At 36.1% G+C, this 72,089-nt stretch overlaps 1 protein-coding gene across 2 annotated transcripts; it reads right to left on the bottom strand.

Annotated features, from left to right (window-relative positions):
• Positions 1-30,581: 30,581 nt before the first annotated feature.
• Positions 30,582-61,780, bottom strand: fign (fidgetin). 2 transcript variants are annotated; one of them, XM_055032333.1, is made up of 3 exons: positions 61,614-61,780; positions 60,711-60,745; positions 30,582-34,186 (listed from the first exon to the last, which is right to left on the bottom strand). In XM_055032333.1, exons 2-3 carry the CDS (start codon positions 60,733-60,735, stop codon positions 31,956-31,958), a joined length of 2,256 nt encoding a protein of 751 aa, XP_054888308.1. In that variant the 5' UTR covers positions 60,736-60,745; positions 61,614-61,780; the 3' UTR covers positions 30,582-31,955. The 2 variants fall into 2 exon arrangements, with proteins under 2 accessions (XP_054888308.1, XP_054888309.1); XM_055032334.1 differs by lacking the exon at positions 61,614-61,780 and having other exon boundaries at positions 60,711-60,866.
• Positions 61,781-72,089: the final 10,309 nt, after the last annotated feature.

The raw sequence follows: 72,089 nt of genomic DNA, 5'->3' as shown, positions 1-72,089 counted from the left end.
ACCCCTCTAATATGGAAAATGTGGTTTACAAATTTAACAGTCCTTTCAGTATCATAAGAATTACTTTTGCAAGACACTGCAAGATTTAACTAGAAGATTCATGTTGCATCTGACTGCAGATAGGTGTTGTTAAAGAAAGGCAAAGACACTTTTTTTCTGTTGGTGATCTAGAACCATTTACATCTAACATGGTAAGCCATTTTCCTTTAGTGTAATTAAACTTTTTCAAGGGACTAATGTCCTCACTGCTTTATACAAATTTGATTTCTTTTTTGTGCAGTTATAAACTGTTTCTATGCACACATAGGTTTCTGAGAAATTATAGGAAAGTGTCACGGAAGTTGTTCTGTTTCCTTTAAAAAAAAGAAAGTAATTTTCCCAAAAAAAAAAAGAAAAAAAAAAGAGACAAACACCTGAGATTAAACTTTTCAAGCAGTTTAATCAAAGGACTCGCTGATCTCTCATGGAGCACATCTTTTAGGATTTTCTCCCTTTCCATGTGTGAATCTCATTCCTGAACACAAACTCACACACTAAGTTCGCCCAAGTTCAAATTTAAATGGTTTCCTAATTAACAAGTAAGCTCAAGCTTTAAAATGTCACATTTATTGTATTTTGCTATCTCTAAAATTCAGTGCAGAAACAGAATGATGTGTGTTTTATAGCAGTTATGATAAGAGGCTTACACAGTCAAAATCTCAATATAGATCATTTGACAAACGACTTTGGTGGCCACTCGTTAAATTGGTTTCACCCGCATATTTGGGCCTTATTTAAAAGATATCTTTGAATAATGGTAAGCAGTTTAGCGCCTCTGAAAAGAGGAGGGTGAAGTAAATGAACTCCATTTCACACTGTTTTGTTTAATCTAAAACATTGTACTTTTTTTTTTTTCTTTTTTTCTCCTCGCTCAGTTTATGGCTTATATATTCTAGGACAGATTAATACAGCTTAGGCACACCTATCTCAAATTTAAGGCAGTCTAATTCTCCGTGTCGCATATCAAGGACACAAGAACATATTATCTGATCATTCTGTGCATTCATTACATTAATGAATCAAATATGAATAAGTGTTCCTGCTCTGGAAACTTCATTACCATATGCATTAATATTAATGTCATTATGTGGCGAGGTTGAACTGAAATATCCAATGACATGTTTCAATATGCCAGATTTTGCAAAAATAACGAGGAAACAAAGCTGTATTGCTAAAGGTTTCAAATCTGGAAATGACACACGCAACAATAACTGTGAAAACATGACATGTGTCACTAATTATGATTAATTGCCCGCGATTTGCTGTCTTCCGGTGAGCCGTATGCATGTATGTTCTAATCTCATGCAATATTGTGCAAACTATGTACCACGTTTCGTTGCAAATCAACAAATCAGAAATTCTTTCTCTGTAGTGAAGATTTTTGTTTTCTTTCTTGGAATATTTTTCCAGACTTAACTCTTACTGCTCTATTACGCCATTGTACTCATTTAAATAAAACCGTCCCTTTTATTGCCTTTCTACCCTTTTGATACTGTAACCACATTGTAATGGAAACTCAAATCAATTAGACATAGAGAAGATCATTTCTTGAAGTTCAAACTGATTTGGTTGTTCGGGGCCGATCTGAGTATATCAGATAGTGCTGATTTACTGGTATGTTCCCTCAGAATGATCTGAAAAACAGAAAAAAAAATCCCAGTGAACAGTGTCTGATTGATGTCAGGAATTCGAGGAGAATTTGTAAGAAGGTTTAAGATGATGAAAAGGCAACAGTTGCTCAAATAACATTTTGTTAAACCCACGGTTTGCAGAATACTACGTTTGAATGCACCACACATCAAATTTCAGGTACCAGGGGCTCACAGTATCACTGTAATAATCAAACCAGACTCAAATTTAGTGTGAATATTAAGAAACACACATGCAACACACTTACTTACACACATGACATGACCTGATGGTCATTACTTAGCACGATAAGAAACATTAGCAGTTTAGTGAGTAGCCCAAGCAGTGAAAGCACAGCCAAGGCCTATTGTTTTTTGGGTCGTTGGGGCCTGCCATAGCAAAGCATTGGAGAGCTATTTTCTATTACTCTAAATATCTACCACTTCCTTTCATGGTCAATGCGGCTCGTACTACTGCGTCCAACCCCACAATCAACACATGCAGCTGGATCTCGGCATGCGGGCTGTTACTTCCGTTGGCATTTCGAGTTACCATGGTGATGTAATTAGCGAAAAACAAGCCAAATTCAGATCAGAACAATTTCTAACTGACACTGTTTGGTGTCAGATAGGCTGAAAACAGAAAAAAATAATAATTTTGTCTCCCCCTCTGTGACTCACTCACATATGACAGTTTTCAGAGAGGATTAATCACCATAGCAACAGAACACTGAGGAGGGCAGAGATGTAGAGAAGAACTACAAACATGGCGGATCGCTCGGTTCCTCCAGAGGAGGGCAGAGCTTCCAGTTACAGAGACTACAGAGACATTACCTTGACGGAACACTTACTACAGAAAAATATATATGTTTTACAATATATTTATCACCAATGAGAAAAGAAAAAAAAAAAAAAAAAAACTATATATATATATATATATATATATATATATATATATATATATATATATTAATATATATATATAATTTTTCGGCAAAAATCACCAAATGTACGATTGTTTTATAAACATATTACCACTAATGACAAGAAATATATAAAAATATTTAAGAGATTAGCTGTTTTTTTTGGCGGGGGGGTTTTCTGGTAATGAACTGCTACAAAGTATATATCAGATTTGTACTTTTGCATTGAATGTGTGTTTAAGATAATCTCCATCAATAAAAAAAAAGAAAAATGTTTTAAATTTTCTGAAAAATTCACCAATTGCACAGTTCTTGTTAAGTAGTATAAGATAAATAGTATTTCAAAAGAGCAGAAGAAATCTTATGTATTTTGAACAATAACAATAATATTTGTTGTTGATCTGTTGCTAAGGAATGAGCACTTTTCCTGGTAACCAAGTACCACAAAGTAAAAATAAGATTTTTATTTTTGCAAAATTTACCAACTGTACATTTATTGTACCTAAGAATATCAACAGTATTTCAAAATAGGTTTTATAAACAAGAATTAATTTGGTGTTCGGGGATCAGCATTTTTTTCTCGCAATGAAGTAGTATTCAGATTTTTACAGGTGCATGTATTTCATAGTATGTTTACCAACAATGACAATAAAAAAAAATTGTATTTCAAAAAAGCAGAATAAAATCTTATGTTTTTTCAACAATATTTGTTGCTAAAAATAAGCATGTTTTCTAGTAACCAAGTGCCATAAAATAAACATCTAATTTTTACTTTTGCAAAATTTGCCAACTGTAAATTTCTTGTCTAGGCAGATGAGCATTATTTCGAAGTAGCTTTTATTTTGTAAACAAAATTATTGCTTATTAGATTGGTGTCAAAAGATTAGCGTTTTTTTCTAGTAACGAACTGCCACAAAGTATTAAACAGATTTGTACTTTAAGTGTTGAATGTCTGTTTTATAATCTATTCACTACCAATGACAAAAGTACAAAACATTTTCACTTTTCTGTAAAATTCACTAACTGCACAATTCCCGTTAAGTAGTGAGGTTTGTAAGGTAAATACCGTACCATTTCAAAAGAACAGAAGACATCTTATACACTGCCATTAGCAGTAGCCTTTACCCTAAAATAATTTGTTTATTTTTCGGTCATGTTTAGCACAGCCAATGAAGGAAGTCTGCTCCAGTCTGCTCCTCATCTCGTCCAATCATAATAAGGCCAGATATCATATCTATTCCTGCTCCTCAGCTGAGCTTCAACCCACCTCTGCCACTTCTCTATCATTGGCTCTTCACTTTCTCAATATACCTTCAGTTCTTCATTATCCTTCCACCACCAATGTCCAGGCCCTTGGAGGAAGAGGTTTACTCAGCTGCTTTCTGCTAGGGCCAGACCGCCAGAGATAAATAAATAAATAATTCATATAAGTCCTGCAAAGAAAGTCAGTGCCACAAAACATGTAGTTAATAGTCCTCATAAACTCCCTAAGAAAACATAACGGTCAAATGGTGATATCACTAAAGACCCAACCCCTGAGAAAAGGAAGTGTCATGTTTTACTTTGAAAGGTCCATATTTGACCCTGTTGACATAATCAATATGAAACTGTGTCCTGTGACAAAAAATAGGTTCATGTAACTGTACTGAAATGTCTTCCAATAGGGTGTGGCCATTGTCACATGGTGAATCTGTTCTCACGCTGTAGTTTTTAATTTTTCATATTTTTCTTCTGATCTGCACAAAAATCAATGTAATCAATCTTAGTCCATACCCCCGAAAATATTGGGAAAAATATGTGGCCTAAATCTGCCCCCTGGAATCATCACAACAGTCATCTCTATGCTTGATGGTTTCTCTCCTTAAAGCATAGAACTAAACAGGCTTTATTGTAAACTGCCTTCTTAGATATTTTATTGCCATCAGCCAGACACAAAATCAGTTTTCTTCTTATTTATGGAAATGTAAAAAATATTGCCACCTTCTAAACAAAGATAAGCCATTCTTCAGTTTACTACAACTTTCTTCTTTCAGTGGGTGATGAATTTCAATAAATACAAAACAAAAACTAATAATAATAAAAAAATAAAGCATTCAATGTAGAAAGAAAACTATTAAGATATTAAAGAAACACAAAGAAGTTCATTAAAATGATGCTTAAATGAAAAGCTTGGTTGGCCTAATTTATTGAACATCTTTATATGACATTTTCTTATGAAAAACAAAATCACTAGGATGCTGTAGGATGCTATAATATTCTCACACTATATATTTTTAGCTTTTTCTTTAACAAAACAAAAAGCAGACAGCAATAGATCAGATGGAAAATGAAACATTTTGGCACACATTGGAAGAAAATTGTGCCTTCAGTGTTCTGAAAGCTGTTGCATGGTCACTTTTTTTGGTTCCAAATGCACGAACAAGCTGGTTGTATTTTACCCCCGCTGAAATGTTGGCTGTCAGCAGAGCTCCCATCAAGAGCAGCGGTACCATCTAGTGCCTAGAGCGTCTGGCTCTGTCCGCTCTCTTTTTTCCAGGCAGACCGCGTCTCTGGCAGCTGCGTGCATGCACACTGGCCGAGGTCAAAGCTGTCACTTCAGAGGGCACTGTCAAATCTCAGCCAACGCTGGATGATGTGGGAGTGCTCCCTACAATCACCCAGATGTTTCCAATCAGCTGGACTTCTCCTATCCTCAACACCCACTTTCTGCCGCTGAGAGTGGACTGTCACTCTCTTCCACCAGCTATGTTAGTGAAGAAAAAAAAAAAAAAGATTAATTGAACAGAAATTTTTAGCTTGAACAACCAAACATGAAGTGCAGAATTTATTAAATCAATTAAATCTGTAGGGCAACCAAGCTCTAATGAACTATTGCTATATATAAATATAATGGTCAACTCCATATCATTTCCTCCTACGTACCATAAAATGTAAAGAAGCAATGGTTTTCCTGGATATTATTCAGGTTAAAATGAATACAACATCAAACAAAAATGATTATACTACAATTCAGGATTTTAAGAAGAAGACTGCAAACTAAGATTTAATTTAATCAGTGATTTACCGCATTTTGTTTAGTTACTAATGATGCAATAAAATACACAAACATAAAAGATAAAAGAAAAAAAAATAACAGACACCAATGCTAAATCTACTTCACAAACTATTTTTACAGCAATCGCAGAAAAAAAGAGCAAGCAAAATATTGTCTAAGCTAATTAAAAATTGATCTTTTATTTCACTAGCATTTAAGAAAGGGCCAGCTCACCATCAGATTCTGACTCTAATCACAAACATTCATTTGAGAGCCAAATAATTGGGCGAGAAGAATAATATTCTGAGCTATAAGGAAGTCTGATTTTGTGCTCCAAATTGGCTTTCCCTCAAATGATTATGAAGTCACAAGTCTCACTTGTGATTTCAATGCAATATAACAAATTTTTCAGGTGTTGGCCTTTTTTGGGATGTCTGGATTCTGATGTGCTGTAAATCCAAGCAAAAGAAAGTCACTAGACATGTCCAAGTTTGGAGGAAAAATAAACAAAATAATATTTATAACACAATTTCGGCAACCTGTCACAAATTGGCTCATTGGCTATGACAAAAACATAAACAAACAAACAAACAAACAGAACCCATTAAGAAATAACTTTAAATAAAATTGATCAACATATGAATGAACACGTTGCAGCTTAATGAAAAAAAAGATACCTCAGCAACTGCTTGATTTAAAATTTTATCAGTGTTGAGCAAAATGTCAATAAGACATTCTCAGGAATAAGACCTGGGAGAAACAGTCCACCGAATACATCCATCTATCTATCTATCTATCTATCTATCTATCTATCTATCTATCTATCTATCTATCTATCTATCTATCTATCTATCTATCTATCTATCTATCTATCTATCTATCTATCTATCTATCTATCTATCTATCTATCTATCTATCTATCTATCTATCTATCTATCTATCTATCTATCTATCTATCTATCTATCTATCTATCTATCTATCTATCTATCTATCTATCTATCTATCTATCTATCTATCTATCTATCTATCTATCTATCTATCTATCTATCTATCTATCTATCTATCTATCTATCTATCTATCTATCTATCTATCTATCTATCTATCTATCTATCTATCTATCTATCTATCTATCTATCTATCTATCTATCTATCTATCTATCTATCTATATCTATCTATCTATCTATCTATCTATCTATCTATCTATCTATCTATCTATCTATCTACTATCTATCTATCTATCTATCTATCTATCTATCTATCTATCTATCTCACTGTATATGGTGAATACTTTTATTTCAGCAGGGTAAATTATAAAGCAGCTGCATGGATAGTACATTAAAGCACCTTGTAGAAGACAATGTGAGTAAGCAGGTTTATTTTACTCTGCAAATATGTACAACACAAAAATCAACATTTTGTTCAGTGCATCTGGGCATTAATCTTAAATTATAACAAATACACCTCGAGAACGCCTTATTGAATTTGACAAGTGCATGGGTGCCGCAGTGCAAAAATCTAATGTGTTAAATGTGATGGATAAATTTACTAACTGTAGATTGTAGTACCTGAAGGATGAAGAATAAATCACCCTTGGCTTCACACCACCACAGCAGTGAAGTGAGGCATGTCTCAACCATTCAATGCAAATTATCCCAATTCGAGTGATATATTCAGCGGAACACTGTTTCTAAATGGTCAGCCAAGCTAGATACAGATATTGAAATAAATTATGTCTAATTTGAATTTTAGTCACGCTATATTAACTAATAGAAGTTAACATTTCAAAAGACAAAAAAAAAAAAGCATTTGCATGTAAAATTAACAGTGGATGGGCTGACCTGTAAGCCATGCAATCTGATCACTATAATGATAGAGTAATAGCATATTTACATTAAAATCTTGCCTGCTAAGAACAGATTTGAAATGAGAGGCTTCGTCAAGGATTATTTAGTCTGGCCTGCTGGCCTCTTGCTGAATGTTTCTTTCTCAACTTCAATGTGAGCCAAAAAGTTGCAATTTCATGACTATTTATGCGACTTGTCTCTGTGCTTCCCGACGCTCCAGCCTGATGTTCTCTTTACTTCCAACCTTTTATCCTTCATCTCCTCCCTCTTTTTCCTCCTTCATCTTTAAAGGCAATTATCATTTCACTTCAAAAGTGTCAAAATCTTGCACTTCAGCTATATCTTGAGGAGTTTCGTGGGGATGAAGGAAATTCTTTACCGACAGAGATGAGCAGTGCTCTCCCACCATTCCCAAACCTTCTGATATTGCTGTCTTTGAAACAAGAGAATTTCTTTGCATTTTAAATATTCCCAATTCATTTCAACCCACTTTGATATTCTTCAAGACACTGCAGTGGTATTTCAAGATAAAGGACGTAAGCACAGAAGTGATAGGATCATCATGGTGAAGAGGTTTTAGGTTTAATTGGCGTTAAGGCAGTGATGGAAAAAAAGGTCTTGTAATACTAAATACTTTTTAGCTTAAATTTGACTCTTTGACTGGTTTAACACAAACTACACTGATTGTAATTTCACTATTACAGTTAATTAAGCTGATATAAATGTGAAATAAATTTGTTTGTTTGTGCTAGAGTGTGCCAGCTCAGAGAGAGCGTCTTTACTGACTATAAAACTATGTACAATAATGAACTTAGTTGGTTTACAGGAGACCTAAGACCTCTGCAGTAAATGTGGGGTCATCTTTTAGAATCAGTGGTACTGATACATTGAACAAACAGGATTAGATAAAGACAATTGGCGACGACCTTTAAATTTTTCAACTTTACCTGAAATTTAAAATTTCAAGGTAAATTAAATATGGCAAGGCATAACGATTAAACAACTGTACTTATATCTCTTCTATTTAATGCTAGCCAAAATTATGCTGCCACTGTCTTTTTAGAAAGCTTTTCCCTGGTAATAATCCTAAGGAAGCTGTATGATACTTTCCGTTTAACTTTTCAATCCAAGGAAGACACAACAACAAAAAAGTTAAAACATTTATTTAGTAACATATATTATTACCTGACAAAGCTTATCCTCACAAACCTGTATGGTCTATGAGATGATCTGAATGCTCACTTTGCTGGAGTTATTTGTTGTAGCCGTCAGATGAACTTTGTTGGATTCCCATCCACCAGCATTGGGTGTTCCTTTTCTTGAAGTCAAAGTTGCAATCGTCTCAGTATCCTAGTTTGGTGAGTGAAGAGAAATCATCTTCTTTCACCTATTTCAGTTCACATATCAGATCCCAGGGAAAGAGACGGTGCTCACTTCATTCTTGCATTTACATATTGGTTTTGAAAAGGAGCAACTGCCATGTGTGTGATGATATGTCTAGTAAATTATTACCCACATTTAGTAGTGCACTTAGTGCTTTAGAGAAGCTTAGCTCCTAAGGATCTTTTTGTGCCATAGATGTGTATAGTAAAGTACTGGAGAACAAAAGACAGTCATATTGTGATTTTGTTATGTCTTAGCACTTTTTAGAATTAGGCTGTTAGCTTTTCTGGTGCTAAAACATGGTATTTCCCTTTTCATTTAGATTTGAGCAAAGTTGTTCTAGCTTGAGTGTAAATTTTGTTTATTACACTTTTGAAAGAAAACAAAAATGCTTTTCAAGAAACTGATCTTACTCTGACATACAGTATATAGTTCTTTCTCCACTATCTTTACTGTACACGATTCAATAATCTTCAAATTTTGCCTTTTATTGAAGATCCACTGAAATAGGCATTGAACAAAATGTGGTCAGTATAACTGGCCCCCTTTTAAAAATCCTCACCACATGGGTTCCACATCATTGTTTGTGAATTTTGCATCCAGACATCCTGCAGGTTAAGAGAGGTGACATGTATTTAAAAATGCAAAATGACATCTAATGTTTAGTCTGGCTCCTTGTTTTCCAAACCCAGGGGTGGATCTGACCATCTGCTCCCCTGGTCAGATGGAACCACGCTTTTGGCAGTGCTTAGAGCTATTTCATTGGCCTGCATCTCAAAGGACTCCCAGTATTATCAGATTTCTCTTCCCTTGAAAAACTGAGATAGTGGCACAGTAAGAATAACAATATGCTTAGCAAAGGAAGGAGGTGGAGAATAAAATGAGTAGAATGGAGGCGGTGGGACAACAATAACAACAAGTTGTCTTGCTAGCAGCCAGAGACTGTCACATTATAGATGGAATCACTTCACAAACATGGAGAATTAATACCCTAATGAAGCTTCGAGTGGCCATTAGGTCTGTGTAATGTGACTCCAGGGGGCTTGGATAGATGTCCAGCAGCTTTAGGCCCTTATTTGCGCACAGTCACCTCAGCGGTAGCTTTTATTAGGGTAGCATTAGAGGAAAAGGGAGAATGCCACAGAAAGATAGCGTTTTATTACTCTAGTTCCCAGGGAGCCATGCTCTACCTGTCACAGGCACACAATGCATGCTGTTTTAGTTCATTTTACAGCTAAATATCTCTGCTACAAATGTTTCTGTCTGTAGAACAACATTTGGGCTATTATCACCAAAGTGTTCCAGCGCTGCCTGGGGATGAGTTATTTGGTGTAATGCTTCAAACAGTGTGAAAGGATTTCTGTGGAGACAGCTGTGAATATAAATTTCATTCATATTTTTCATTCACATTAATATACTCAATTCTTCCTTTCTCTCTCCCCCACACCTCTATTTCACTCCCCTGTTCTTTTGACAGCCCAATTGCATGCCCCTGCGGTTTTTTTCTTTCTTTCTTTATCTCCTTACATTTTCAAGGAATGAATTGCTCTCCACTGTCACTAGGCTCTAGCCAAGAATTCATTTTTAGTGGGTCAAATGTTTCAGAATGTCATTTTTGACAGGAACCAACTACAGTCACTATGAACACAAGAACAGACACAGTGTGTTATAGTTTAATCGCTCCTTGCTTGTATCTACACCCTTGTAATGTTTTACACATTGTGCCACAATACAAACAAGAATGTTGATAGATTTTATAAGGAGTGATAAACATAAAGCAACATAACAGTAAAGTTTAGGAAACTAGATGAAGCAGTTTACAAAAACATCCTAAATGTGTGGCTTACACATGTATTCATATCCCTTTCGTCAGTGTTTTGTGAAATCTTGTTTAGTCACAATTACAAGAGTCGAGAAAATGCCTCAAGTTGGTTTGAGTGACACTGCACATCATGTTGCTCAAACAACCCATTAGTGCTGTGAGGGTGGTGCTCATTAGCAGATATCATAAAACTGGTCAGTTATATAAGAAATATAGGAAATCCCAGGAAGAAAACCTATTGGAGCTTACAAAACCTTGAGATGGGTGCAATGTCCTGAAGCCAGGAATAAAAATCACTCAAAATTCAAATCAGAATCTCTGTCACGACTTTTATTTTTACTGATCTGATTGATCCTACCTAATAGATCCCGAGCTAAAATGCAAAGAGTTAGGAGAACATTTATGGTTTAAATATGTAATGTAAGCCAGACCAGAAGACTTGCAGATTTACTGGCAGCAAAAAAAACCTTTTTCTTCCCAAATTGTGCTGCATTGAGCTGTATCCATTTCCCACCAGTTCATACAAACTTACTTGTTCCTGTTGAAGAAAAGCATTTACACAGCATGATACTGCCACCACCACGTTTCACCATTTGGATGGGAGTTCTGTTCTGCAAACATACCTGCAACACTGTGATGGACATACCTCAAAAGTCTAGCAGATGTACAGTACTTGCACTAAAAGGTGTTTCTATAAAGATGAGTACATATACAATATCATAAAGCATGTTCAAGTTTATGGTTGTAGTGTCATAAAACATGAAAAAACTAACTGGGTATGAATACTTTTGTGCAACATTGTTGACATAATGCAAAGCAACCAAGCTATACGGCATATATATGGCACAAATTGTCAGCTTAGGAATCAATATTGAATTAAAATACTCCCCACTCATGAATACAAAAAATAAAGCACTAAAATGAGTAATGGTAAGGGGCTATTGGAGCTGCAGGACTCTACAGTCAGCTAATGAAGGTTATGTTGCATGGCAGAATTCAGTAATTGCAACGCACAAGTGAGGTATTAGACAGGATGTAGCTAATGGAAAACAATCACATTTAACATGGCTCCTTGGTTCTAGCTGTTCAATAAGTGAGCAGCAGGCTGGCTCTCAGAAAACAGGAGGCGGCGGCGGGGTGAGGCAGGTTCACACAGCACAGGGTTTTAATGTGATCGGACTATAACAGACAATCTATTTACAGTGTGCTCTGGGGAGCTAATAAACAAATGTTGAGTAATTTCAGCCAGCAGTAATTACCCTTGCAGCTGACAAGGAGAGTGTGATACTCTCTCCTTCACCTCCGGCTCAGTCCAGGAGGCTCTTTGGAGCTTGGTCCTCTTCTGCTCATAGATGTGGCTCCAGGCCAGCAGTCAAAATTACAGGATCATTTACAGTACGCTGCTTCTCTCTGGGCACCGGGGGTGTCAGATTCTACAAACGTTTATGCTATTTTCTTCTTTGTTAAAGCAAGGCTGATGAGAATATGATTAAAACCTGATAATAAATGTAAAGCTTCACAGTTTCTACATGGATGTGTTGCAGTTGTTTCCATATAATCCAATTATATTTAAACCCCTGTTACCGGTTTGAGAGCTAATTAACATTTTCACATTTGGTTTCAGCAGCGATCCTCACTTCCTATAACCACACGCCTATGCACACTATTACCCCATTTAGAAAGCGTCAGACGAGGAGAACAAATATTAAGTTTAAGAAGGAAATGAATTAGTTTGCAGGTTAGATGGGTGCCAAGGCCAAAGTCATCTTCTTCCAGGAAGCTCAGACTTAATCCCTCAGTTACTGTGAAATAGATTTTTATGCAAATGTGTGTATTGATTGCTGCATCCTTCTTTGATGGGGAAAAGTGTGTGTAATTAGATAGAGATAATCATTATGGAATAATCTATAATGGATCTTGTTTACATCAGCATAGAAAAGATTATCTGCTGGAGACAACTTTAAGAGATAGATCACTGCAGGCCATTTTACCCTTTTTGGCACATTTAATATATTTTTTTTCTGATGTTGTATTGCACAGTTTTGTTTTCTCTCTATGAAGAATATGCAACAAAAATAGCATATATCCCTTTGCATATCTCTGTGCATTAGCTCAACTGTCTGGTCTTCCTAAACAGTATGGCACAAACAATGCCACATATCAGATCCCTGCATTCTGTCCAGAATAACAAAAAGGAGTGGAGCGGTGACGTGCACGGTCCAGTTTGAGGGGCTGACAGACGGATAGTGAGCCAGCCGGTCCCTTATCCTCAGACAGGCAGATGTCCCCTCTCCCTGCGTGGCCGGCTGCTGACCAGGGGAGAGCCAGGCGGCTGCTGAAATGAAGAAACTTGAGAGCTCCTCAGGGGGTGAGCTGGTCATTTGATGTCCAGCACAAGGGCAGGGTGTGATGCTGAATGAGCTGAGGGAGAGAGGCAGCCTCTGCAGTCTGTTACAAAGGCCTGCTCAGATGGGTGGGGAAGGAGGGAAAATACTGAGCACACACAGAGTGTTACTATATTTCGAGGATTTTGAACCTGATCACCAAGTAGGATATCTTGGGGATCAAATTCATAAATGTCAACTTCCAAAAAATGCTGATTTTAGGAGGAATTGCAACACATAAGCACTTTTTAGTATTTTTATGAAAAGTAGGATTTTCTCAAAAATGTTGTATGACACTGATTCACCTACAGGACAAGCCTGCTACACATTTACTAAAGTGTAGTATTCTTGTGGACATGTTGAAAGCTTTGGTTATAGTTGGCCATTATATGTTGGAAACATCAACAATATTAATAAAAACTCAGTTACTGGTTAAAATATGTGTCCTACACAGTAAATTTGTCCTAACAATATTTATTTACATTTATGGGTTCCCTAGGAATTAATTCTTAGACATTTTCTTTATTTTACATGAATTATTTAAGAAATGTCTGACATATGTTTTACGTCAGTGATTTTTGCAGGCAACGGTCTTAGTTTGTGTTATTTAAACTTTATTTTGCTAATCAAGAATGTTAAATTAAAACAATGTTCAGAGTGGGCGAAAGATACAAGCCCACTCCAGGAGTACTGGATCTCTTACACAGAATGCAGATTACAAAGTTTTATAATTTTTATTATGTTTAAAATATTGTATAAGCAAATGCAAAATTTTAAAAAATTGAAAGTGCATTTAGAAAAAATGTCCAATTAGTTTTCAAAACTATTAACTGTCATAATTCAAAATTACCAGTTTAATAATTTCTATTTGCTGTATCTATGCTGGAGTCATACTTATTGGACATTATAATTGCAAACTAATGAAAAACAAAACACAACTGGTCGAGGCTTTCCTAATTTAATGTGTGTATTGAACACTCAGGATGTCTGAGAAACAACCATACCTCTTCATTATAAGCACTGTTTTGTACTTATTACATATAGCGAACTAATATAGGGGTCCTAAATCAAATTGCACCTTGTGCAATTATGGGCTTGCTCTGAGTTAGTCACATGATTTAGAGTTGAAAAATGTAACTTTATTACATTTTAATTAAAATGCAAAATTATCAATGAAGAAAAGTATGTCCTCAAGATTTATCTAAAGAGAAATTTCAGTCTTAATTTTAATGTCTTCTACAAGATTTTGAGAACTGCTGTTGGCCTAAACAACTGCAAATTGCTTGGGACTCTGAGGTAATTATTTTGTCACTAAATATTGTTTCCTGCCTTTGTCTTTTTTGTTAGTTACTGATCACTGTATTGTCAAACAAAATCATTTTTGCTCGGGTTTGCACCCACAACATAGGCTGTAATTAAAATATTTACTCAGACAGCTGCTATTTACAAAAATTTCTTTAGTTTGTAATTTTTAAATAAAAAAAGACACAGTGGTTTTTATAACAAAAAAGTCTAAAATTTTCCTAAAAATTGTAGGGCATTATTTGTAAAATATATGTACTTATTGGTGGAATTTATTCTTCAGGTCTTGCACTATCAAAACTAAATTTAATAACATATAAATTATTTATTGAAGTGATTTCTGACCAGGATAGCAACACTGTCTTTATCAAATCTGTTGTTTGTTGGTAGTTTTTTTTTTTATTAAGTTATAAAAAGTTATTAAGTTATTATTGAGATGTAGAGACCTTCATATATTTAAATTCCCATTTAATTTGATCCTTTTTCTGCTGCTCCAGGTGATAATGTTGAGAGTGAGATTTTTTTAAGTTTTGTATTTTTTGACTTCTAGACTCCACATCTTTCTACTTTACTGTTTTGTATATTTTAAGAACTAAACTAAACTAAACTAAACTAAACTAAACTAAACTAAACTAAACTGAACTAAACTAGATTGTTCATTTCACATAAAAGAGAGTGATACTGACACAATCTACAACTGAAGTCCCATTGAAATACATGAAGTACAGTCACAGTGGCACTGTGGTGCCTTTCTTACCTGGCCTAGGTTCATTTTTTCAGCCCCTTTGAAGGCTACAGAGACAAGATGAGAGGAATCCCTACCTGCAGAGGGATCAACTATGCTGAAGTGCCAGCACCACAGTCCTGTAATTAATCGCCAGCTATGGCAGCCTCAGTCTTACAGCTCTGCTCAACTTTTCCCTCACGACAAAACCTGCGGTCAAGAGATGTTAGGCAACATTAACTGCCTATACCATGTCCATTTTTCCTGGGGGAGGGATGCATGCGTGTACGTGGGTGTGGTGGTGGGTCTGTGGGTAGCACTGCTGTGGGAGCTCAGCGAGGAGAGCGACGGTGCATAAGTCATGGCTATGTACCTTTCATCTTGGAGGAGATTTGGAGAGGTTTCAGACCACAGAGACTTCTTAATTCTCACTAATTCATTTACGTTCCAGATTCACTGGGCTAGGGATAACCTGAGAATGATAATGAACTCACAAGGGGAGTGCATGGTCCCTTGTCTTTGAATGTGCCCAGAATAGATTCAGATAATCTTTCCTTGTGAATCTTTCTGGAGGAGAAGAATCCTATTAGGAGTGATTGCTTGCCACAAGTTGTTCTCAGAGTTGGAATATTTAGCTTGCAGACAAATAAACATGAAAAACCTATCTATATTGTTAGATTCAAATTATACTTTGAAATAAATATTTATTTGCGAGATGCATGATCTGCAATCAATAATTTCTACCCACTTGCTTACATAAAATCAGATTTTTCTCCAGCAGAATTCAAGTTTTGTCTCAGCAAAAACTTAGGCTATTTACATTTATGGACTAAAGTGTTTCATATTCATTGCAATAAACATGTGTTTAAGTCTTTACTATTCTAAAGTTTTCGTACTGACAAATAACATGTTAAAAGTTAACATCTGGTATGATAGTTTGCATTAATTTTATTTGCCTATACTAATATTCTTGACTGGAAATTCTGCTGTCCAGATAAAGACATATAAAATGTCTTGAAAAGTACTTACCAAACATTTTTTCGATGAACAATTTAGCATCTGTGACTGGCCATAGCAAAACAATTCTCCCTGGTGACATTTTGAGCTTTTTGATTATGCCAAATATGGAGGCCCTAAGCTGCAAGCCACTTCAACATCAACATAGCACAATTACAAATTACAAAAACACAACAATATTAACGAAGCACTACAACATTAACACAACAGAAAGGGTATTTCGCAGCTGGAGACCTGAGAGATCACTGACTGGATGGACGACAGTGCTTTTGAACCTGAAGTTAATGCTTGAGTGGGTAGGCCTGTTGTTTCGTTATAGCGTCTGCCACAGTGAAAGTGACTTATCTACCAGCAAGCTAATACAAATAAATAGACCAAACCTTGTAAATTGCCGTTCTGGAAAGTATTTTAAGTTAGTGAATGTCACTGACACAATCTCTCACACAATATTATATATAGGAATGGAAAAAAAACAACAACAAAAAACCCAACAAAAACATAAACTAAGAAAGTTTCAAACTTTTTGATGTGATTATTTAATTGTTTTACGGCACAATAATTACATTTGATACAGCTGATTCTGATGAATTGATTTTATTGATGAACACACACACGCACACCTTTAGAATAATGTATTTATAAAAATAAGATAATTCAATGTGCATTTGCTATTTCAAGGCACAAATAAAGAAATGTAAATTCATTTAAATTTATAGGCATTATACTGTAAAGACACACTTTGATAACAGTTGTCAAACTTTAGTTACATATTTTTAATTTAAAAAAATATTTATTACAGTGTAATATATCAACTGTGCTCTAGACAACAGACCAAATTATAGTCTGAAAAATAAAGTAAGTAATTTTAATGTTGGCACTCTGCTAACAAGATTTGTGAGAAAACAGGCCTTAAAGTTTCATACAAATTACACCCAAACCTGATAATCTACCTGGAGTTGTTAACCTGGGTTGTTCGTTTACATTACTTTGCAATAACAAAACTTTCTTTTTGACTGCCAACAGAAGTGTTTCTGAAGGTGTGCAAACAAAAGTGAGCTTTTGTCTGGCTCATCTAATTAGACATGTTAAAAGTCGTCATCCTTTTACATCATCTGTGAAGGATGACACAGACTGACGGAATTAAACCATGCTTATATGCGACCTGTTTTCTTTCAGCCCCAAAAAAGCCTGGCATTAGTAGTTATTTTGTTTTAAGTGTGAGTGCTACTTTATGGATATAGTCAGTACTGTACACACCACTGCTCAAGCAAGACCCGTCTGGTCACTTTCATATTGCATTCAGCGGTAACATCACGATGCAGGCCTAGGTTTCTAGGAGAAGTCATACAGGACATAGCTGAACAGACTAAAAACAGTGTGATGGTCATCAAGGCCTATCGAGTCCATCATATTACGCTGGAAGTCTTGAATGCATTTCTCAAAAAAGTATGTAGCCTTGGGTACTGTCTGTATTCTAGAAACAAGCAGCATTCATTAAAATATATTTACACTTCGTTCCTTCTAAAATCCATGAAAATATATTTTTGAGATACTTGACATTCACAGGCAAACTGTTTGTCCTTTGCAGTCAGACTGACACCTTAAGTAAAGGAATTTTCCATATGCTTCTTTATAGTAGGCTAACAATGAATAGAGAGATTTTCAAGAGATTTATAGGTCTGTGGAGTTCTGAGGGATAGATTGAAAACTCTTGTGGAAAAAAAAAAGGAGGGAAAGCTGCCTTACTTCAGGGCCGGTCTCATCTTTGGTCAAACAGAAGTGAGCTTAATTTGTGGGCCTGCCTGGGGAATATCAAAGGAAAAAAGCTTTGAGTGACGCCGAGCTTGAGCTCCCTGATGTTAGTGAGATGAATGAAAGCAGGATCTGCAGTCTACAAGGCCTTCTCACTCTCTCACATTAACAAAGGTTCTTTAAGTTTTCATCAGTCATTTTCTCTAATTGGGTAGAATGCAGTTAAATGCAAAACAGTGATGTAAAGAGCTGTGCAGGAGACGTTTCTAATAAAAACAGTTTGGCTCTGCAGCCAAAACTTGATCCAACTGCTTGTTAGCATTCCCATAAACATCAGTTATTTTTCTCTACAGACTTGCTGCACAAGTGCTTGTCATAGAAGGTGTGGTTGTTCTATGTGCAATTATAGATTGACACAAATGATCAAAGCTACATTAATCACTTTCTAAAATGCGTCTGTCCCACACGTCAAAAAGTAAAAACATGACTTAAAAGTTGATTTATATCAGTATTTCCATTATATGCATTAAAATTTTATAATAAATAGATTCATTGATTTGCACAGAATGTTACTTGGAAGTGTTTATTAGTGTTAATAGATTAATAGCTGATAAATTGTCAGAATGTAATAGATACTGCAGTTACTGTTGTTGATAATCATGGTTTAAGCTCCAAATTTAGTTTTTCAGAAAATTACAATATGAAACACCTACAAAAACAGATTTTGATGAAAGCTTGTACTTTTGGATGTTATGTCCTGCGAGTACAACACAGTAAAACTTGTTTGCACTAAAACATGCTATTATTCTGTGTGAAGTTTGGAGTTGATAAAACACAACAAATGTTCTAAGTTCTAGGATTTTTAATTCCAAACAAAATACAGAATCTTCTTTCATGAGAAACAATAACTTTAAAGCACTGAGCAACAGTTTAGTCCTTTACACTGGATAGCGTTCATGGATAGTAAATTTATCTTCAATGACCTTTGCATCCTGTTGCTTGTATAGCTCTTTTTTTTTAGCTTTTTTAATTTCACTGTATTTTAAAATTTTTTCAACCTTATTAATAATACTCTTAGATATAACACAGATATAACACATCATGGACTGTAAGCTAGAAATATGGGAGAAATCTGTCTCCCAATTATGTAACATTTTGGGGAAAGAAACTCTCGCTAACATACAACATAACAGACATAGCATTTCTGTATTAAAAATATAATTGTATTTTCATCTCATGTTAACATTTTCTGAGACACAACATTTTTGGTTTTTATTTACTGCAAGCACCAGAAATAAATGTTTGACATAAATCACTTTGTATGTAATGAATCTTTTGTCTTTTCTGTTTCAATTTCTGAATTGAATTACTGAAATAAACAAGCCTTCCAATGATATTGTTTTTCTGAAGGTGGACCCACAGATATCTGGGAATGTTTTTCTAGATGTCAAGCAGTTCTTTATTCTCTCATTAATTCTTTTGAATGTGATAATCATTGATGTAAAACTCAAGTAAAAGAAGAGAAATAATACAGTTCTAATCTGACTATTGTGGTAAATACAACAATTCAGCCTCTTTCCCTTTGAATGTTTTCAGACAGAGGACTTTCTGTGCTCTGTATGAGACTGGCTAACCCTGATAGGATGACCTAACATTTTGACAGGACAAAATATAAAGCTGCTCTTTATTCTGTGTATAACTCACTAGATGCGGGCATGGGAACTGCTTTAATCAATAGCAATGTGGGTGTACAGTATGATTTATTCCAAGCTTTGCTTTGTACACAAAAAGACCTCGAATATTGCCACAAGAGCTGGCTGTAACGAGACCCACTCAATTTTCCCTGAAAGCTTGTGTTGCAATGGTTGTTGCAGTGGAGTATTTACAAGTGGTATCTTATGAGCCTCTGAGGCTCACCAACGAGACAGATGATTCGGTGTGGCAAACAAGCCTCATCACCAGCTAGAACTGATGACTCAATGCTAGATGACTGACAGCTCTCTTTGTAAGATAATGCACTGACAGCGTTACACCAATCAAAACAGAGCTATCACTGTGTGTAAAGAAAGGCATTTGTAATGTCATTAAATCCAGATATGCCTCTCTTCACATCTGGCAGGCAGCCATGCGTGTGAAGGAGGGGGGTTAAGGGACAGGAAGAGCGAAGCAAAGCAAAAAAAAAAGTACACCACTCAGGGCAATCATTTCTGGCAGTATGCTGGTATCTGCAGTGCTTTTATTATTTTTGTGTAATTTCAATATGTTTCTCTGCACCTCAAGCTTGGGTTCAGTAACAGCTTACAGATTGCTTATGTCATAAAATTTTTGACAAACTTCTCAATTACTTTTGACCCTCATCTTTAGCCATCTGCTTGATTCTCTTTCTTCCATATAGGCTCATCAGTATTTTAACCAATAGTAAATGTACATAGTCAACGGGATATGTTTGGACATTAAACTTAAAGTCATCTTTGACTTGTCTCTTCTCAGTTGTAAAGAAAAAAAAAAATCCTTGGTTATTAACCTACATACAGTAGCTCATTTATGTGTTCTGAAAATATGGATAGTCTTGTATCATGGGTTTAAAGCAGATACTCAGTCTCTTTAATGTTTGGATTTAATTTTCACAAATAAGTCTGTAAAACAATACCTGCTCCATAACATTTATCCATTGTTTTGAAAAATTAAGTCGGTGAGAAAACAGGGCAACATAGATCCATGAGCATTTTTAAAGTCAAACCTTATTATTTATTTGGCTGACAGGCAAAACTTTAAAATATAAAAAATGAAAACGGTTTTCGCCATCCACGTTATTTTGTTTCTAAAGTGAATCTGTATTTTCAATATAGCTTAACATTTATGAATCAAAGTTACATTTTCTTGTAATTGTTCATCAGTTTGTTCAGCAATCTGCAATACGGTAGCTGACTTAGCTTTTTGATGCTTGTGGTTGAACAAGCTATATTCTCTTGCTAACAGCTACCAAGTTGTGAGAATAGAGGTCAAAAACAATGAACTGACGAACCACAAAAACAAATTAGAAATCAATTGTTAAGGTACGGCATTTGTTGTTTATGATCGTAAACAATTTTTTTTTACAAATCTATAAGTGTTTTGGGATGAACAGATCACTTTCATCACATTCATTCGTTTTAGCTAGGTTTTTGTTATTGTGGTGTGAGAAACCTGCTTACGCCCATTCAAGTCAAAAACATAATAGAGACCTCTTGAATTGTAAACTGACAATGTGGCATTAAGGAGTATCTTGTTTCATGATCTGGTGATCATAGTAAACAACACGTTTCATATAACACAGCCAATCCACAGTTTGACATTTCCCTCTGATTTTCATATCTTTTCCTCAAATGACAGTCTGTGTAACATGTGGAGGCTTTAAAAATGCCATGGCTGATATTAAATCAATTTGCATTTCCCCAGTGCCTGGATAACATGGCCCTGTCAGAGGGCCCAGCAGATCTGTGGGAGATAATGACGTTTTAGAGGGCGACTTGCACAGTGGAAAAGGATGAAATTGAAAGAGTGACGCTCTGTGTTTCCCATGATTGCCTTGACAGGGGAACGAGTGGCTATTGGACATCTACTCTTCTGTCTTTGCTCCCCATTAGGTCCTCTTGTAACCGGCCAGGGGTTAAAACAGACTAAAGAGATTCACCAATCTGGCCAGCCAAAGCCTTCTTTGGTAAGGCTTTGGCTGTGGCAGTGTTTCAGTAATATCAGCTTTTATATGCTGGTGAAAAATATACACACCACATGTTGCATTTCATTGGGACATTTGCAGTTTATATGACAATATGGACATGCTTATTTTCATCTCAGTACATGATTAGGAGGACAAAGAGATAATAAATGATAATAAAAAAACATTTGTAAAGAATTTTACAGAAAAGCTGGGTTGAAGATCTTCTTGCCATCAGCTTCATTTTTCAGTTTCTCTGTCAGGTTCAAATTGGGACTGAAGCTAGTTCTGTTCAGAATGTTTACATTAAAATTTTATATTAAAAGGTTACTTTAAACTTAAATTTGCCAGTGTTATGAATATGTGTTGTACTTAACTTTTTCTACTCATTTGTAACAGTGAATTTCTGAAAGCTGAAAATGGATGGGTATCTATCACCACATGTAGTCAGCAGCCCCTCTTGCATACAAATTTACACAAAAGTCTTCTGCCAGACTTTGAAATGAAATTTCCTAGAATGACTCTGATGCTTTTTGCATTTTCTTAGTATATATATATATATATATATATATATATATATATATATATATACATACATCTCATTTTTTCAAATCAGTATTGAATTGCTTTGAATACCTGGGGACATAACAAGGTCACATCATAATAATCTAAGAGTATATGATGCTGGGATCTCAGAAGAGCAAAATGTGATGTTTTTCTTCTTAGTACAACAAATAAAAACAACCCACTTTCTAATAACAAGTGGTTTAGTAGGTCCAATGTCTACCTTGGGAAGGTGTTGTGTATATTCTTGTTGCACTGATTTATACTGGAATGTCGCAGGTTTATAATGAGAGGTAGACTTGCAATCTTTGATAATGAGACACCGTGGCTCTAATCAACCTTATAAATGTCTACTGGGGAGGAAAAAAGGGACTCTCACCCCAATAATAATTTTCAATTAATAAAAGCATCATTTTGCAAAGTCTCTCAGGATTGCAATAACTTAAGGGCCTACCTTTCCTTTTGGCACGAAAACCATGCGAGACAAATACGTAGCTGATCGCAATTTTCCTCTCACACACACACGCACACGCATGCACACGCGCAGACACACAAGACAAGAATTTATACTTGTCTGTATGGTTTGTTAGCACTCAGGAGATAAAACTTTACATGTTGCTCCCAATTAGCACAGCAGTGACCGTGCACTGTCTCCTGTGCTCAGATTCCCTTCTGAAGAGGCTCTATTTATGTAAAGACTCACAAGGATGTGAGAATTGAGGCGAGAGAGAGGAGATATGGACTGTGTGAGATAGAGGGTGTATGCGTGTTTGCGTAAAAGGGTGAGAAAGAGAGTAGTGAAAGAAAGCGATAGAGAGAGAAAAAGGGAGAATTCAAATGGCTTAAGCGTTCATTTTGAGTGGAGAGACAGGTCCTATTAACGTTTAACAGCGTTTGTGCAACTTGGTGCTGAGGTTATGATGCAAATGAGGAGGAATTAAAACTGGCCAGAGGTTTGTCATTGATGGATTGCAGTCTGGCAGTGCTCACACTTCCTAGTGTCCATCAGAAGCGATTACTGTGTAATTAAACCTTATTTCTGGACTCTCTAGTGCATAATTACTTTGTGAATGTAACCATCATCTAAAAGCTACAAAAAATGCTTCACCATTAGTCTGGCAGTCAGTTTTGTGGGGCTTGTGTCAGATATAGCCATCAGTCGGCGCAAAAGAACTGTCACTTTTAATAAGAGGCAAAAAATTAAATGAAACAGTATGCTTATTGCAGAAAAATTAGGCTTTCAAGAGTCCTTTCAGTTATTTGCATAATTTATCCCCCTACCCAACTACCACCCCTGCCTAACCACACATCCACACACTGCAAGCTTTAAGCAATTTCCTTCACATTTAAATAGATTGCACATTTAAGGCTACTTAAGGAAAATTATCACTTTGCATATTTTAATTGTTATGAAGGAAGTGATTTGAGAGAGGTCTGTGGCTCATCCTCTTGAGCCAAGCGTTTGTGGAGCTGTCTGATTCGGCTGCTCAGCGCTGCGGCTCCACAGATAACCTCCGAGTTCACACACATCCACTCCAGTTTCATCAGAATGCAAATGAAGCCCAGAACACTGGGACAAGTGGATCTTTGATATTTACAAAATAGGCCACTAATAACTCAAGTGTAATTTGTTTGACTCAACTTTATTTTTTTCTTATCAGTCCTGATTTTGTACTCAGGTTGCTTTTCCCCTCTATGCGTAGTTGAATGTCTGTTTCTCTGGTTGGTTGGAAAAAGCAAAAGCGTTTTCTCTGCAATATTTTTTTTAGTCCTGAAAGGAGGAAGAATGCGCTGCTGTGGCTCATACTCACAATGAAATGTTGTTTTATCTGTTTTGTTTTAATGTGTGTTAATGTTTATATCAGTCATTGGTACCCATCAGCTACGGATAAGTTTGCTGAATGAACAGATTAACTTTTAGTTGTATCTCGTTGTCCCTTTTTGTATCTGAGCTTTTATTTAATTTCAAAATGATTAAATGAGATCAAAGATTAGTTTTATAGGAGACTCCTGGCCAAGACAGGCAACAGAAAAAAAACTCAAAACACACAATTTCACTTGTTAAATATTTTACATCGAAACTCTGCAGACATACCGAAAACATGGAAGATAATGAATAAAGACAATAACTTGAAATGTGTAATGAAATACATAATGTAGCAAAAGTGCCCAAAATTAGCTTTAGATGCCAAAGTTTTTAAGCAAACAATATATCGTTTCCTTAATTGGTTTGCATTTATTTTACTTGTTTATTTTTTAAATGAAGTGAAAAAATGGTCACAATGCGATATACAATTTTACTTTTTTACTTTGGGTTGTTTTCTACTTGGCACATTAACTTATGGCAATTTTCTTGAGAAACACCATCGCAAATGACTCTAGATAGTTGCTTGTGAATAGAAAATTGAGTGGAAGGAAAAAGTGTTGTAGTGTGGCCATGAGAGGATTGTGAACCAAAGCCATTTCAAATGTTTAGATCAGATTCACAAGGTGTTAATCTTGATTCTTCCTCTGAAGTCACTTATGCTTTACATATGAGTGGTTTTTTTACTTCCATTCTACATATCAACATACTAGAAATGTGCTGTCTTCCATCCATCCAGCCGTCTACCCTTTTTATCCATAGTGGGAGTGCTGGTGCCTATCTCCAGTAGTCAATGGGTGAGAAGCGGAGTCCACCCTGGACAGGTTGCCAGTCCGGGTGTCTTTATTCCTTTAATTTAATTTTCCAGAAAATAGATTTGTTAAAAATAAATTGATTTGCATTCAACAATCCACTACTGGTTATTTAATGACTTTTTTGAAGTGATGCTGCACTTAAAATGGAAAATGATCAGTCAATTTCAGGAATGGAAGTCAAATATCTTTTAAAGTACCTAGTTTTTTAACTTACTGATTTGCACAACATTTTACATGGACACATACAGTAAGTTTTATTTTTCCATATTTGAAAAAAAATAATTTACCAGCTTTTATGATAAACTCTGTCCTTATATAAATAAGGTTGCTCAGAAATAAAATAGTGACGTTACAAAACAAGAGATCAGGCACAGAAAAAGAGAGAAAACAACTTTATTCAGTTTTTTATTAACTTTTATGTACCGTGAAATTAAAATACAATTAAGTTGACTGTACTGTAAATATGGCAATACATACACACATAAACAGTTACGTGGTGCTTTTTTGTATGTATGCTGTATATCAGTAGCAAATGTACAATATATATACAGCTATGTGCAAGATCATTTTCTGTACACATGTATGAAAAGTAAAAATTCAGAATGTTCACGTTAACCTTGACTCTGCTCACTTGCATGTAGAATTGCCAGTGCACATACATACACATTAACATGGCACTACATGGTCCACATGGAATTGAAGCAACTCAATTTTATTTTTTTTAGGAACAGAGTTTGTGTTGAAAAAACTTGCAAAAAAATACTGACAACACCTCAATGAGAAAGTGTCATCATAAACTGTATATGTCAGAATGTACAGGTAAGGTTCATCTTTGTCTTAAAGGTGCAGTTTTTTCTTCTTTTTTTTTCCTTTGTGACTTGTACTTGACAGAGTAAAGACAGTCTTTTTGAGGTAGACTGCTCAGATTCAAGGGCAATCTTTTCTTTTTTTTTTTTCTTTTTTACAGTTTTTAATTCACAAATGCATGACATTCAAAATGAAACAACATAAGTACTACAAGTACAATATGCAGCAATGAGGTAGAAATGGTTTTAAAGGATGCACAACTATAAAACTAGGATGGGAAATACATTAAAAGCAATTCTCAACATTAAACTAATTACAGGAATACTGAAAGAAAGTGATTTAAGTCACCCAGTCTGTATCGCTTGGAAACTTGATGTGCTTATCAAAGGTCCTGCTCACGTGCCCTATGTGATAACAGGTCCTCTCATTTTACCTCACTCCATAATGTAACATATCTACTTTTTTAAAATTTTAAAGATAAAAAATATGTGAAATATATACTACACATTTTAAAATGTTTTTTGCAAAAACACAGTCCTATTGTCAGGTTGCTATTACATTTAATTCCATGCAAATGCAACATCAGGTATAAGAAAAACACAAAGAACATTAATGGAAATTAAACCAGATGCCATAGAGGGAGACACACAACCCTTTTTAACCACTGTCTGGCATTTAATCAAACTAAACTTGTCCTCCTTTGGATAATTTAGGATCACTGAACATTTCTATTGGTTAGATGCCAAAATAATAATAATAATAAAACAAAAACTTATTTTTCAAATAAAGTGGTTTATAAGGTAATTATAAACCACAACTTTACAATATTAGTAAAATATCTTTCTAGACTGAAAGACCATTCAAAGAGGAAAGAAACTGTTCGTCACATAATGTTTGCATCATACTGTGTTGATATTTTGTAGCAGGTGGGAGTGGCACCCTACAAAAAACTGGTGACATCATAGGTACAGGACATAATGTATGAATATTATAAATGAATGACATCACTAACTTTATCTCTAAGCACAAGGCCAGATTCCTTACAAAGCGGTTCGAGGACGACAGAATCAAAGTTTTAAAAATGTCCATCACAGAGATACCTCCTCAGTCCCAGAGAAAATTTGTGGACACAGCTCATTACCTACAAATCTGACTCAGTTACACCAATCCTGTCAGAAAGGAGTAGGCCAAAATTTCATCAAACTACTGTGAGAAACATGTGACTGAAAACCCAAGATGTTAGAACAAATCTATACATGCAAAATAAACAAATCAAAGCAAAATAAATCAATGGTGGTGTGAAAAATTAGTTTCCCCCTTACTGATTTCCTTTTTTTTCATGCTTGTCACACTTACGTGTTTCAGAACATCAGACCAATTTAGATATTAGCCAAAGACAACACAAGTAAACACAAAATGCAGTTTTTAAATGATGAATGATGTTTATTCTAAAGATACATGGCCATGTGTGAAATATTTTCTTCCCATAATAATAAAGAACTTCATTTAAAGACTGTCTTTTGTGTTTACATGTGTTGTTATTTACTTTGGTTTGATGTTCTGAAGCACATCAAACATGCAAAAAAAAAAGGAATACCAGGAAGGAGACAAACTTTTTAACACTACTGTATGTAAACTTAGGAATTAAAATAAAAAATGTTAAGAAGAAAATATCTTTGAAAAATTTATTTCTCACTCCCATAATTTTGACAGGGAATTAGTAATTATTTTGATAACCCCAGACACCAAAGAAAAGTTAAGTGTGATTTAAAGTCAGACAGTGAGAAACAGGTTGTGTCTTTTTATGTAAACTTCTGTTTTTTACTGGATGGGACAAATCTTTTAATATCTATGATACTGATGTATTTCACCACACATCTCTGATTCACCGCTGAGTTGTTGAACCTGTAAGATGTGTGCTTGATCACCCAACTCATGGTTTTCATGCCAAATTTTAAATGAAATAATAACCTAACCCACTGTAGTTAGAAGTTTGTATTTTCAGACATTTTCTGACTTTTGTGCCATTCATGCTTTTCAGTTGTGCTCAAATACAAAGCTGTAAACTGTTGATTGACTCAGAGAGTTACGTTTTTAATAACCCGTCACAAGTTTGCGCTATTTATAGACATGGCTACAAATTTTGCATTGTTTGTAAATACACAAAAGTAACACTGAGAATTCAAGAACACTGATTCATAAATTATTTTAAAAATGTGATATAGGTTCCGGTCAATTTTCTTCTTTACATTTTCAAGGGTTGGCAAATTTTGAGATGAATTGACCTTTCACTACTGGACTGTTCGTAAAGACCACGGGCCAATTTGTGACTACTACAATTCTGTTTTAAAGCTACAAGTGGTAAGCCATTTTAAACAAAACATCTGGGTTTCTACTACAGTTGTTAGAGTTGTTATATGGATAGAATCTGTGTGGCCTCCTGCCAGAAAAAGTGAACAAATAAATTCAATAATGTTTACCAACAGGTGGTTTCAAAGTGTTGTTGTAGTTTAATCTAGAGTTGCATTCCATCAGGTTTAATAAGAGTGAGCCTGCTCAAACGGTGATGATTGTGAATAGAACATAAAACATCTTCAGATAAAACATAATTGAATTTTAATTCTATGCGAGACTCAGGTGTATTCAGTGTTATGATGATTTATCTTCATAGTTCATGAAAACAAAGACACAATCACAAATAAATCATCACCATGATTTCAGTGCATGGGTACAGAATATAGTAGTATTTTTGGTGGCACAAAATGGGATGAAATGGCAACGAGAGTACAAGCTTATGAGGAGGCAAACAAGAAAATAAAGGATGTTACTTTCATTCCAGGTTAAAAATAAAATAAGTGATAAACTAATGTTCATCATCGAACTAGAACCATTGCCATCTGAATGTTTCAGGATGACTATGTGTCTACATGGTTTCTGAAACAATTTTAACATGTGACTCTTCATAACACTTAACATAATTTGGGAGATTTATTTCTAAGCAGAAAAAAAAAATCAAGAAAGTATTTAGTTGTGAAAATTATGCAACGTAATTCTAAGCTAAAAAATAAGACTCAGCAGTAATCAGGACTCAAATAAATGACCCACACTCTGAAAGAAGCATAGAGGCACTCTATTCACACACATTTGTCTCTTCATATACAGACTTATAGTAATCATTTTACAAATGACTAAAACTTGTGCAGTTTGAAAGATAATGCAGCAACGATATTGTAACTCGGAATACATATAAAGCATTCAACACAATGTAAAAGTAGAATTAAGTATCACTCTGGACGAAGGAATCACTTTCTCAAACTGTGCTATTGTCGTGGAAATTCTTTAAAAGTCCGGACCTTGAGAAGTTATTGGTTCCAGCCATGTTTCAATGAGAAAATGCTTAATATTTGATAGAAAATTTAAATACGGTAAGACATCAACAAATATTGTATTTAAACACCTTCTTACAAGAAAAAAAGTCTGTCAGTGCCTCTGAAGTTTCTGTACAAATACCCAGACAGTTCTCTCTTCTTTTCCTCTGGCATGTTTCAGTGTGAGTGTTTTACTCACATCATTATACATTCAGTGCTTTTACGTGCCAATTAAGCTTTCAGACCGACTCATATATTGTTGGAAATGTACTATGGAAATTGAGCAATTATTGGCAGCAAACAGTTTAATAATACAGCAACAGTTTAAAATATGGGAGAAAAAATAAGCTATATTTTGTATGCAAACTATGTGAAATTAGAATATAAGGAATGCAACTAAATTAATGAATTTGAGATAAAGTGTAAAAATCACTTGTGTAAACTTCTTACTGAAAGACTTTAGGACAGAAAGTATGAACACAGAATCACTAGGGTTCCTATATCTCCTTCTGACTATGCAGGTTCAGGGTTCAAACAATGTACAGCAACAACGCCAGGCACTGAAAAGAAGATGATGAAGCCAAATTGTCCTAAGGCAAAGGCAAAATGTGTCATTAAACAAAACAAACCCCCCAAAAAAACAACAACCTATCAAAATGTAAAGCATATAGATTTAACGCAAAAATACTTTTCGTTTTTCGCTGGGTATCATCATGAAACAAGATGGGCAAGTTGTGACATTTTGATGTCACTGTGAATTTGTCTTTCAGAGATAAACATAAGGTACAAAGCAACGTACACTGTACATAATCCTTGCATTTTCATGAACGATAAAACGGCAACAGGAAGGGGAAACATAGCTTGGATCAGCTGTCTCGCTCAACCTCGAGATGTTTATCTGCACTTTTAAATTTCTCTCGGCACAGGCTGAACACTTTAATCTCAAAGCTGGGATTTAAATAACGGGATCATTGTATCTGTTGTAAATGAAGGTTTCTGACTTTGTAGTCAGCAGGAAATAAGAAAAAAATAATTAAAAAATGTAAAATGTATTAGCTCAAGGCTGCAATTTCACCCACACAATGGAGCTGTTATTTCCAAAGGCAAACCCGTAATTGCAATACCAAATTCTATTAAAAAAAATAAATAAAAGCTGAGAATCCTAAACAAATTGATTTTTAAGGTTTGAAAATAAAGCATAATTATTCCCTCGTACATTCACTGCAGGAACCTCCTCATCTTGAGATCTTTGAGCTATCAAAAACCCTTTTGTATTTTAATGATGCAATTTTAAATTTGAGGCAAATGTTTATCTCATGTAGTGTTTTAATACAAGCTTGAGTAGTACATATTACTAACACATTCCTGAGTTTTCAAATAAAACACAGAAAATATGGTATCATTTTTCTGTGTGAATTACTCTTAGTAAATAGCTGTAGAAATATTTTTAGGAATGTCACAGCTAACAACATCCAAACTTAAAGATGTGCAAAAAGCCTTAAAGTAAATACATCTTGTTACATAATTGCATAATCAGACATTTCAAAATGTAGAAAAATCCAACTGTTAATTTGAGTAAATTTATTCAGTCACATTTAAGAAATTGTGGGATCCCTAATCATTGTTTAAATATAAGCAACTATTGTAATAAAAGTGTTTAGTTTATTTATTTATTTATTTATTTATTTATTTTTCTGGGATATTAATAGGTTATGATAAAGGGGCCCATTCTTCTAAGCCAATCCTCAAAATGTGAAAGACAAGTTACAGATTCATAAATTAAAAGATGGATACAATGAAAAGTTATAGATCTAATTGTGGCCACATATACCACACAACCACTGACGAAACAAATCCAGATCTTTGACAAACAAAGCTAGGTGAAGACACAAGGGAACCCATGTGCAACCGGGACTTTAAACTGAGTGCAAGCTGAGACCCGGGGAAACTAAAACTGAGCAACAAACTCCTACATAGAGCTGGCGTAAAGAAAAGGATGAATATGCATGGAAGCGCCACAAGCCAAGGTATGGTGGAGAGCCTGCGATGCTTTGGACTCATTTCTTTTCCAAAGGTCTTTTAATCCATGTTAAGGGTAACTTAGTTAAGTACTAAACACGACTGACTCTGCCATGTTTTTCACAGAGCTGCAGAGAACAGCGGCCCAGGACAATGTAAGAAAGGGCATCAATAGCAGTGGTGTTTTGACACTGTAATTTCTGACCATTAAATAAATGTACTCAAAATATAGTATGGGTTATGCAAAAAATATTTCATTGACATTTTAACCTTCTACAATAAAAAATATATTAATTTTAAAGCTTTTCACACATCTTTGTCACAAATGCTAAAAGTTCTAGAGAGCATTCATTTAAACTGAAATCACATTTAGCAATTTATTCTCAAACCCACCGAGGAAAGGCTACTGCAACCAAATTTAAGTCTTTAATGCAAATACAATTTTAAAGATATGTGCATGTCCATTTTGCTATGATTAAATAAATTACATGCGCACATAAAACCTGTGCAAGGTAATGATGCTCAGGGAAAATTCTGCCAATCAATTTAACTCAGCTGAAATTAACCACAACAGTTCACGGAGAGCACAAAACAGACCAAGCTGAACAACACTTTTGCAGTAAAAAAACAAAGGTTTGTTTCACATTGTAAAGCTTTTATATAAGCACACCACCAATGAAGATTGTGAGGCAAAAGGAAACTTAACAGCACCATCTCAGGCACTTGATAGCAACAAAATCTCAAAATCAGGATTATATCTATATATATTTGGATTTATATATACAAAAAAGTGGGGCATCCTTTTAAATTTACTTTAATAAGCACATAACACTGTGTGATGTCCAGATTGCTTCCATAACTCCAGATAAAATGCTGATATCACCACTGTTTTCTTATGGTTTAAAAATAACCAAACACTGTTTTTACTTAGCATATTTTAAGGAAACTGTGTTTGATTGGTTTCACTCACTGACTACAGCCAAACATTTTGTTCCACTCAGTGTACACATCAAGCTCTTTTTGTGATATGCTAGGCTGGAATTTGCTAAATACATTTTCAAAGTCTTGGTACGTGACTGGTCTCATCTGACTGGGATGGATGCTGGGGAGGTCAGCCCCAGGAATGCCATGAAGAGAGCCAACAACAGCTTCTTGACACAGCTGGACTACATCCAGTCCAGAAAAACCCTCTGTCCTCTGGACCAATAATGAAATTTCTTTGTCACTGAGACAATAGTTGTGCTGCGAGAGAAGTTGGCTGATTATCTGATGGCGTGCGGTTCCATCAGGCAATGGGATGAGCAAACGCTTAGTAAAGTACCTCCGTAAGGTCTCGGGTATCTCTTCTGGCTTACTGGTGGAGCAGACCACAAGAACATGGTCCTCTGCAGAGGTCAGAATACCATCGAGCTGGATGAGGAGCTCAGCCTTAAGGTGATTTACAGGGCTCTCAGTAAGTTGGCCAGACAGCAGCAGATCCACATCGCTGATTAGGACAACTGCTGGTTGGCGACAGCGTGCTACAAGAAAAGAAGCTTGGATAATCTTGCCTCCTTCTCCAAGCCACTTGGTCACCAGCGCTGAACCACTCAGCCGCAAAAAAGCGGCCCCCAGCTGGCTGGCCATGCAGCGTGCCAGTAGCGATTTACCAGTTCCCTGAGGTCCAAACAATAGCAGACTCCGAGGCAATGTGGAAAGTCCGCTAAACATGTCAGGTCTCAAAATAGGCCACAGTATCTCCTCTTTAATAGTTGATTTGGCCATATCCAGACCTGCAATGTCAGTCCAGTCTACCGGAGAGCCCTGTTGAAGGATTTCCGAGTTGACCATTTCCACCAAGTTGGAATCACTGTTCTTTAATTGTTCCTCTGCAGCATGGATGGACGAGGTAGCCGTTCCTAAATCAGGCCCTGAAAGGGAGTGGGAGAGGTGCTGTCTGTGCTCATCAGTTTGCTCGCTCATGATCGGAGACCCAAACTTGCTGTAGGGCTCGCCAGTTCTTAGATCTCCTGCAGAGTTTTTGGTTGATCCGTAAGATGGAGGAGTTAGCGCTCTGTTAGAGTGCACATTAAATTTTCTTTGTTGATCAGAGGCCAGTTGCTGTTTGGTTGGCTTAAAAGCTAAAGATGATGGCTCTGTGTTTCTTTCAAATCCAGTGCCCCTGTTTGAGTCTGAGACACTGCTGTCTGCTACTCTGTACATAGGGCTCTGTGAGGAGCGCTGTTGGTTGTAGTTGAAATTACCATAGCTAGAGTCCACATCTCCATGTCCGCTCATGTAGAAAGCTTTTCGTTTTAAAGAGTTGGACGAGCTGCCATTCAAAGGTGTAGGTGTGATTGGTGTGTGATTATGAGACTGGTAGGTGTATCCAGGCAAAGTGGAGGGAGGTATTGGAGTGGGAGCTGCAATGCCAGATGGTAGATAAGCAGAAGGTGGTGGTGGTGCTCCTCCAGGACTATAACCAGGACCCACAGCAGTCTGTGAAGCATACCCTGTTGGAGGATAACTGTAGTTGGGAAGGTTGGGAGACCCAGCATTGTAGCTTGGCACCAAACCAGGTGGAGGTGGTGGGGGTTGTAGAAGCCCGGCACTCTGGAGAGGAGAGGGATGAGGGGAAGGGAGGGCAGTGGTGCTCTGGCTGCTGTAGCTGGAATGCAGGTAAGAGCCATTGTAACTAGCAGTATATTCCTGAGAGGGGAGGCCCGAGTGAAGAGTGGTGGCTGGATGACTCCCACAGTTACTACTTGAGTAGCTAGGCTCAGACAAGCTGCTTGCCACCCCTGGGGAGCTTCCTATGCTCGCAGACACATCTGTAGGGGGGAGGGCAGCTGTCATTCCAGCTTTGCTCACAGATATAACATCTGGAGCACAGTTCATTGGGTAAATCCCCTCCTGCCAGGACTCATTCTCAGACTTTCGTCCATTCACGAGTCCACTGGAACTATCGGAGTAGGCACACAGCAGGGCTCTTTCATTTGGGCCTTCTAGGATCCCAGAGTACTTCTCTGCATATTTCTTGAGCAGATTGGAGGCAGTCAGTGCAGAGATGTCATCGTTTGCCCACGCATACTGGTATGTTCGCTGTAAGTGCCCCCGATAGGCCTCCACTTTGTGTGCTGGGGAGCGGGTAGTGGATGAGATGTCAAAGTGTTGTTCTGCCCATTGTGTGTGCTCCGGGGTCCACTGCATCTTTAGACCTAGACAGTATGCATAAGGAAGAAATAAGTCAAAGTAAGCATTCATTTTTTTCACAATGGGCATGAGTGGGTATGGGATTCTCACAGTATGATAACCTTGAGCAGAAATACCACAATTTATGATAGTTTGGTATTAAAGCAAAACTATGAAATGGAAATCTATAGATCATCTACTTAACGTGAAACAGAAAAAAACAACACTTATACCAACTGATGCATGTTTCCATATTTAATAATTATTACCCTGATTTTGATAATTTACCTAATACAGCTCTGGAAAAAAAATTACAGGCTGCTGTTAATTTTGTTTTTCTCAATTCAGGATCTCTAACTGTATGATGGCCTTTCCATTTCGGTGTCTATTGAACTATGCCAAATGCTGGTGTTTGAGTCTTTCCAAATATTGTGTTGTCCAAACATGAAATTGAAATTGCTTTTTTTGTGTGTAAATGGTAGTCAGTAAAACATGAAAAACATTGTGGTGGTCTCTGATTAATAAATACATAAGTAAAGTAAAATTAGAAACAGTTAATTTAAACTGATTGTTGAGTATTTTAGAGTTAAGGCAGAGTATTAAGGCAGGAGTAATCTTGAATTTGGTAACTAAATAAATAAATTACTGATTTGTAAAATTATTAATTGGAATGCAAGTACAGGTTTTCTAATTCATTATGAAGAATATGAATAATTCTCAATGTGCCATTTTCAAAATAAATGGCTAAATAAAAATATAGAAAACAATACTCATTGTTTTATTCTCTTTTGAGAAGTGTGTTTTTTTCCTCAATGTGTAATACTGCAAAGAAATAAAATGTGTGCACTACAAGTGCACTCAAGGCCCATTTTGTCAATAGCAAAATTGCACACAGCTCACACCTAACCAAAACACTCTGCTTGGATGTAGGAGTATAATTAAAAATTGAAATGTGTATCAATAATGTTGGACACATTTGTTTTATATCGTATTTCATAAAGTTTTATTAAACTGTTTTAATATTTAAAAGAAAAAAAAACAGCAGGTTGATAATTAGTAGGCTACATGCAGTAGAACTGTTCTTATAGTTTGTAGGTGCTTTTAGCTTGCCAGCCATAGTTTTTGCTTTTTGAGATGAACAATTATTGCAAACAGGCAAACTAGTTGTTTAAGGTAAGCAAGGGAAAATTGCAACCTAATTTTCACAACTTGAGCCCCAATACGCAGCAACATGTTTAGGAGGGTAGAGCGTGGTTCTACTCCCTCGCCTATTTAACAATAGGAAAAAAAAAAAAAAAAAAAAAAAAAAATTTTTTTTCCCAAGGTGTAGAGATTAAAACATTAATTTTAAATCTACAGACAAACATACAAAACTAACTGGATGGTCAGCATTAGGATATTGAAACCAACACCTGGTTACCATGGAATAATCTATCCAATGCAGAGCAGAATGACACAGACATTGCAGGTCAGTCTATAATCCAACTCTCATCTGAGGCATTCTGAGACAGTTTCAAATCTGCTTGGAGGAGAGCAGCAAAGCAATCTTCCTTGGCAGCGCTCTGTTGCTTTCATCACACAAAGCCCTCAGCCCAGCATGAATTACATCCACATCGAGTCTGCCTACTGCTTCCCACCCGACAGAGTGAAGAGGGAAAAAAAAAACAAGCTTCACTTGTCTTTTTCTCCGCAGCTTCGCTCAGCTTCTATATGAGGCCTAAAAGGGATTGAATGACAGAAATAATGAAGTTAAATCTGAAAGTCGATCTGCAAATAATAATAAAAAAATCCTTCTAGCTGTGCTTCTTTATTCTGGGATGATGGGGAAATATTCTCTCAAAACATAGTTTGTGGGAGATTAATTCTCAAAACAATTTGCAATAGTGAACGGAGTCTTGTGCGTCTTTCATCAGCATTAAGCTGAGTGAGATACGCAGACACATGAGAGAGAACGATCCAAACATGTCCCTCTCTTTGTTCTGTTGACACAATGACGCTATACTTTATACTTCAGCGGGTTAAGCAGATATCAGAGGACTCAAACTGAAAAACAGCCAGTGTCCAGAGGCAGATTACAAACGCATGGTTTGTCTGTGAATTCCCTTCTGATTCCCTCCCAGCCATTTGCCAACCAGCCACACTAGACACCAGCAGCTAATTAGCAGGATGATGCTGCACTAATTGTGTTAATTTACAAGGTTTTAGTCAAAGAGATCTGTGCTGTGGCTCACATGGTTGTCAAGCATCCAAGCTAATGACTGAAGGGAAATAAGCCCAAGGCAATAAGCTTGTGAGGAAAAATAAGGTGATCAAAATACAAAAAAAAAAAAAAAAAGTCCTAGAGCATTGCAACTGAATGGAATTATTAAGAAAATATCTTCATCTGTAAAACAAAAAGATTAATATTGTAAATGCATTTGTAACAAATTTATGATTTTTTTTAATTAAACATAAACTAACAGAGATGCACCAATTAGGAATTCCTGGCAGATATTGATTTATGGTTTGCTTTGAACACACAAAAAGATAGAAAAAAATAATAATTCACAAAATAATGCTTGTTGCTATGTATATATTAAAGTATATACCAATTACCTTAGAAAGATTTTTCTTGGGAAAAAGAGAGGTTTTCAGTTTTGTCTGATCTAAACAACCAAAGAACAAAAAAGTATTTTATTGTTAGAGCTAAATCCCAAATAAACCAAGCAGCCACATGCCTGGATGATTGATTAGTGAAACTCTACTTCTCTTTTTATTCAGTATGCTTTAGAAATATATATTTCAAACGGAAATATTTCTAAGGTAAATCTGATCATTTTTTTTCTTCTGAAATAAAAAAAAAAGAAAGAAAAAATTCTTCCAATTGATGCAGAATTGAGGAAAAAGCAATGAGTGCTGTATTGTCTGTCAAGAGTCTAAAGCGGTGGTGACACTGCAGCGAGAGTAGCGGGATAATGGATTTTGTAAAAATCATTCAGTTGAGTTCCTTAACACTCAAGGCCCATTTTGTCAATAGCAAAATTGCACACAGCTCACACCGAGAGAGATTCTTCTATTACTGCAAATCCTCTCTGAACAATTTGCCACTTTGGACAAATCAAAGAGGAGCTACTCACAAAGTGTACTTGAGTTCACTGAGCATCAGGTGTTTTATATAAAACAGAGGAAATCCAAGACAGTCAAAATAGAGCTTGCAGCTGAAAACAGATTTGCACTTTTTGTTAGCTTGAAAAATATGCTAATCAAAGTAACCCACTTAATGCAAAATATTACGTACATTTTGTAAATACCGCACGCACTTGTAGTGCACACATTTTATTTCTTTGCAGTATTACACATTGAGGAAAAAATATTTTTCATATAAGATATGCTGCATGGAAAGCACAAACTGTCTATTACCTTATACATATTTTCCATCAAAGCAGATGACATTAACTCTAAAAGAATTCCCCCACAATAATTACACATAAACACTCTGTATGCTGAAAAGTATACCGACACACACAACAATCTGGTTCTTTGGGTACTAGAGAAAAATGTTGCCCTTTATTTTACCTGCACCTCAAAAGGACGGAAAAGAATCTACAGTTTCCTTTGTTGTTCTCAAATAGTATAATTAGAGACCGTTCAACAAGAGGAATGTTCTCACTGCCTCAGGACATGAGCTCAAGTTCCACTGATCCGCCAAAAAAAAAAAAAAGGGGTCTTTGTTTTCCTGTTTTGAATTTGTCAATTCTTGGGTGTATTTAAATTCTGAGAAGCCTATTTTGCAAAAGTTTTTTCTTTTTTGTTTTCCAATTTTGGTCATGTTTTGTAGGTGCCAAAGTCAGATAAACTGTCTTCTACTTTATGTGAAATCTAATTACATAAAGTAGAACCACACATTTCTAAAAGGCCTACAAACTTCTCATTATTGGTATGAGCTGGTATGAGATTCTTACTATATGATAACACTGAGTGAGAATGAACACAGCTTAAGGGAATCTCAGTATATGTACAAAACCTTTTCACCGAAATGTGTTAGGACTTGATTTTAAATATATGAAAAACACAATTATTCCTGCTCCTTCTAAACTATTGACATGTTGATTACTGCAGTTCTGATACTTATTTATACGAGTTATTCACTATTTTTATTTTATACATATGCTTAAAGAAGTGTAAAGAATTTTAAAAAAGTAAACCTGGCTATTGCATGGAATATTTTGCCCCTTTTCCATTCTTCTTTTTTATAATAGAACACTGTAAGTCTACCAAACTGATATAAACTAGTTAATTAGTAGGACTATCTGCTCTGGTAGTAGACCATCCAGTCAGCTGCTTAACTCACAGACTGTTTGTAGAAGGCTTGCATAATCTATTACAAATTTAGTCATGGGACATAGCAAATACCCACTTAGAAAAACTCTAGCTAATTATAAATTTTAAGCAATATTCTTTATAAGTGTAGTTGTAGTTGGTGATGCTCTAAGGAAGCATCACCACGTTGGCTGTGTTTTGTAGGTGCCAAAGTAGTTAGTGATGCTTGCTGTATAGCGCTGCAGAAAATGTCTAGAGGGTAGAAATACTGATAAATTCAATATGAGGATGTGCTGACACACACAAAAAAAGTTGTTTTACTGACAAAACAGCAATTGCAGCCTGATGCAGATGGAACTTTCCTGATAAATTATGTTTGGTTTGGAAGAAATGAATGTATTAATTTATTCCAGTGTGTAAATAACCAACTAACTGAGACCCACATTTACAAATAACCCAAAGCAATATGATATTTAAAATATATCTTAAATTATTTACTTATTTATTGGAAGGGATATTGTCATGGAAACATTTGCCATCATTATCACATATTGAATGTTTCCTAATATGTTGAACTTCTCCCTCCATATTTTTCAAACTATAATTAAAAAATATTTCCCAATGGGATACTTTGCAACTGTAAATATTTATAAAGTGATGAATGTGCTTTTTGTAAGAAATTCAGAACTCTCCACCACTCTTACTGGCATCTCAATAAAAAGACTAAACTGTAGGAGGAGAATGACAGAACATTTTAGGAGATTTGAAAATAATGATTGTACACTTTTAATATCTTATCGTGATACTCATCTCTATGGCCAAAGTGTTATAAATTACTGCACATAACTGTCCCACTCTTCAACAAAAAGAAAATAAAGCATTGATGGAAGGCATCTGGCAAGTGGTAATGCAATGGTGTCATTTGGTGCCATGCTGTTTAATTTCTGGTTGAGTGATCGCTGTCGATGAAACAGGGACGCTGACCTTTTTGGTATCTATTAATTTGGTAAGCCCTTTAGGCCATTTTTAAGCAAACAAGGCTGGGGCCTCCACTCTGTCCATCCAATTTCCTAGTGCGTAAATTGGACCACCGCTTGCACAATTCTCTATTCATTACAGTGCTGCTGAAAGGAAGCACAGAGGTGGCAGAGTGGTTTTCTTTTCCCCTTTCTGTGCATGTGTGCACAGTTTGTGTGTACGAGCAATCGGCTGAGGAAGGGAGAAGCAGAATGGAAACGAAATGCCTTCCAGGAGGTTCCCAAGCATAAAGAGCTGGACCTTCCTTTCGTTCTGTTGCTCCGGAGGGGGGAGAGTAGAGTGGGTGGGTTGAGGATCGTGGTGGGGGAAGTAAAAGCTGTCGTAATTGAAACGCAGCCTAATCAGACTCATTACCATTTTTACCAATTTGCACCACCAAAGATGCTTATTAGGTAACTGTGTTTAATAAGCTGCTCTTTAGAAAACTCACTGTAATGAGCTCTTTAAAGTCAGACTTGAGCGTGATTACACACTGAAAGTGTTTTTGCAAAGCTGAAGCCGACTGGTGCATTAAACCATGTAGGATGTCATAATTAAGCAACACAATCTCAATGCTTCACGCCAACAATAGTCCAGGCTAAAAAGTATTCATCGTTACTGATCATTACAATTCCAGGATTTTTATCACTGGATATAAACTTAATTATGGAGATGTTTGCTTTTATTTTGCATAGACAGAGCTTTTTACTTGACGAGCACGCAAATATAGCTGACAGCCAGCAATTAGGTTTATAAATAAAAACAGTCTCGTGCTTACATTCACATTCACTAGAGATAGTCAGAGTAGGGATGGGACGAAACACTAATGCAATGTGAAATGGTAATCGGCACAGCTACGGACAGTCATTCATCTTACATATCAAGTTAAGACAATTTAAACTCAATTTAGATCTCCGTGTGGCAGTAATTCTTATCTTTGGATAGCAGGGTGCCATTTAACCCCTCATTTAGAAAAGACACGTCTTCCTCTGTTACTGTCTTTTCCAGGGCTACTGTCCACACATTTCACAGCTTGGCCACCCATGGCAGCAAATTACTGCTCTTCTCTAAATTTTTTAGAGTCCACTGATCCAAGCAGATGATATTCTCATCAAAGGTGGAAAATGACTGTACAAAAATGATTTTTGGGATTCTCGGTACCAAGTTGAGCAAACATCTTTCAGTGACGAGAGCTTTTGTTTGCAATCACAATGACAAACGCAGAAGGTGGATTTGAAATCTATAGCAACAGGGTCACTCTAAATATAGCAGCTATTCTAAAGGACTTACAAAAATCTTCTTGAGTGATTTTCAGTGAAAATCAAAAATGTGTTTTAAAATAATGACCAATGGATTGAAAATTTCTGTTAATTAATAGTTAATGATTATTCAAATTCAATAAAGCATTATCAATTCATTGGACAATCTAAAGTCAAATACCATAATAGTAATACTTATAATCATAATATATGATCATTACTTAAAATGATTCCTATAGTTTTATCAAAACTTTAGGAGGGGGGTTAAAATAGATTTGAGTAACTTCTCACCAGAAATGAGAGCAATTATTTTGTTTTTGTTATACCTCTGTGATAAATTGGCCATATGTGTATGAATAATCTCCAAAGACAGTATTTTCTCAAAAATCATCTTATTTAATTATTTTTAGTGGTTTGACACATGATTTCTTTTATCTGTTATGTCTTTGCTGCTATCCTGTGAATAATAGCTTTACTGTTGTTAATGTCTTGTCAGACACACTTTACACATGGTAAAAAAGTCCTGGGCTGCACAAGGTGAATAACACAGAAACCTACCAAACTCTCATTTTAACACTTATTGTAACATTGGTACCAAGTTTTCTCTGTTTCAGTTTAAAGCTCTTTGCTATTTCAGTCTATAACAGGTAGTTATTTTTAGAAAATTATAATATTGTAAGAAAAAAACATTTTTTAACCAACTACAATTTTGTTTTTGAATGCATACTGTTGCTCTGTGATGCACTGTTCAGATTGTTCCTCGCAAGAGACAGGCACAAGTTCCCCTGTGACTTTGCAACAGTGAACAGCCAAAAACATGTATTGATGGATTATATTTTAGATTAAATGTTATCATTTGTTTAAATGAAGTTGTTGAGTCAGAATACTCATCCAGATTATATAAACTTGCAAAGCCTTTTTCTCCACTCGTCGACCAGAAACTAACACTTTCTGAAGCCAATTCTTAGCAATACCCATTTTCCTTGCCTATTTTTTTGTGCTTGGCTTACAAAATGGTATTAAACTGCATGCCTTTACCTAGAAATAAGACTTGGTTAAAGCTTTTTGTTAGCACAAAATGCTTGGAGCAAAATAAAAAACTTTTTCTGTATAACAGGATCATTTTATTTTTTTTGTACAGAGTTATCTACAACAGCCCTAAATTAAGGTGAACACTGCGCTATGAGTCAATCATATCAAAACAGGGGGAATGGTGCAAATGTTGGCTTCATACAAAAGCAAACTGTGTAACAAGAAAACATTGTTAGCAGAAGCAAGCTGTGAGTTGATTTAAGATTGTAGGTCTCAAGTCAGTAGAAATGATACAGCAAAACACATTTTAGGTGAAGTGTTGTCAAAACATTATAATAACTCTAAACCAAGTTATCTGTTGGAGCAGAATACTAAAGGGGCACTATTATGTAATAACTTTTTTGAGCATCGTGTTATAATGTTATTCTGTCATCAAAAAACATACATGGAGGGTTCCCTCAATTTTTTCATGCATGTTTGAGAAATACTTTAATTGTCTGTATAAAACGCCTTGGTGCACCTAGCCCCGCTTTCAAGATGCAGATCCTCCTCTGAGCTGCAGTTTCCAAACTTCCGTTCTTCCGTCTCACAAACCACCCCTTCCCTGCGACTCCCCCACTCACAGCTCCTACAGATTAGCCAGTTACAATTAGCAAGCAACCAGTGAAAAAAATTGTTAAATGAGGACCGCTGTTGTGACAACTTCCTGAAGGCGAAGTTTCAGAAAGAGCAGGAGTTTTTAAAGAGATGAGAAATGCCCAATTTCAATGTGTCAAATTACAAAGTCAAATTACTTTTAAGTCATTTGATAAATATAGCATTTTTACAACAGCGGAAGTTAACAGTTACTTGATTGTGCAATAAAATGGCACTGTGTAATATTGTCACTTCCTTATTTTAAAGAGGCTCTGGGTTTTTTAATGAAACGTCCTATAGCAACTGCTTAAATCTTCAAAATTAGCATCATTTATTTTCTTATAATTCCAGAAACAGAATTTTGCATTTGACAATTCTAAATCATTCCTACAAATGTATCATTGATATCAAATCTTCTCTGTTTTAATTGAGAGGTGACTAATAGAATTTGTTTTTTCTTACAATGTCTATGTGGTTTTGAGTGTAAGGACATAAGACCTCTAAAGTCTTTGCAGCGCCTTTTCTCAAGGTTGCCTGTCACATAATTTCCCCTTTGAAAATACCCTGTCAAATATTATTGGACATGTTTCATTTATAGTAATAAGACATTTAATAAAACAAGCTGATATTTTACTGCTATTTATTTACATTAATGAACATAAAAACATTGAAAAGGATAATGCATTTTTTTTTATATAATCTGTACATAAAACTGGTTCATTGATTTGGAAAACAAGTTTTGTAACTACAAAGCAACTTGAATCTTCAAGTTTAGAAACCATTTAAAAAGACAAATTTGCAATAAACTCCACTAGCTTTCCATGAGCTGGATTTCTCATTTTCTCCACTAATTCAGTAAATTGTAAGGTTGAGCTGTCATTTCTTTTTCTCAGCTTAGCTCATTAAACTATGACTCTTCAGGCCAAAAGGCCCCAAAGGCAACATCTTCCATTACCGCCCTAAGTACAGCAAAATCTACACACAGACTGAAAGAACGGACCCAGCACAGTCCAGTGGAACGTAAACACTGGTTTAATCCCAGTTAACTCCTGGAGACAGTCTTCAAAGTGTTAATGCAGTGCATAATACTTAGGAATACTGAAATGGCTTGTTAGCTAAAAGAGCACAGCGATTTAATGCAAGCACTGGGTAAAACATGTTTAACCTTTCGGCACAAACATAGTAAAAGCTGTAATCTTATAAGCCTCCGTGTCCATAGTTATTTCACTTTTTGAGGGATCACCCATTTCAAGAGAGAAGAGAGGAAAATTGTCACCCGACTATGAGGGTTCATTGACCAAAAGCTACTCACTAACATCTTTGTAAACCAAAAGTTCAGCTGCCCCAAACAAGAGAAAAACAAGCCCAACTCCCTGAGTTTCATTTTAAAGCTGCACAGAGAGTCATGTGATTTTCACACCAGCCCGCTGGACATTCACAAATTATCCTGTTCACTGGACCAGGTTACAAGTGTGATTAATTCCAACCATTAGACTTTATAACTGTAATAACCTGATTAAGAGAACACAGTGACATTATAAAAAATGTCATAATTCACAGTATTGGGGAACTCAGTTTTTTACAAGAAAAAGAGCCACTCAAAATGAACCATAATCCTTCTCTATCTAATGACACTTGCTATTCTGATTTAAATATAAACAACTTGATTGCTACTAATTTTTGAGAATTTTTCTAATTCTATGATACCGTGAGAATCACAAGCTTGCCCACGTATTAAGGAAAAGGGCAACTTGTAGTTATATTGCAGTTATATTTTGAAGTTACTGCTTACGCTTCTGAATTTTAGTGAGTCTATAATGGATGCATTGTTGGAAATGAGAGAAAAATGTCTAGCTTCCACCTCAAGTCAATACTTCCAGACAGTGTCATGTATTCACATCTATCAATGACCAACAAGGAGCAAATTTATAATAGTAAAAGAAAATTTAAGCTTCTTATCCTTATGTCAGAAACTCATCATGCAGAAGGACCTTTAAGGTGATTTTCTAAATTGATTCCACATCTGACCTTCAATAGCTAATTTTATTTGAACGGCATCAAGGTTATTTATTGCTTCAGTTACAGGGTTCCATAAAATAAAATTCAAGCAAAATTTGAACTAAACCTTAATTGAAAATACCCGAGTGAGCAAAAATAGGTTGCTTGTCTGCAATCGCTGTCAGAGACATTGTGAAGCTTTCTGTGGTTTCAACTGCAAAGTCTCAAAGAAGGTCACTTTTCCAACACAGGCCAGACAAAAGGTGAAATGAGACAACTGAAGCAATCTTAGGTCAATATGAAATAGAAATCTCTCAGCTATACTGTAATAAAGTTACTGAAGTGAAGTAGTGAAGCCATAAAGGGGAACTTTTACAAGGAAAGAGCTGTCGAGAAGATTGGTTCGCCTACTGGCAAACAATGCCTTCAAAGAGCTAAGCTGGCACGGCGAACGCAGGACCAAGGAACTGAAGAAAGCATTTTCATTTTTAACAAAAGATTTGGGTTTAAAACAAATGCAAATGTAGTTTTTTATTAAGAAAAGCCTGTGGAAATATATTCTTTATACAGTATTAATGCAGTGTTTAAGAGGTTAAAAATAAATAATTAAAATAAACAATCTTCACCTGTTTAACATTGTGGAGCTTAGTGTGACTTTTTCTGACTCAGCTTTGGATGTCTTAAGAACAGAGAATTTTGGTCATTTAGAATGTTTATACTTTTATTTCAAAGTTCATCTTCCTGGTTGTGTTTTGGGCAAAGAGTCTCACAATATTTGTAAGAAAAGGCACTTAAGATTTCAGGCTTTATTTAATACATGTAGGCTTGACAGATTTGATTTGAATTCCAAAGATACAAAGAGAAAAAAAGTGAATACCAGTAGTAAAAACATCTATCCAAATTAATAGATGGTTGTGGTGTTTGTGCAATTCTCATACCAGATATCTTTTTACTCATCAGCCACTTCTACTGTATGTCTCTTTGGCACCATGCTGCCAGGCACCAACACATAAGTTAAACAGGAAGGGACTGAGCTTACAAATATCCAGTTTGACAGAGACAAAAAATTGTACACTCTAATTCTGTTGCCTAACAGACTCAGTCAAGTGCTTTGATGCACTTTATGATCCATATGCCCGCTTAGAAAGAGTCAGGAATTCATAAATTTCCAAAAACCTTTAGCCATTAAATTATATATATATATATATATATATATATATATATATATATATATATATAATATATTATATATATATATATATATATTGTTTGTTTTACGTACAGATGTTACATTGGGTTACAAAACAACATCTATACAATGAGGACACTCTTTGTTTCGGGAAAGTTTTACTGAATATAGAAATTTTAAAGTTAGGTTTTTTCAGTATTAATCAAGTGTACAAAAGTGAAGTTAGAGGAACAAGAAATGCTGTAGAGAGTTATTTAAAGGAGACAAGATCTTCATTTGAAATTTGATGGCTGTTTTCATTCAGTTAATGAACCCTTGTCATTTTGCCCACTTTGTTTGCGGTTTGGCTTGTTTTGTACCAATTGAGAATGTCTTATTAAACCTGAAAAAGGGCAACATGTTCCTGAGCAGACATCAGTAGATACCTGGAAGCAAAGCTTCTTTGCTTTATGCTTTGTCCCACTAATTTCTAAATTAATATGCAAAAGGTAGTATGAAATGTCAGCAGTGTATTGAAACCCTGATTTACAGACAGCTATCTCAAACATATGGTGTGAGATTACCTCAACTTCTATTCCCAAAAAGAAAGAATAAACCATCCTAGAAAAAGGTTTTTTTTTTTTTTTGTCTTTTTTTCCCCCCTCAAAATCAGATATTTTGAGTACATTTAAGAATAATTGTTATGTATTACACCATGACCATAGTTATTTTCAATTTGTTGCAAACACAAGACCAATAAAAAAAAATAGCTGGAAAACTGAATTACCTATTCCTTTACATAGTGTTGTAAGCACCATGTTACAGCAATATGTCACAAAACAAAACTATTCATTCATAAAATTGGCCATTAAACAAAATAATAATACAAAAATAAAACTACAAAATATATGTATTGCCAGAGCTCTCAAATCTCATATGATGGATACAGAGGGTTTCAAAGTTGTGATCCAGAGAAAACCATTGAACCCAAGTTGCATAAGTCATTGTGGTGACTGATGCAAGGACTAGTCACTTCACTCATTTCATTAGCCATCAGCCATCTGAGCAGATCATTTTTGTGTAATTCATCTCAAAAAATTATCTCATATGGAAAAATGAATTGGAAGGTGATCCAGAAAGATAACTGCCATGATAACAGGCGTAATGCACACATGACATGTAATAATAACTAGGGATGACCTAATTCAGTCCCAAGAACCCGCTCATGCTCTTGAGCAATTTTTAAATAATTGATATTGGAGTAGCTGGCTGCAGTCATCTTTCTATTGTTTCTTGTTAGCTGCACCACATACTCTTGAGGCTTCGACACATTGCCTACATGTGACTCTTCACGGGCCAATCAGATTTTTCTTCATTTTTTCTGACATCGGCTCCAACTCAATTGGTTCTCCGACCACTGGACTTGTGACATCAGGTATTCACGCGGGAGTATACAACAGAAATTCCTCAAGAATAAACACAAGTAGGTCAGAGAGTGAACTCAAAGCCACAGCTGCCGCTCATGAAACACATATAAGATCATCATTTTATCTTTTCATTCTTTTTCCGCCTTGCTGATGGATGAATGTTATCTTAATGCTCCATGGTTGACACAGCTGGAATACGAAATGGTTGTCATCATCTACCAGATCTATTAGTGAGTTTTAATGATTTTAGTACATACACTTTGAGTTTGCTTGTATGCTAGATGTCACTGCTCAACTAACAGCACACCAGAAAAATTATGACGAAAAAAACTCTCCAAAGCAACTTGTGGTAAGTAGGAAAAGTCAGACTGAACCAATGTAAGGTGGAAGAGAATGGGGATAGATAATATGAATTATTTATTTCTTATAAATGTTAATTTATCAAAAAAAAAAAAAGTAAAATGACCATAAACACTATTGTTTTGTTCCATTTAATAAGGCTTTTTTGGACAAAGACTATGGGAGCAGTTTAACGTATCTTTCACAACAACTGATTAAGCAACCATAAATCTATCTTAAATGTATCTATCTTTGGCAGGAAATTGCATGTATTATTACGTAACTTCCATTAAATCAGTGTATAAAGGTCTTCAAACAGTATTATTGTTTTTCACAATAATTTTTTGAGACAATTAATCGCCCAGCAAAATCTGTTATCGTGACAGGCCTATGCACAGTTTAAAAGTGCAGGCTTCTCTATGTTCACATTATGTAACCATTTCATTAAGATTATCATTACACAAAAACAAATATGTACTTTCATCTTTAATTTTTGGTTTTAGTGATTTCTTGAACTTTTCCTCACAGTGCAGACCTGGTTAGTTGCTGCATATTTAGTTATTAGCAAAAGGTATATTACTATAGCTCATTGGCATAACTGTAGTCTACCTACAGCATTATTTATCAACATCTTGGAATCTGCAGTACAAAACTAAATCAATAAAATAATAATAATCTATTTAATTTAACCTAACAATTCTGGGAATTCCAGGAAATATAAAAACATTTTTCTTTAAAAACAAAAATATATATACAGCACTGATTATTTAAACTTTGTTGCAAAATGTATTTATATATACTGTACAGCTTAAGAAAACTGTGCAAAGAGGACAATAAAAACTGTAAATTACTTTGAGGCAGCCATAAAAGAGACCAGCGTCTTCAGAGAGTTCAGAGCCTTCACACAAATGAGAGATGTGCAAAGAAAATTATTCCGCAGCATTCCTTAATAGATTATGAAATGAAGGAAAGAAAAAGGGTCAATTTGTGTCACAAAGCAATTGTGAAAAATAAATGAGATAATTAACAGAAATCAAGAGGAGCACATTTCAAATATGTCTGTTTTCTTTGTTCAATACAGCTTTTTTGTAACATCCATCCATTGCTCAGGTAAGACTCAAAGTCTTGCACGCTAAATTACAAGTAAAAGAACAGATTTCCTCCTTTTCATTATGTGCAGTTCTTTATGTGATTTTAAATACATGGCAGTTCCACAATGTGCTACATTTGCATGTTCAGAATTCAACCAATTAAAAGCTAATTAATTAGACACAATTCTATTAAGAAACAAATCCCAGTCATCAATATACACAACCAAGGGTCACCCATTGCTTAAATGCGAATTGGTTCCTTGGACCACATGGACTAAAGAATAGCACAATAGCACTATTGGAAGTCACAATAAACAGGGTGGCACGCATATATTTGTTGGAGCATGAACTCATCAGTGCTGATTGATTTTACTTTCATGGATAGAAAGCTGAGCCGTTGCTTCGACATACAGATCTCTATCAAGTGGCCGCTTCTAGGAAAGATCTTAATTCCCCCTGATGATTGTCATGTTATGGTAAACACCCTTGCGAATTCTTCCTGAACATCATCCTATTGTGTAAGAAAGAGAAGGCACACACACACACTCTCAAATCCTGACAAAATTAGTCGGATATATTAGTTTTCAGCCAAACACATGCACTTAACTGTGCATTGTGTATTTTGCATTTGATCTTTATATATTAGCAGAGATGAATCCATGACATGTCAGTGCTCAATCTCACAAAAAAAAATGCAATTTTGAGAACCTCTGATCTTATTGAATGTCGAATACATTGTTGAAAAATGTATTTTCATATAAAATATTTATGAATATTTTTCTGAATAAACATTGACAATAAAAATATAAATGTATATTTATGTAGATATGAATATATATTTGTTGTATATTAGGTCATTAAGTTAGAAATGTAAAGTCTGTTTTAGGGTGGGAAATAGGAGGAAAACAAGAAAGAAAAGTAATGTCTAAATGAGCACATTTGGTCCTGCCACAACCACACAGTTAGTAATAAGAATAAGTGTAAACCATTGTAATGATCCCCAGATAAGTTGAGAGCTGTAAGCTGGGCTGAGGCTTCAACCACTTATAAAATTTTTGACACAGAAAAACAAAAAAAGGAGCAGGGAAAATATGAACAGTTTATAACTGCATAAATACGATAGTGCTTTCAGTAACTGCAGATCTCAGAGTTACCATCTGCTTTGATGCTTCTCATTGGTGCCAATGTAAATTTTCCAGTCTTTTGTGCATTTGATCAATAGCCGTTAATTTAAAAAAAAAAATTCTTATATTGATTAAAACTGAACTTGTTAATTCTATATCAGAGTTTATGGAGAACAAAGTGAACTTTTTGAGATACTTTCCATTTGTGAAAAAAATCTAAAAATCTTAGAATTACACAGAAATAAAAAAGACAGGTCAAAATATTCAAACAAGACTAAACTCTTTCTTTAAATACATTTAAAGAAAGAAATAAAAACAGATCAACTATTTTGATACTGAATTCTAATAAGAAACAAACTTTGTCTTTAAAGTAATTTTAATTTTGAAGCACAGATTGATTTTTAGTTTCCAAATAATACAGAAAAATTTTCTGAAACTTTAATCTAATACCATAAATCATATGTCATGAACAACATACATTGTCACACTCGAAATGCTTCATGGTGTCTCATTGCACAACTTGTATGTTTTCCTTACTACAGCCTTGTGTCTGCCTTGCACTTGGCAGATTTCCCTGTGATACACTGAATGTTTATAAAGGAAAGTGGGCAAACGGCCTCCTGGCAGAAAAACGGCAGAAAAAAATAATAATTTATTCCTCTGTTTATTTTGCCTTTGTTACGAGTTAGGTGCTTAACGTTAAATAAACTGTTAAATAAATCTGCCTGTGGGTAGTGCATGCTCCCTTGATGAATTGTGAACAGCCAAACGGCGAACTGAAAGGATACTCGTCCACTTTGTACAAGGCAATTCATGCAGCCTTGTTCATTTGGGTATGCATGAAGAAACAATATCCTACTGGGAGCACGCCGAGTTTCAAACACTTGGGGTCAACTACACAAGCAGATTCCACATGTGTAGCCTGTGGCCGCTGAGGTTTGGAATCTACCTCCCTCCTGGCTGGGTGACGTTGCATGTTCTATTTCCAGACCAAGGGTTGAAGTGAGGCTGCAGGGAGTGTAACACTGACCTACATGACCTGTGGCCTAGAAAAGCAGCCTGAAGCACTGCACACTAAAAACTCCTCACTCCTTCTTATGCAGTCCTACAAAGGATTCAAAACCACTTTTTTTGCGCATTGCACATGTCTTTTGATGCTAAATGATTTGCATCCTTTTTTTTATTCACATCTTTGACTTGTCACTGCACACAGCCCAGTTGTCGAAAACCGATGCCCACTTGCTGAAGTCTCAAGTGGGAAGTAGGAAAAGAAAGCCGAAGAGGAAAAACTGTTTTACTTTCAGGCCCAGTGTCTACAGGCCACATGTCTCCAGTCATCTGTCACTAGTTTACATACATACTATGACACTTCCCCTCTCAGTGGGAACCCGTTGTCACCACTCGCCCGCCAGCGAGGGCTTACTGGGTGCTAGATGGGTCTCCCCCAGGTACCTCGGGGGAGCCGCATTAGGCCTAACTGACAGACTGACAGCAGCACACAGACACACATGCACAAAGTCCATCCCTTTTTTCCAAACAGCGCTCCCTCCTCCTACAGCGCAACAGCTCACATTCTCCCAAGGCACACCACACTTTGCATAAAGCGGTGACTTTGCTTTACATCAATTTTTTTTAGACACAAAATTATTTTTCACCCCTCTAGCCTCTTCGTGCTACGTGGAAGTTTTGAAATGAATAATGGAAACAACAGAGCTGAAGACTCATGGGATCCATTTAAAGATGTGGGAGAGGCGATGCAGTCAGGGTTTGGGCTGCAGAAATATTACGCTCCACGTAAATGAGTCTACTATTGTTCTGTACTTTATAGAACGGCTGCTTTAAACCATGTGCAGAGCAAACAGTGCCGAGGATGATGTAGTATAAACACATTTTCCCCTAATAAAAGAGAATATTAGTGAGAGAAAAAAAATGAAATAAAAAACAAACTAAATGAGTTAAATTGTTTCACACAGTGAAAAAAATAAAATAAAAAAATCTGTGACTTAATTAGCCAAGATGCAATGCACAGCTGTCTTACTCTGCAGATTTCATGTTACATGCTGGAGAACACACAACATGCAGGACCGGTCAAGAGGACAAATGGATTTATTTCCTCCAGAAAAGTGAGAGTTTAAGCCACAACTTGGTATTTCCACCCTGGCTTCCCAGGTCCTTACAATGGAAGTCCTCAGTAGCAACTATGACGGGCCAACATAACTCCCTGAGGTGATTTCCTGATAATGAACACAAAAGAAGTGTCGACCTTCACAAAACCCACTGATGATTGTAAACCCCCCAGTGCTCATTTTTGCCCCATTCTTTTTTTCCTCAATTAAATTAATTAAACATGGGGTGGACACTAAAAGGGATTATCAAAAAGACATTCAGAAATTATTCAAATACACAAAAAACTACAGTAACACAATATTTCTTGGATCAGTCAACACAACTTATCTAATCACAATCAGACCTCAGAAACAACACTCTTCAGTTTAAATGCTGTTACTGATGGAAGACGTTTCAACATAGATTTTTTATTTATTTTTTTTCGGTTCTGTTGAGGTGTTTAAAAATGAAGCCAGAGGAAGCATGGACAGCGAAACAAGTTATTTTAACCAAAAATACTATTGCATGAAACTCTGTAACTTATTTAGGCTATGAGCAAGACGACAAAACTTTAAAGGGGGCATTTTAAAGCAGCAATGTCAACATCAGTTGTTATAATGTGCCTCAAAAGAAATTTAACTTTGTATTTTAACGCCTTGAAATGGGCCCTTTCCCTCTATAGACTCCTGCTCTTTCTGAAATGTCATCTTTAGGAAGTTATCACAACACCACTCCTCTATCAACCCTTTAACAATGTTCTTACTAGCATTGCACTAAGAAGTAGCTCCGATAATGAGCTCAGCTGATGCGCAGCTACACCAGGTGTTTGTTCATTGCTGCTGCTAGTCTGAAGGAACTGAGCAGGAGAATGGTGGGGGAGGGCTGCTCTGTGAGGCAGAAGCTGGAAGCTTGGAAAGTACAGCTTCGAAGAGGAGCTGCGTCTCAAAGGCAGCGCTGGTTCCACCCAGGCGTTTTGCACATCTGAATGGCTGCCAAGGGAAATTGAAGGATTTCTCAAACACGCATTAAAGGATCAAGGCAACACTCCAGGTATGTTTTTGATAAGGGAATAACATTGTAACATGATGTAAAGCTCAAAAAAGTCAATTTGTACCCCATGAAACAGAGAACAGAAAGGCTGAATGGAGGACAGCAAAGTTGCTTTATATAATTTTTAGACTCAATTTGTAGATGTTGCCAGACATTTGGTAATATCAGTAAGTAATAAGACAGTGAGGTTTTTAGTTTGTTTTTAGACAAACTCTTGGGTGTATGCTGCAAGTCTAGGTCAAATGTCTTCCTGTAGCCAGGTTTGTGTTTAATTACGGGATGTGGGAACGTAAGCAAATAAAAAAAAAAAAAAACAATGTTGGTGCATTTTTTTTTTCATAAAACAAAGTTTCGAACAATTATCAAGACGTTTTCTCAAAATAATTCAATATAACTCAGATATTTTTGCGTTCAACAGTACAAAATAACACAAAAATTACATGATTTTATTCTCTACTGGTTTCGAACATCATGTTATCTTATTGCTACATTTGGTACTTCCGACCCAGTCACACTGACCAATAAACAGTCTGAAATCTCACATAGAGATTGTATTGGAGTTTTCTGTCTGAAAAAAGAACTGAAACCACCCAAGAAAGTTACGTTTAACAAACTTATGAACTGATTTGTAACAGTGTAAACAAACTATTAGCTAGATATTAATGTAAGAATCTGCAATCTTTGGGGAATCCAAAGGGAACCTGCTCTTATGATTATAACAGGCTGCACTGACAGCAATGTTCGCTTCCCTTTTTCTTTCATTTTAAAATAATAGTGGAAGCCTGTTTTATTGCAACTCCTGTCTTACATGGCGACATGATGTGGCCATAAATATTTAATAACATCACTGCAGGAAGGCAAGAAAAAAATTCTCCAACACTAATTGTATTTCCCCTACCAATTTAAACTGGAATTAGTTTAAATTGGTTTTAGGATGTCAAAGTTTTAAAGAAATCTGAAATCTCCCAAAAAAAAAAATTCTTAGTGGGTCATCTTGATTTCTAAAACTTATTCACATATTGGTATACCTAACAAAAAGCAAATAACATGTTTTTTTTTCCTTTCTTTATCTACATGCCCTACCACCCAGCCTTTCTTCAGCACAGACTGGCATGATCATGTCACCATGCCACTGCAGACACCAGCTGCCTCGCCATAGCCTGACACCTTAAACCTCCATGATGGCACACAGAAACACACACACACACACACACATGCACACACCCCTCTATCCCTCCCTTTAGACCCTGCAGGCATCCTCGTACCCCTCCTCTTTACACCATCAGGCAAACCCCAACCCGTCCTCTTGTCGCTGGCACTCGAGGCTCCCTCTGCTCGCGCCTGGCACGGCGCCAACCTGTCAGCCACCCAACACCATAGAGGATGAATGAATCACTAAGAACTTTGAGAAAAGCACTGATCGCTCACATCTCATCTGATCAGCGCTTCAGCTAATTGTCTCAAATTGATATTTAAGACAATTAGCAGAGGAGGGGGGAAGCAGGGCGGGTTATAAATCGGAGGAAGAGAACGAGTCAAAAGATGAGCTTTTATATTCACACGCATGCTTTTGAATGTCGATGTTAAAGTTGGTCCAAGCTTGTATTTTAATACATGAATTATAAGAGTATAATAGACTATTACGAGGACCGCAAAGTGATTCAGTGTAATGTGCAAACAGTATATTCAAAGTGAGTTATTATTCCTGTCTAAATTTTAAAGGAATCAAAGACAGCTCTCTCAAGTGCCCTCATAAATAAAGGAGGTACTTTGAAATGGATTTATTTAAATTAGTACAAAAGAACAGGTATGTTTAAAGAGTCCATATTAAAACTCACTGGGCATGTTATGCAAGTCAAATTTCCTACAGGTTTCCACAATGACGATGTGCATTTTCAATTCCCACATCTCCTTTACAACCTCTTTGAACTGTGGCTGCACACTGCTGGTCAGCAGGCTGAACGAAGGTTTCTATATGTTGTCCTCATGCAAATCCAACAAATTTGAATGCTGGGGACTATTGGTGATTATGCAAGTGGAAAAAGATAAATAAACGCCCCTCATTGGTCTCATTAAGTTGATAATGTTTTAAAAATATAGTTGGCAAGCTATGGCTAAAATTGGAACGTGGTTATCCAATATTTCTTAATAAAAAATAGTAGAACTGTAATATGTTGCATCTTTCTATTTAAAGCTGTCAGTTTATGTTTTACATTTTGGTTTTAATGTTTCCTGTACTTACTGTGATATCATGAACTTTTGCTACTTTTACCTAATGTTATAATATAAAAATCATCTGCTGCTAACAAATAAATGTCAATTAATATTTTTTTAACTCCCTGATTGCACGTTTTATTTTTATTTATTTATTTTTTTAATTTCTCCACAGTGATATATTCAATCACCACATTAATCAGACAAAAAGGCTTGCTTTTTCACAATATGAAAAGTTTTTACAAAGAAAAGAAGAAACACCTTGAAAGAAGGACGTGAACAGTGGCCTCTCCTCACCAAGGTTACTCAGTGATAAGCAACAGTACTCAGGCAGACAATGACAGCTTAAAGTGGGAGCTATTTTCAAAAGTCGCTAAATTGTAGAATTTGTTAATCATACTCTCAGAGTGTTGGGTCCTCACACCCTAAGAGTGACAAGACGTTATCTGTTTAAAAAATGAAAATTGTAGGTGTGGAATCAGATTTGGACATGTAGTTATTTCATACAGGTGAATAAAATGCTCATGCTGTCATCCGGAGCTGTCGACAGCTCCTGCATTCAGTCCATGCACACGCAACAACATACGAACGATGCTATCTGCCAGAATGTACAAACATTGATTATAAAACTATTTGAGTAGGATGTAAAAAAGACTGCCATTGCAAATTATGAATTATGAGTGATTATTATAAAATAATCACTCTTAATTGTACATTGAATACACATTTGAACTACAGTTTTAAGCTAAATAAATACTTAGAAATGCTCATTTATTTTGGTCACTTGACAAGAAAAAAAAAAACAAACTAGAACTTTGCATCACTAATTAAAATGTAAACAGTGTAATGAGGACATCAGTGATTTAGGCAAACGTCTCTCTGGCTGCCACAGGGGATATGATAATTACAGAGGCGAATCTATGAATGCACATGAATCTCCTACAAGTCCAGATTAAAAGCCTTAGTGCTAAACCTAGTTTGGTACACCTGGGGATTGTCTATTCTAGCCAATCCCCAACAGGCTCTGAGCTGCCTCATCTTCTTATGAGTGCAGAGACACCTCATGTGAGGGAGATGAAACAAAGCCTCTGTTTCAGCATGTTGGAAAGGGGAAGGAACGAGGCATTTGAGGCAACAAATGCAGCACTTTGAGTAAATAATATGCCAGCCAATGGCCTGAATAAAGCAGCCCTGCCCATGAAACACACTTTGTGGTACTGTTGTTCTAATAAGTTAACACAATTAACCCTGCATTCTATAAGGAAGCTGTTTTCTTTCAAATATGGGAAATACATGATCACATGTGTGGACTATTTTTTTTAAGCAAAGGAAATGGACGGTGACCATAGTTGAAATAGCTCAGGTCAGACATCATACACAAAAGGTTATAGAAGTTTAAAGCAGTTAAACTTTCCCAAGACCTTTTAATGAGATGCCAGAGAAAGTGCCACAGTGATTAGAATGTCACCTTCCACACCCTTTCCTGTGTACTGCAGGTCAGCTGGCTTAGAGAAGGACCCGGATGCTTTTTTCCTCACTTGCAAAGACAAATTGAGCTGTTTGGCTCACGTGGAAATCTCAACCTCAAGGAAAATGTCTACTTCCTCTCACGAAGTAGACACAAGAGGATTGCTCCAAGTATGGTAACTGCTAAAATAATATGCTAAACACAGCTTAAAATGTCAACTCTGCAAAAACTGTTTAACATTAACTGTTCTCACACACATTCACACAAATTGTCACTGAATCATCTGCTGCTGTGCACTGCCCATAAGCTGGGTGAAAACATTGCAAAGCACATTGCCGTTTTGAAATATTTTGGGATAAGGTAACGCTATATTAAACCTACAGCTGATTAGCCACAAACACTATTGGGTTATGCAGCTGCGTGCAGGCAGACAACTCCAACAGATAGCCCAGTTTTTTATCGGCTAATTTCACATTGTCATTTTTGTGTTATTTTCTAAAAAAGATACCTAACTTACTCATAATTACAACAAATATTACAACATTTTAGTTAAAGCCTGTTAGAAAAAAAGTACAAATAGCTTGCAAATTATACATTTAAAAAGACAATATATCATTTTTACAACTTCATTAAAGTTTTTTTTTTCAAACAAATAAAATAAGCCTGTTATACTTTTTTTCTTCTTTTTATTTTACATTTTTGTGTTTTTACCATGATACTTTGAAATTTACACACTCTTACCCAACTTAAAAATCTCACATATACCCCATATCTACTATTTGATACAATAATATACAGCTCTAAAAATAAATAACAGTGCTTATTTAAAATTTCTGTTTTCCCCTATTTTATTTTTTTAAATATGTGTTTCAGTGAGATGATCATTTTTTAACTTTCATATAAAAATATTGGAATTTCTGGCTTTCATTTGCAGAAAATGCAAAACATGATAAAATTAATAAAAAAAAAGAAGCAGTGTTTTCAGGTCAAATAACAAAGGAGACTAGTTCATGTGAATTTCTAAACAACTCAGAAGATATATATTCACTTTGAGAGAGTTAAGAAATCAGTGTTCAGTGGAATTGCAGAGATTTTCAGTCGTAGTTTCAATATATTTTGGCAAGCTGTCCCATTTATCTTTAGCATTGCTGCTGGTTTCAGGTGACCACCTAGACAGTATGCCATTAAATAGAAAGACATGTGCTTGTAATGGAATTCAGCAGATACTGGAACGGAAAGGCTTTCATACCTGTACTGTTGTTAAGTTCAGACAAATTTGCAGCATTCTTCTACTTTTTATTTTCTTTTAGCTGGATTCTACAAAGTTCTAACAAGCGGAGCAGATTTTAGTGCTTTATTATCCAACCTACAATTATTTGCCCTGTAAAATCAATTAAAATTAATTTGTCATTTGTTTTTACTATAAGGAATGAATAACACAACAGGATGGTAGCTACAAGCAGTCAAATGTAGGCACATGCATTTAAAAATGTCTATGCCATATGCTGTCACTCAGAAGAGAAAAAAAAAACAAGTCTGAGCAGACAGTCACTGTGTCTAAATGAGATGGTGGTAGGAGGAGGAGGGGAAGGAAAAGGGAGGATGTCAAGGATTCATGGTCCTTCATCTTTGCAGTAGAGCAAACACGTCCCTCAGTATAGCAACAGACAGCTGCCTCCACCTTCTAATACAGTCCAACTTAAATCACTGCGAGAATTGTCAGTGTAGAGAGAAAACGCACAAAGATAACATAGCAGGCTGCCATGAGGGAAACGACAGAGATGTGGAAACAAGAAAAGGAGAGACATAGACAAAGAGAGAGGAGGGAGGGGAAGCGTGTTGAAATACTGGAGTTTTTTTTTTTTTTTTTTTTTCTTAGTCTGACTCCTTTGGGGACTCTTGCTTTTTATATATATAAGAAAACAGCAAAGACACCACTTAACATATTTCCTTAAAGCTGACATTCCTGCTCTGATCAGATTTGATATAGTCACTGTCTACGAGGAAATTTTTTTTGTAGTCGTGGTTCTATAGATCCACGTGTAAAGATTTAACATTTTCTCAATTTACAATGCTTCTTCAATCAGCGATGTCAGTGTTAGCCTTTAATTGTCATTGTTGAAGTGTCACACCTGCTGTATAAAATTTTCCCTTTATTTTTAGGGACGTGAGATACTGCACACGTTAGAATATAGACAGAACACTTAGAGACGCTAAATTGCTTTGCAAGGGCATGTCAAGTTATTAATTCAAAGATTTATTTAGGACGCACACTGCTGACTTTTTCTGTTTGTACTTTGTTGCATTTGGAAATAATAGACAGAGGAATGACTAATATAATATTCCTAGTAGATACATAAGCGCTTACTCAATTAAAAGTGAATATTTAAAGTGTCAAATTTCACTTTAATATTTTACTTCCAATCTGACTATATAACGCTGAACCAGAAAATCTTCTTTCAACAAGATTTTCTTTTGTTATTTCGACTGCCTAAAAGTAAAACAAATATCTTTACCTTGTTAATAATAGCCATCACTCTTTACAAAAAATGTGACAAACATTGGAAAGGGTGACAAAAACATGGTGGGGTTCAGCATCTGTTGCCGACGTTTTTTTTTTTTTCCTCTAAGGGTCATGTCAAGCAGAAGCTGGAATTGTTAACGCAGATGTTGTCTTTTCAGAAATAAACATCGCTGCCAGCGTTCTTTCTGTGCACATCCGAGGTGTCTGAGGTTAAGCAAGGATCTGCAAGAATCGCCTAACGCTCTGCAGGAGCTCAGGCGTGGAACCCTTCAGGAAATTGAACTCTGAAATATATGCTCAGGCACTTCTTAATTATTAGGGGTCAAATGCTGGGGAGTGTTAGAAATGCCTGATTATTTTTAACATGCAGAGATATTTAAAAAGTTTTTTTTTTTTTTTTTTGAAAACAACTGGAAAGTTGAAATACATCTGTTCCCATACTTTTGTTTTAATTAATTAATCCACTGAGAATCAAAAACAGTACATCTGCAGAGACAGGAGGAAAAACTAAAATATAAACAGCTCCTACTGTCTGAGGAGCTAGTATCAAAATTCACTTCAATAAAAATACTCATCACACATGCATGGCAAAACACAAATAGAACAATACATTCAAAATACAAGCAACCAATTTTAATATCCACTTTACAAAAACAAATTACAACAAAACACTTACACATAATGAATGTGATGGTAATGTACTTTTTTAACCACTGAATGACAGATGCTGGAATGCAGGGTTTTTTTTTTTTCTTTTTTTGAAGAGGAGTGAAAACACACTTCAGTTCACTGATGGCAATGTTTAATTTCCTCTCAGAGCAAAACATGCAAATGAACTGCAAGAACACAATTAAGTGAGTTGTTCATAACTGGGAGGTGGAGAAAAGGTTCACACAGGACAAAGTGTTTGCAGGGGGAGAGAATTTGCACAACTTGTTACGTACCTCTCTCCCCCAACACACACATACACATGCACCCACTACAAGACTTTGTGTCCTTTTACTGGCTTGTCACAAATAATTACCGCTGCAACAAAGAATGAGAACTATTCCTGACATATGAAGCGATATGTGTGAGCAGATCTGATTTTATTTCGACTTGTGTTTGAAAGACAGCTAAAGACAGTCGTCCCTTGTTTAAAAGTCAACTTAAATGGGACTTTATTGTTATAATGACATATTTTGGTTGACTGAGAGTATAATAACTAATTAAACTGAAGCACAATTATTGCACATTGATAACTGTGAAACTGTACCAGTAAGTCAACACTATCAATAACGAGGTTAAATATTCAAATAGATTCTAAGCTTTTCTGTGTCATCAAACTGGTAAAATGTATATTAGGAACTAGGATATTTAGGGTATTTATAACATTAAGATGTGAAACCAATCTGCTACTAAAATCATAAAAAGTCATTTGGATTTAAAATGTGTTTATTCATGCAAATTTCTTAGGTACTAGAAATGCATTCATGTTTTTAGATTTATGCATGCATGCAGGTTTGAAAAGTTACACAGCACTTCTAGAAACAACAAGCAAAATTAAAATGAAGGTTACTGCTGTGAACTCAAATTGAAAAAGCTGAAAACGCCATTTGTCTGAAATCAATAATACACCATCCTCTCATATCTCTGATCATTAAGATATCAACGCTGTATTAAAGAAACTTATTAGGATGAACCATGCACACAAAAAGACAATAAAAATACTGCAATGACAGCTTTTCTCCTCCCAAAATATAACAAATAACAGAAAAATATAACAATGAAGATAATTGCAAATTGAACATAGGCCTACCATAAATACTGCTGCTAGTGATCATGTCTTCAAGCCTAAAAACAAAAGGAGAGGGGGGGAAAAAAACAGCAGAATCGGAATTTTCACGAGGTGGAATTCCAAAGGTTGCTTCTCATTACAGCCACTTTCTTCCTTTAGCTATCAGATTTCACAACTTTAAAAAAGAAAAAGAAAAAACAAAAAGGCTCCGTTGTTCTTGTCCATAGGCGCTCATTTTAGCCGGATAATTACGGTTAAGCTTAGAGAATCAAATTAAATAACTAAAATAAATAAATAAAAAATAAATAAAATCCCGTGGACAGAGACGCGGGTGTAGGGTCTGTCACTTCTTGCGCTGAGTTGAAATAGGAAGCATGTGAGGCACTGGAGATGACATAAAACACACATTCTTCAAGCCGCCCATTAAGAGGAAGAGGCTGAAGCAGCGTGGAGCCCCCCTCCTCCCTTTACGTTTAAAATAGATTACTTGCCAGCAGTTGTCCCACTAAGACAGCCCATGACAGCAATGACAGCCCATCTTTCTGTTAACCTCCCGCCTGCAGTTCCAGCGGCCACTTTTATTCAGGCTGACATGCAAAAACTTCCCAATGCAGGAAAAGTTATTTCGTGAAAGAAAGCCTGGATCCAGCCCTCAAACTACGCAGAGTGCCGCGGCAATAACAAAGTAGGTTCTAACTTCAAAATCGTGTACCTCGCTTTTTTTTTCTTTTTTCTAATGCGTGCCATTTCGCGTGAGAAATAATAGTTTAAAAAAAAAAATGAAACACGCAGGATGAGCGTCCGCAGACGGACAGCGCTGCAGCCCTCTGACGCGCTGCACGGTCTCTCAGCGCTTCCACGGAGCTGCTCAGTTTCTCTTTCTATAATTTGTTCGCATCACTGGCAAGACGGAGCGGGACTCACCTGTGTGAGGGTGACAGGGCAGTCACAGCTTACGGGACCATCGATCCGCGGAACGCAGGCACGAACACGGGACTCGCCGAGATCAAGCGAAGCTGCTCTCGATTTGAAACCATTCCAAGTTAGTCAGGGAAAGACTGACCACAGCCTCTGCCATGTTGGAATTCCAAATCCTGGACAGCTGCTCCACTGACTGAAGGCAGCACGCCGCGCCACTGCGCATGTTCCGTCCGGTGAGAGCCAAATTCAAAGAAAGTCACCCCCAATGGGCAGCAGTTAAATATATTCAACAGTCCGCGCGTGTTTTAGTAATTTGATTTTGTGCGTCAGAAAACTAAAACGAGACTACTAGATTTTTTAAACTAAAATTTGTTTGGATTTTATTAAACAAATAAAAGCACCATCAAAATGTTTTCCTCATATCTTGCCACCCCGCACATTTTACACACTCTGTTTTGTGTATGTTTGTAAAAAATGCTCACAAACTAATAATAATAAAAAAAAAAGATATCAGGGCAATAGAACAACGGTATATCCAACGCCGTCTTCCATGCATTGCCCACCACAAGATGCTTCACCTCATGACGTCACAGCCCAAAAGCTGGTTTTGATGCGGGCTGTATAGGCAGTACACATGTAGAGAAACATAAACTACTTTTTAGTTATGCTTTGAACAAGTGTTGTAATTTCACACATGTGGAGTCAGTGGGAATTTGCCACTGTTGTGTTGAGGTGGTGGTGCCCACTGATAAATGCTGAGAATATTGTGAATGTGTGATGTGTTTTTTTGTGTGGAACAGCACTCCATTTTAACTCACCCAAAAAATCGCAGATCTCTTCATGTGTTTAAGGGCACTACAATACAAGAATTGCCAATGTCAGTGGCTGTCCATATTTTAAGAAAGCTTTTCAACATTGACCTCACAATTTGATCAATAATGTTACAAGAGACCTCTGTTCAAATTTATCAAAACTACTAATTTGTATGTGATAAGAAAATTATGTAAGTGGGACATTGAATCGACAGATAGAAAACAGTATCTCCTACATTCAAAGCAATTGTCATTCACAGAGTGTTAAAAAAAAGTGTTGTTTTTCAGTTTTTTTTGATAGTGGGGAACAAAATAATATTCCAAAATAAATTTCCTGCCAAATTTTTTTTATTTACTTCTCAGCAGAAGCATAACATGTCCCAATTAAGGGTTACTTTAGAATATTCAAAATGAGGTTCTGTCAAAAGTTTGTGAGTTGTAAACTATTTTGGGATCTTCAATAATATCCTTACATTGTTACTTATCTGCCTGATATCCAGCAGATGTGATGACTCTAACTTTCACCCTTATGCCACACAATGCTTTTAGACATGCTCAAAAGTCAGTGCTTACCAAATGTACTTGCAGCTGGAGATTAAATGATCACTGCTTACGTAATGGGGTTCCAATCCAAGCCGCCATATTGCAAATTTAAACATGTCCTTGTTCGGGCACAACTGATTCAAATGATTGCGCTTCATTCTAGTGTTAGAAAAGCCTGTTAATCACTCATTCATATATATCAGGTGTGTAGCAACAGGGAAACACCTAACCATGCAGGACAGCAGCAGCACATGGGGACCAGGGTAGGTGACTCATGTGCTGCAGCATCAGATACACAGCAAGTTTATACAGGAACATTAACAAAACCTAAAGAAAAGCAAGACATGCAAGAAATTATATGTTCAGGCAAAACATTACCATGTACCCCCAATTTATGAAAAGTATGATTTTGATCTGATGTTGGTTAATTAAAACCCAGTTACAGAGTTATATATATATATATATATATATATTATATATATATATATATATATATATATATTATATATATATATATATATATATATATATATATATATATATATATATATATATATATACACCTTAATAATGACTATTATTTTGATGGATATCTTTAGTTTTCTGAATACCTTGAAAGAGACAATTGGTCCCTTTAATACACTAGGGAGACCAAAGAGACCCTGGTTTGACACATTATGTGAGGTTTGGCCCCAAAAGTTGCATTATGCTCCTTCATCTCCATACCCAAGGCCCTGGAAAAGATTCATTGATTCAGCCTTCAGCGCTCCCTTGGCTGCAACATGCTAATTCCATCCGCCCTAACTCTTTGGAGAAATCATAAGGCAGGACAGGGAGCAGCCACTGAACTTCACCTGGAAATGACACTTTCAACACATTCACTCAAGCTGTATTTTAAAGTACCAGGCATTTCATATTAGTAAGCTACACAACAAAGAGACAGGAAGAGCGAGGGAACAGTGATTCTGCTGTTGGGCATTAAAAGACGCCAGCATTCATCAGATAATACATATGCTCACACGGCTCAAGTAGAAGTGAGCGTCCGAGCTTGCAGAGGAACAGCCTGTGAAAATTTCTGTGTGTTTTGAAGGTCACAGTGAAAACAACAGCAGTGCATTTCCAGGTGTAGCCACGTCCATTGTCTCCTTCCTCATATGGGCATGTTCAGTCTGTGCCTTTGTCCTTGTGTCAGCAGGCAGGACATTCTAAATTATTTTGCTCAGCTGCCTCCCTGAACTCTTGCTACAGCACGTCAATACACACATCATGCAGACCCCCGCACACACAGGCGCTCGCACGCGCACGCACATTACAACATGCAAACTCACGCGAACACACACAGCCATAGGGAGCATAGTTCATGTCCATCACATTCTGGAATTTTTGACACATGCCAAAACCTTCAGAAAAAAATGACATATTTCTAGTTTTTGTTCTGTTGTCTTTATGATTTAAGATAAACATTTTTACTTCTGGACTTTGGTGATAAAAATTAACAGAATTGAAATTCAGCCCTTGAATGACAGAACGAAAACATCTGAATATATGCATTTTCTTGTTGCTCACCCAGCAAAACTGTTCATTTCCCCCGGAAAGAAGCTAGGGGCCTACAAGGCATATGACTTACTTTTTTCTTTTTTTTTTCTTTTTGACCCTCTGCCTACTGAATCCTATTTCATGTGGGATCACTTCAGCAGCGTTGCTGGGCAGTGAAGCACTGACTCCGGAGAAACCATCAGCAGGCAGCCGAGCATGCATCTTCACGTAACCATTTTATTCCCCTGATCAGTGGTTTGTCGAGGTATTGACTGATCCTCAGCGTAATCACAGCAGCTACACTTGCATCATGTTTCATAACAAATAAAAACATGCCGAGTTCTTGGCTTGGCCCTGAAACCTATAATACTTTTTCATCTTGAGTCTGTGTTTATATTCTCCGTCATTACACAAGTTAATCAAATTCGATTTGGGGACTTTTCGTGGAGTGATGCTGTAAACAATGTAATTTGCTGAGGTGCTGTACTGCATCTCTGGGCCATCAGAGTCAATGATTTCTCATCAGGAATAAAGATCTTTGAGCTCAAATGTACACTTGCTCAAGTTGAGTCACAACCATAAAACAATTTGCCTGGAGAGTACCAGATATTACGGTGAATAAAAAATAATCAAAATGCAGTCATTTACAGATCAGATGTATTTGATATAGTTCTTCAAATGTTTGAGTCCTGGCACTTGTAAAATAAAATTTTATGCGAAACATTAGTTATTAATAACCTCTTTGTAAATGTAATGTGGGATAGTAGATTAATTTAAACAATTCTAGACCATCTGGAATCAATCATGCTTGCAAGCTGAGTTTCTTCAGCAGTTGATGCTAAAGAAAGGTACACCTTAAATGTGATTATTACAGAAAAGATTCAACATGACCTCTGTTAGAACACATGTTTAGCTTGACTAAGCTGAGCATGTGAAAGCTAAGCATGTAAATTTAGCATTAGCAGCAGTGGTAATACTGTGAATATGGTTTTTAGCTAAATTGCTTAACTCACTTTTCAATGCACATCTCAGCTGCTGAGATGTGCATTGAAAAGTGAGTTTTCCTCTCCACCATCAGTACATGAATGCTCAGAATGGGGAACTGCTTCAAAACCCATGAGCTAATGCAGGCAATTGTTCCCTGTTGCTACATGCTCTGGGACAACATGTAGAAAACACACCCCCACCCCCACCACCCCCCCCCCCCCCACACACACCCACACACCCACGCACACACGCATATATATATATATATATATATAATTATATATATATATATATATATATATATATATATATATATATATATATATATATATATATATATATATATATATATATATATATATATATATATGTATAATTGCCAAGAAGCAGCAGAGAAGCATCAAGCAGCAGTGTTTCTTGTGTTAGTGAAGATCTCATGCATGTTTAAAACATGTTTGCACAAAGGCACCCTCTGTGAAACTCTCTCCTTATTACTCTGAAATATTTGTTATTGTTAAATTTGTGGTGATTATGAATGCATGTTAAATCATTTTTTTCTGCAAAATGTAATGCTAGATACCTGCTGTAATCCTTTTTTTATGAACTGATAGCTCAAGTCAATATACAAAATAATTGTATGATAATAATTTATTTTATTGATTGTGAATTTATGTTTATGTGAATAATTATAATCCAAAAATATTAATATACATCCATGTAAATAAAGTGCGTGCCAACTGACACATCGTTATTATGGAATTAATTCTAACTAGTTTGTTAAATTACCGTGCATATACTCTAGCTGAAATTCTAATAAGGAGCATCTTGAAGTGAATAGAGCCCACAAGAGGATAAGCTACTAAATCTTGCAATAAAGGCAATGTGATTTACAGTAAATTTCACATGGCTGACAGTGCCACAGCTGAGGGCATAAACACTCCTTTCAGCTCTGTGCTTTAGTTCTGTCCGTTGTGAACTACAATCACGCAGTCATGGTGCGCAGAGGCAGTGACTTTGATAAATCACCAGGAAGTCCTGCTGTTGGCTTAAAACTAGCACTTGTTCAGTTGCAATTCTGCATTTGTCCCTCTTTAATGTTTATGGAAGTAGCTTTAGCAGTAATCTGTCAGTGATTGATTAGGTGGGACTAAATCCCTTCTCCGTTCTCCTTCACCGGCTCGCTGTTCTGCTCCGGCTGTGTATTTACAGAAAGATGACTGTGTTGAGAAAGAGGCTGCCTATGTACCTGCAACGTAAACATAGTTACTTCCACTTGGGTGACTACAGGCTCAAGGATGACCACCAGTAAAACTAGAAACAAGGAGTGACATGTTTTGTTGTTGCCAAATTCATGCGCCAGTGGATAAAGAAATAGGCTTATAGACCTATGACAGAGTTGCTTTGGGAATAAATCTTGTTTAAAGCTGTCATCCACGTTTGGCACAGCAGAAAAAGATCTGCGGATGTCTGAATACAACACAATCACTGTTTTGCTTGTGACACATCTAAAAAAAAAAGCCGAATTGTAACAGACTTATATATAAGCATTAGAACATATTTATTTTCTATGTGACTCAAGAGGTTGAAAAAGCAATTTAGAAAGGGTGTTGAGTATTGATCACACTTACCAGCAATCCATTTTAATTAAATATTAAGAGTGTGTTGTATTGATAACAACCGAACAGCAGCTGCTTTTCTTGTTCAAAAGTGGACAAACTGGGAAAAAAGAAAAGAAGCTTTTATACATGTAATTATACTTGAAGTATGAACGCAAGCCTGTGTTATATCTGATGCATTTTCTATTCATTCAATACTTAAGTTATTTTTAAAAGACGGACTGAGTATGAACATGAATTTTAATGGAGATACTCAAATGGTAATTATTCCACTCAGGCTCAAACGTAGGTAACAAATGGAATTCAATCAGTGTCCGTGCATAATGATGGTCATTAGGAGAAAGAAAATAATAATGACATCCTTTCTGCATTAAACCTGCAGACACTTTACACAATGATCCTGCAGCCATTATTGATCTCCATGGAGATAAGCAATTGTCACTTTTCAACATTGTGCCTGGATGTTAAATACAGCTCATTTTGTTTTTCTGCAAACTATTTCAGCCAACACCAAATTTTCATTTAATTTACTTCACTGCGTGAAATCCTTGTCTTGTATGACATGATTGAAATTTAGGTTCATTGTTATAGCTGCCTCTCCCCATGCTTGTCCCCTTGGTTTTTATAAAGCTTGTATAAAATGAACATTATACTTATATGTGTCTAGGCCGGTACTGTGAATGTGACTGTAAATATGTGAATATGTGCATGCAGATACTAAACTGCAGTCAATCCAAAATGTATACCACTAAAAGCAACAGTTATATTTTCTTACTCTGCTAGATGTTTGCTATATGCTTGATACAATGCTCCTGATAATACAATTAGTTTTCATATTAGATAAAGATTATAACAGTTGTGAACACATATTGTACAGTAGGCAGCGCGTATTGAGTTGTATCCAAGACGACCACTTGGTTGAATAATTAAATAAGATCTCCAATCAAATGATCCATGATTTGCATGCCTTCTGTTGCCAACAAGCTCCATCTGTTTGGTTTTTGAGAGCTCTGACACAGTGGCTCGAGTGAGTGAAACAGCAATAATGTAATTGTGGATGTGACAGATACACCAGATGATGCTGGGACTGTTTGGAAGTCTGCTCCAAGGCATACTGTAAAGCATGGTGTCATATGGTCGGCAAGAAAGCATGACAAAAACACTTTTGTGAAGACTCCGTTTTGTCTTCTGATTGTGAATAACTTTGAGAAGCTGCCACTATAATTCAGTCCAAATAACACATAAATCACTGGTATTTAATTATTACAAATTTGCATTTTAACTGAGTAAGAAACTTGAGATTGGATTGTGAAGGACAATAGTAGCATGCATAGTTTGGCTGAGTGCCAGGGGACAGTGCAGAGCTGCAGTCAGCAGCAGGTTGAGTCCAAGTCTAAGTCCACATCAGGAGAGACAGACTCTGCTGCTTTGATGGATCCGTCATAGCAGCCATGGTGTGTCCTCTGCAGGAATTCAGATATTTTCCACTATTAAAACATTTTTCCACCAGGTATGCCTTCTGTCTGTCTTTGCTTATTTCTCTTCAGTTCTGGTGTGTTCAGAAGACACATTAATATCAAAACAGCTTGTTAGCAGTCTGTTAAAAAAGTAAATTAGTGTGATTTTAACCCTAAAGAATTCCCCAGCAAGAGTTAATTTAAATCTAAAGACTTCAGTGCATTGCAGATGACCTACACTGTAAGGTCACTTACATTATGTGTATAATTTTACTGAGGCTGATTAGTTAACAGTTAAACAACATTTAAAAAATGGTCAAAGACGAAGACATTAAAAGCCAGTAAGACACAATTTTCTACAGTTGTGTGCCTTTGATATTGCAGCACATCTGCTTATTTGAACAAGTGATGCCAGGGTCATTCAATTAATGCCTCTCCCTTTTTATCAGCTTCACTGGCTCCACAGTAACTGAGTGCCTCTTCGCCCATCACACTTAAGTGCTTTTGTGTTTATGTAAAAGCCCACTGTCATCACTCTGTGGATTTTTTTTAACAAGTTGATGAACATGGATTTAAATAACATGATGTCTTAAAAAAATTATGTTCATTTTTGTTTCCTACTTTAGGGCAATACATATGTTTTTTTTCCATCAATTTATTGAATGAGAAAGCATGCAACTGCAACATGGGAACACAAATGAGTGTTTAATTATGCTGAATTCAACATAATAAAACATATGTTGGATAGTTTCTGCTTGAATTTCTTTGCAGGATGTCAGAATATCTTCCCAGAGCTGCTGTTTTGATATGAACTGCATTCCACTCTTCGATCTTCTGCTGGAGGATACTCTAAAGGCTCTCAATAGAGTTGAGGTCAGAGGAGGATGGTGACCATAGCAGCCAATGACACAGTGCATGAGATGGTGCATTGTCATGCATGAAGTTGATTTTGCTTCGGAAGGTATGGCTCTTCTTTTTGAACAATGAAAGAAAGTCAATATACTTTCTGAAGTCATTTTCACACCTTCAAGGACTCAGAAGGGGCCGACCAGCTCTCTCTCCCCATGATTTCAGCCCAAAAAATGACTCCACCACCTCCTTGCTGAAGTTACAGCCGTGTTAGGACGTGGTGGCCATCCAGCACCAATCAAGTCCATCTGGACCATCCACGGTTGCACAACAGTCATCAGTGAACAAGTCTGTTTGAAAATGAACCTTCATGTCCGGCTGGGCCCACTGTGACCGTCTCTGCTTGTGAGCACTGGTTATGGGATGCCAAATAGTAGGTTCATGTACCACAAGCCTCTGGAGCAGGGATGTCAAACTCCAGTACTGAGGGCCGGTGTCCTGGAACTTTTAGATGTGCCTCTGCTGCACCACACCTACATGGAATAATTAGGTCATTAGCAAAGCTCTGGAGAACTTATTTACACAAAGAGGAGGTAATTAAGCCATTTCATTCCTGTGTTTTGTACCTGTGGCACATCAAAAAACTGCAGGACAGCGGGCCTTGAGGACTGGAGTTTGACACCCCTGCTCTGGAGGATCCTCCACATTGAGTTTCCAGAGGCACCAGGAGCTTCAAATAACTGTTTGCTGCTTTGTAAGGGCATTTTAACAGCTCGTCTCTTAGTCCAATGATTTTGTCTAACAGAAACCTTCCTCATTATGCCTTTATCTGTACAAACCCATCTTTGTTCAGCCACAAATCTCTTCACAGTACAATAACCCTTCAGTTTCTGCTAAATATCTAATGTTTCCATACCTTGTCATACAGCACTACACTATCTGACGATTTTTGTCAGCAGAGAAATCCTTTCTCTTTCCCATATTGCTTGAAACCTGTGGCCTACTTAATAATGTGGAACATCCTTCTGAAGTAGATTTCCTTTAATTGAGTTCACCAGACAAACTAATCAACCCAGCTCTCTGAAATTAATTATAGTTATTCAAAGAACCCTGACACACAATGCCATCTATAAATTTAATAGCAGACCAAAAAATGTTGTCTTTATGACACTTAAATCCAATTTGCATAATAATTTGGAACACCATGTACAATATTCACTTTCTATCCTTCTGATGCTTCAGGGCAAGTCATTTGATCTCCACCTAAGCCAGGTTGTCACTGAGTTTTTTCTACATTATATTTTCCCTTAATCTAGCACTATTCTGTGCAGACATTGTCTACTTTGATAAAGATTACCTTCCCTCTGTATGTCGAATGCTTAGAAGGGTAGCATTATGGAAAATCAGCTTTACATAACATTATGAGTGTTGCCTTGATTCTTTTAGGCAGGTTTGACAAATAATTCAATCTCCCGTGGCAACTACTCAGCTGTGCAAAATGCCTGGCTAGACATAGAGCCAGCTACGAGATACAGCATCTCCTTGCAGCTCCAGTTTCTAAGCTTCCAACCTTCCGCCTCACACAGTAGCCTTTACCCATTTCATTGCCAATCAGCTCCTTCAGACTAGTCAGCGGTAATTAGCAAACACCTGATAGACTTGCACATATACTGAGCTCATTTTATTAGATACCAGTGAGGTGAGAGATGCATAATACGCTGGTGAAAACTTTGCTACAGGGTTAATAGAGGAGAGATGTTGTGAAGAATTCCTGAAGTTGGAGTTTCAGAAAGAGCAGGAGTTTTCAAAGAGAAATTGCAACGTTAAATGTCTTATAAGTCATATTTGATATATATAGCATTTGAATTATAACTGAAGGTAACATAGTTGCTTGACTGTGCTATAGAATGGCAGCATGTGCCTAGAAATCACATAGCACTGCACCTTGGCAGGAGTTAACTCTCTATTCTGACAAATAACATGATATCGGTTTGAACTGATAAATGTGGCACATTCAGGCTTGGGGAAATTAATAAAAAGCATCTTTCAAAGTGAAGTTGAGTTCAAGTAAACACTTTAATAAACTTTATTAAAATCACAGTTTCAATTTAGCTAATAATACTTAAAATAATTAAATGTACATCTCACAAAAAAATCATTGTATTCAGAATTACTCACTACTTAAATTTTTGACATTAAGTAGCCTCATAAAGTTTTCTTCTGCTTTGATATAATCACATGCAAATTAAGTAAGAAGTAGGTATATATTTTCTTCATTAGCATATTCTCATAAACACAGAAATGGACAGGTGTACGACACTGAAAAGAAAAAAAATGATAAAATCCAAATTTTCAGTCTGTGTGGTTCTGTTGACAGAAACTTTGGTGATGAGGATTAACAATGAGGATTATATTTTTCTGCAAGTGGTCAGACATTTCAAATTAGTTGTAGTTAGAGAATAAGTTTGACGACTCTGAGGCAAAGGTCAAGGGTTTGACAAAAAGAAAGGAAAACACACTCTTAATTAAGGATCAGCTGCTGAGTCCAACACAAAGCAATATGTGTTTTACCATCCAAAGGAAATCCATGTATTTCTTGTATTTAAAGAAAGAAACAGAACAAAAAATGTTGTTTTATTTCAGCTTAGGGCAAAACTTCTGAAATAGAAAAAGCTGTGA

Source organism: Poeciliopsis prolifica, unplaced genomic scaffold (assembly GCF_027474105.1).
Source record: "Poeciliopsis prolifica strain line A6 unplaced genomic scaffold, Auburn_PproV2 SCAFFOLD007, whole genome shotgun sequence".
NCBI classification, from domain to species: Eukaryota; Metazoa; Chordata; class Actinopteri; order Cyprinodontiformes; family Poeciliidae; genus Poeciliopsis; species Poeciliopsis prolifica.
The sequence above is the reverse complement of the archived record's forward strand: the minus strand, read 5'-3'. Positions and strand labels throughout refer to the sequence as shown.

What these genes read in the sequence shown, in the direction of transcription:
- fign (XM_055032333.1), bottom strand. Translation starts at nt 60,735, where the DNA reads ATGATCACTAGCAGCAGTATTTATG. An exon ending in CACTAGCAGCAGTATTTATG is followed by an intron (nt 34,187 to 60,710) that starts GTAGGCCTATGT and finishes CATACTGTCTAG; the next exon opens with GTCTAAAGATGCAGTGGACC.